A 72089-nucleotide genomic window follows, 5' to 3' on the forward strand; every position below is an offset into this window, starting at 1 on the left:
TATATTTCAAATATATTTTGTAAAATAAGCCAACCCTTATTTATTATTCTTATACTGAAATTATACCTATAATTTCTTACATAATTATCCTGAAAAATCTTCCACTTTTATCGATCTATTTTCGCATATACATAACTAATAAAACAATCCTAGGCTCAGAATACGTAATTTAAACGGTTGGCATTTTAAACACATACAAAAACATATACACGTATATTCATAACATATTTCATTTTTGAATTAATTCATAAAAATCTGATTTAATATATATTCCCCCTTACCTGCTTTCTTGAACTACGCCAACAGGAATCCCCAAAAGATGCTTATGACGCTCACCCGGACCCTGGTTCAGAAAACCCCAATAAGCTACTGTTTCTATATTTTATCAACTTGTAAACCTTAAATAAACTTTTAAAACCCCAAAACTGAGAATCTTAACCCTTACCTCAACTTAGGAGCGTTTCCCTAGTAGCCCAATTTAGAAAACTGTTCCGCTAGATGTGTAGAGAATCTTCCCTAAAACACCGTAGCATTCTCTGATCGTCGATTCGGGCTGAATCCAGGCCAAAAAGCTAGAGAGAAAGGAGAGGAAACGCCTAGAGAGAGAAACAAATAGAGGAAAAATAATTTCCTTCCCCAAGAAGCTTTCCCAAACCTTTTAGACTCAACTTTGCCACGTGGCCTCATCGACAAGTAGAAAGGATTCATCGACGAGGAGATTCATTTGTCGACGAGTCTTAAAACTTGAAATTTGCTCATTCGAGATTTTCTCGTCTACGAGGAACTAAACTTCGTCAACGATCTTTTCAAAACACTCATCGACGAGGACATGTAACTCATCGACGAGGTCTGTTGTTCCCTTTCTTCCAAAATTTTTCCTTTTTTCCCTTATTCCTTATTTATCTTTTCCATCTATTATTTTTCTAATTATTTAATTATTAAAATTTTTCAGGTCATTACAACTTAAGTCAAGAAAACCTATAGTCTCGATCTGCGCAACCAGAGTAAGGCTCAAGAATATGGTTATGTGAGGGGAAGGTATTAGCACCCCTTGTACACCCGCCCTAACGGACAGAACCTAATTACCCTATGATTACTCATTTAGACTCATAATTTCATGTTTATTACCTATCGATCCTTTAAATATTGGATAAGTCACCAGTACTACGGGTTCTATCCTCACCTCTAGAGTTCTGAAAAGGTGTCATTAACCCACTTTCAAGTTTCGTCATTGGATTATTTAATTATTATTTTAAAAAGTACAAACAAAAAATTTTATGTGTAAAGGATGCCTAAGCAACCTCTCCTCAGGCATGTAGGAGAGATGACAATTCCACATCTCCTACTGACGTTTTCTGATCACGGAGGTAATACACGCACAAACACATCCGCATATAAGAAGAGTAATTTATGTAAGGCATACACAAACTTCTAGAAGACTCCTTTTTTAAGACATCTTCTGAAAATTTTGAATAATTATGGTATCAACCACAACTATCCATTTCCTAAATTTTTAAAATTAATAACCATTAGAATAGTCAAAAGAGAACTATAAATATATGCATTTGGACCAACAATAATAGTGTCCCCTTAGAGTTGCTCAAGTGGTAAGGCTTGGGCTTGGTCCGCCGCATGGTCGAGGGTTCGAGTCCACTGTTCTTGAGATCATATACATGATTTAGCCGGAAGCTATTTGTGGAGCCGAGTTCAGACCTGTCCAAGGCTAGCATTCCAGGACAATTATCATGAACCCAAATAATCCCAAGTGTCTAGTAGTCTAAACCACTCCCACTATGTAACAAAAACTAATATAATATTAGAAAAGGTTTAAAAATTCATATAGGGGTCTATTGTATTCCTGATTTTTTCCTCTCCCACGTTCATGGTTACCCTTCACCACAAGCCCTTCACATTATGAAATTTCATCACTAACCTTATTTCTTTGATGAAAGCCTAGCAATACACTTGTTACCCCTTCCAAATTCAGGGTTTCTTTACCCCATGTTAGAGTCATAACCAAGTTTTCATACATGTGAGACGTAGGTAGGGAATTCAATAGCATCAGTGCCTTGTCATCTTCCTCGAATTTCACATCAACTTGTATTAAATCACTTATGATTCGATTGAATTAATGTGTTGATGTGTTGGTTCAAATCCAAATCTTCCTCCATCTTAAGCCAATATAACCTTTGCTTAAGAAATAATTTACTTGTAAGAGACTTAGACATATACTGGCTTTCAATTTTCTACTAAACAGCCAAGAGAATCCTCTTCCATGACGTGATACAGCACATCATCGGCCAAACATAATATGATAGTCATTAAAGTCTTTGCTTTCAATTCCTTCCAATTTGTATCATCCATGCTTTCCGGTTGAACTTCGTATAAGGCCTTCACCATACCTTACTGCACTAACAAATCTTTCACCCTTCTCTACCATAAACTGAAGTTTCCCGTTCCATCAAATTTAACGACATCGACTTTGCAGAAGAAATTCGAGAAGTCATTACAACAATGCTCTAATACTAATTTGTTGTGAAAATCGAATGCACAACGGAATAAATGATCTTACAACGCAACACTCAACGATGAGTACTACAGAAACAACACAATCACGCAAATTATATGATAGTAATAACAAAGACACAAAGAATTACGCGGTTTGGCAATGCCTACATCCACGGGAGCAATCAGCAATGATTTCTTACTATCTTGTATCAAATACACGAACATCATTACAAATACAACATATACAACGTACATATAAAGGTTTCTCAAAAGCTTTCCCTCCAAACCCCAACCAACCTAACGTCCCAATTCAAATTTGAAAATCTACGCTGGGTTCCCGAGTCAAACTATTGACGGATACAGGGCAACTATCGATGGTTTCCTCAACAAATACCAGCATACTGTTTTTCACTATGTTTTCACTTTGTGCATGTCTTTCACTCACAATATGAGCCACATATCACAATATAAACACTTATTAAGCTTAATCCACACAAATTAATGTTTAAGATCCAAACTTCATGCTTCCTTGCACAAAGTAAGGATTAGAAATCCAGGAAAATAATAAAAGATATTTTCCAAATTTTTATGTAAATTTTATGCGCTAATACATAATTAAGTAGCTCAATGGACCAACTCTTGAATTCTCTCCTTGGAGGGATTCTAGTTCATTTTTATAATTAACTGGTTTTTTTCCTTTTTTGAATGACAAAGGGGCAATTATAATAAATCAACAACATAAAAGGGTACAGTCGGTCAACTCAAGTAGTAAGGGCGACTTGTGACTTTGGTGACCCGAAGGTCATCGGTTCGATTCTGCCTTGAAGCATTGCACCGGTAAACTACCAAGGGTGCGTCAATGGGCAGGCGGCCTTCACCCCCTCGGGTTTGGTGTCACGTCATAATGTCCAAAGTAGCGCGATGGTGGTCAGAGTTCCTGAGTTATCCAAAAAAAATTAGTATAAAATGAAACTTATAAAGAAGAAAAAAAAAATAAACTAGAAAAGGAGGATGATTTAAGTTTTTGGAAGAAAATAAATGATGTAAAATAACAAGCATGAGTAACATGCCGTCCAGCCCATGACAGTAATTCTTGTGTGTATATTTTAGAACACCCTAAAATAGACACTAAGAAAGAGTTGCAAGTAGTCATGAAATAATGGAGTTAGTTGATGTGTTTAGTACATTAACATCTTAAATATCACCAAGCAATATAAAAAAATTAATTCAAAAATAAATTAATTAATTTTATAAAAGAGCAAATGTTACACACATAGAAGACACTGATAATTTTTGTAAAGTATCACTATACCAAAATTTGTGTAGCTCTAAATGTGTGCAAGACATAAAATGGGAGCTGGTGGAAAGAAATATGTGAGAAGTCATTTGAACCAATCTTTCAAATTCAAAAGCATGAATTTTAAGGCTTCCACGAATTTGGTTAAATTTTTTTCATAATTATTCACAATTAAATTTAAAATTGAATCATACAAATTTTTTGTGTTTGGGAGTTTCTAACCTTCCATTTGGATTTAAGTGGATTTAAATAAATTTCAATACATTTTTTTATTATATCTTATCTAAATCCTAGTTCACTCCAAATATAAGGAAAAGAGTTACAGATTTTAATATACAGTTAAAATGTGTTTTACAATAAATTAATTGTGTAAGCGTTTTCAAATAATTTGAGTGTGGGAGACTAATTACTTGCATAATCTACCACCAAAAAACTTAATTCATAATGCGACTTTAAAATTTTGAAACAATCATGTAACTTTGTAATTAATAAGTTGATTATTATTTTAAAACTAGCACAAAAATCAAATTGTTACTATTTTTAAACTATAATGTAAATTTGTAATTTAATTTTTTTATCAATTAATGATATTTATATTAAACTTCTACAAATCTACTAATTATAATTGAATTAAATTTTTTTGTAACTCCTATTTAGGTTTATATCAATTATACATCCTCATCAAAAAAAATTTATGTTATAATGTGAGCATACATTAATTCATAATTTATAATTTGGAAACTACTCAAGGTCAAACCTAGATACATCTCATACAAAACCCTATAGCCAAACTCCTTAAAAGCATAATATTCCCCACACCCTTTTTGGCAAGTGTGAGTCATCCCTGAAATCTCAAGTTCGACCCCAAATAGCTAAAAACCACCAATAGAAACAGGAAAACACAGTACCACATGCAATGCACACTCCCCTACTGTAGAAAAAAGAAAGGGGATTTAGACACGAATGGAGCATTTTGTTTTTATTGAAAATATGAATAAAATAAATAATTAATTCTGAATACTACAATCTGATAACTGATTATCGAAACAAATCAAAACCGTAAAATCTAGTTCTCAATTTTTCCACAAATAGCTAAAAACCACAAATAGAAACGGAAAATTGACAACGTAATAATCTATTTTTTTCATTGTATAGAATCAAAAACAAGAAACCAAAAATAAAAACAATACCAAATAGGCTGGAGACGGAAGATTTTAAAATCCAGAGATTATGCATATTCTAATATAATGTTCAGGAACTGAAATAGTAAATATATCTAAGTTTTCTATGATAATTGGCATGAATGCAGCCTTTGTTAACATTATGGAGCTCAATTTCCAGTGTCCCAATCAATGACAAGCTTGCATCAATGATAAAGAGGGAACTCATGGCATAAAAAAATGTAAAATAACAAAGAAAGCAAGCTGAGCGCACAATGTTTGGAGATCCCATCCCTTTTTTTCCTTTTTTCTTTTTTTTTTAACAAACACATGCAATAGGAGTAAATGATTAATGCTGAAAATTTTCAAGATTTTACACAACTGTCATGGACATAATCTGACGAGCAAGAGTTGGATCTTGGTGTAGCAGCTCCCTCAGGTTGTTCTCCACCTCTCCCAACTGCTTCTCCAAGTACTCCTTGGACGTCTGCACATTTGCCCAAATACACCATTAGGTCATTTCTAACATTGGACAGCCTAACATAATGCTTGGTTGAGTTTAAGAATATGGAACTAAGATTTTGGGTATCAATTAAGAAGATAATAATAACTCGGCAGTTTCCTGCAAAAACCAATATGATATAGTGGAAAAAAAATAAAAAAATAAAAATAAAAAAATTGTGAAATTTTTAATTTGTTTTTATGGAAACTAATCCCCTACCAAATTCACAAGAAACATACAGTAAATTCTGTTATAAAAAATAAAAAATGAAATTTAGTACTACAATTTTCTTGTATATGAATGGCAACTCCTCAACTGCAGACAAACTGATTTGAGTCTCACCAGGTGATCATAATATTATAATATTTCAAAACCTTCAGGGCCCATCTAATATGTGCTATCCTCCTCACTAGCTTTTTTGACAAATTGCGATGAAGTGAATTTGAGTTCGACAAACAGGATACCCAGTGTAGGGACAAATCCAAAATGCCGTTGGAATGTGATATTCTCGCGGAACATGGGAATCTAGTACCCACTCACATCACCAAGAATCTTTGATATCCTCGAGCATCCAACTTTTTGGCACCAAAATGTACCCAATATTAATCATTTGGAACAAAAATAACCCAATATAGTTTTAAATTTTAAAAAAAAAAAGAGAGAGATCAAAAAGAAGTATGAATTTCATGAATGGTTGAACAACATTAATTTCAAATTAGTCAATGAATTTCAACTTGTAGCATATTATACATGGCAAAGTGAACATTGTTTCAATGTAATTTACATAATCACGGCAAGTTTTGTTGGAAAAATGAATCTTAAAATGAATGCAAAAGATAAAACCAAGGAAACTTATTAGTTGGGGCCTGCATAGCACTATCCCTAGAGAACGTTTCACCCCTCCAATACAGTGCAGGAGGCTCGTTGGCGCCTACTCCCAAGATACAACAACCCTTCCAATTGGCATGCATTCAACAATGGAGAGACGAGAACAACATGGCTTGGTTAACCCAAACAAATATAGTTCAGCAATAGCCACAAGAAATAAATCAAGATTGGACCAGCAACAAAAAGATTTTCAAAGAGAATAGTTTTGTGAGGAAGAAGAAAGCACTCGCAGTTACATACTTATATATCTCTACCTTCATACATATATATGTATAAACAATTATTATTAAAAAAAAAATAGAAATGGTTAATAACAATGGTCATAACCGATTTTATAACAGTTAATAAAACTCAATAAATTATTTAAACCACTATTAGAGGAGAGAAGTATAACAGGCTTTTGAAATATCTACACACAAAATACTAACAATCCCCCTCTATTTCAAAAGACTAAAGAATATCTGGATTAACCAACTAGAATGTAATGTATCGTATCTGGTGCCTTTTTTTGTCTATGAACCAGACCTAAGATGATACGATGCGACCCACGAAAATATGGTGAAACATAAAGTTCTATGAACCATAATTCTTATTGTAAGTCAAACAATCTTACCATCCACATTACAATCTTAAGCTTAGTTGTTCAATGTGAATTGGCACACATAAGGCATGCGAGAGCCTAGATTTCACGACTGTTCTAGCAAAGCTGCCTAAGATTACATAGGAGCGGCCCCACTCCACACTAATATAGCTGAAATCATCAAATATGCACTGCAATTAAACAGACCACTCATAAGGGCTATGAAATTCATTAAGAGCAAGTGCTCAACCTCACACATGGCAATCTTACACTATCCTCACCATACTTGCGCTATCCTCACCATAGGAATGGACATTTATAAATTCAATGATAGAGCATACAAAGACAACTGATGAATTGTTATTTACCCAAATGAACCTACTTCATGGGATCTCCAATCACATAGGACGTGTTACCATCATCCTTAACCTTTGGTAATAGGCATAAGCCTCATTTCCCTTGATGAGTCCCACACTAGCTTTATACCTAGTGATTTAGTGAGGATCTACTAAATTCATCTCTGAGCTCACATAATGTAGGGAAATTACCCCTTACTGAGCAGCTACTTTACAACATCATGTCATAGGCGTATATGCCTGTTTTTCTTATTATAAATTTTATTCTTTGCACAAGTTATTGCAGCTTGGAAATCACATGCATAAACACAAATGTAACTAGTTTCATCCATAAAAACGCATATGCTAAATTTCTTAGCCACTTAGCATCAGTTCTTGCCATCTCTAAGGCAATCAACTCGGACTCTATGGTAGACTAAGCCATGTAACAATTTGTCTAGATGATTTCCCAAAGCCAACACCCCCTCCTAGGGTAAAAATATAACCACTAGTGGATTTTGTCTCATTTGAATCAAAGATTATCGTTGTAACCCTCTATTACAACAAGAAATTCACTAAAGATGATATACCATAATCCATGGCATTTCTCAATATCTTAAGAGTATCAGTTAGGATGCTAATTATAAACAACAAGAAGCCTTACTTTTTCCAAAAAAAAAAACATAAAACAACCAAGGTCTTAAATTTCGATTTCAACTCAAATTTCAAAGCTCCAAAAGTACGGAAATTTCAATTTCGACGTAAATTTCGATTTGAAAAAAAAAAAAAATTAGTAGTAAAGCATGGAGTTCTTTGTGAAACTTTAGAAATGGTTAACAAACATAATAATATAAGTTTTCGGACTAATATATTACAAATTAAATACATCTATGTTTTGTATGAGGTGGAAAAGTTGTAAAATAGTATGTGTATCAAACATATTTGTAAGATAATGTGCATTAAACATATTCAGTTAATACAAATGAAATTCATAAATCATTTAAATAGTATTTATTATACAAATAATGATAATTTAGACATGAATGGTTAAATAAAATGTTACTGTAAGTTTATTTTTTCATATAATTTCAAATGCACTTGTAATAATCTTTTATTTCGATAAAATAAATAAAATAAATTAAGAGAGAAATTTCACTTCACTCCTAAACGTCTCATTTGAATTTTGACGAAATTTCATTGTATAGTTAAAATTTCGCCAAGTTCGCTAAAATTTCGAGATTTCAATAAATTTCGAATGATTCATTGAGATTTTGACGAAAATTATGCAATACGGAAATCAACTACCATTTCAATTTCGAGGGTAACGGAAATCGAAAATTTCAACAATTTCGTAGAAATTTAAGACCATGACAACAACAAGCCTTTAGTCCCGTTAGGAGGGGTCAGCTACATGAATCATTTTTTGCTAATTCACCCGATCGAGAATGTTTTCCTCTATTAGATTAAGGGCTATTAAATCATTCCTCACTACTTCATTTCAAGTTATTTTAGGTCTACCTCAACACTTTTTCATCCTAAAAACAATAGCTAACTCACTCCTCCTCACGGGTGCTCTACTAGGACCATGTTTCAAATGTCCAAACCATCTAAGTCATCCCTCCCTTATCTTGTCTTCAATCAATGTTATGCCTAAATTATTGAGTATATGCTCATTATTTTACTTTATCTTTTAATGTTATACCACTCATCTACCTTAACATTCGTATTTTAGCAACTTTTACCTTTTGTGCATGTTTCTTCGTTGCCCAACATTATTAACCATAAAGCATAATCAACCTTATAGCCGTTTTTTAAAACTTTCTTTTTAATTTTAAGGGTATCCTACGATCACACAACGAACCTGACACACTCCTCCATTTTACCCAACCTATTTTAATTCTATGTACTACGTCTTCTTCAATTTCCCCTTCCGCTTGCATAATAGATCCAAGATATCAAAATCTATCAGTAATATTAATCTCTTGATTATCAAGTTTAATGTTCTTTCCACTACTACTTACATTATTGAAATTACATTTCATATCTTATTCCTACTTATCCTAAACCCTTTAGACTCTAATGTGGATGTCCAAAGTTCTAGGCTAGATTCCACTTCGCTCCTACTATCATCAATTAACACGATATCATCTGCAAACAACATACACAAAGGGATCTCATTTGAATATTCCTAGTAAGTTCATCAATCACTAAAGTAAAAAAATGAGGACTCAAAGTAAAACATTGATGTACTCCTATTGTGATTGGAAAATCTCTAGATTCTCCTCCTACAGTCATAACACTTGTCACTACTCTATCATATATATCCTTAATGACCTTAATATATATACTACAAACCTGCTTCTTTTCTAAGACCCACCAAAGAACTTCCCTAGGTACTCTATCATGAGCTTTCTCTAGGTCAATAAAAATCATATGCAAGTCACTTTTCTTTTCCCTAAACTTTTCAATTAAGCTTCTTAAAAGATAAATAGCTTATGTTGCTGATCTCCCAGGCATAAAACCAAATTGATTTTCTAAAATTCTCGTTCTAGTCTTATTTTAATGTCCAATTACCCTTTCTCAAAATTTCATTGTATGGCTCATAATCTTAATTCCATGATAGTTATTAAGTTTTGAATATCGCCTTTGTTTTTGTATAAAGGTATTAACGCACTTTCCCTCCATTCTTCTGACATTTTTTTAGTTTTTATAACAATGTTGAATAGATTAGTTAACCAAATATTTCCTTCATCTCCTAAACATTTCCAAACTTCAATTGGTATTTTATCTGGTCCTATAGATTTCCCGCTTTTCATCTTTTTAAATGTCATCTTAACTTTAAGAATTCTAATTTTGCAGATAACTCTCCTATTTTTAGTCTTCTCCTCATTTGTCACTTCTTAGTTCAATCTTTCATTTTGATTTTTATTAAACAACTTATCAAAATATTTTCGTCACCTCTCTTTTATGTCTTCTTCTCTAGTTAAGACATTATCATTCTCATCTTTTATACATTTTACATCACTTAAATCTTAACATTTTCTTTCTCTAACTCTAGCAAGTTTATAAATGTCTTTTTCTCCTTCTTTTTCATCTAGTCTAATATATAAAGTATCATAAGCTCTGTGTTTAGCTTCACTAGTTTTTTTTTTTTGTATTTTTTCTTGCCTCTTTATATTTTTCAACATTTTCTATATTTCTACAATTTTGTCATATTTTATACCTAATTTTTTTTGTCTTAACAACTTTTTGGACTTCTTGATCCCACTACTAACTTTCTTTACTGTCCAACTATCTTCCTTTGGACTCACCTAAAGCTTCTTTTGCTACCCTTAAGATAGAATTAATCATTTTATTCCAAACCGTGTTTGCATCTACATTATCCCCTACAATCCAATCTTGAATCATTTTATCTTTGAATTTTACTATATTACCTCCCTTCAAGCTCCACCATCTAATCCTTTTGTGTTGATTTATGTTACTCTTTTTCTTCCATTTTTTAATACATATCTAATACTAGGACTCTATGTTGTGTAGTCAAACTTTTGCTTGAGATAACTTTACAATCCTTACAAAATAGATGATCCTCATTTGCAATTAAGAAGAAATCTATTTGACTTTTATTATGCTCTCTCTTGAAAGTTATTAAGTGTTCTTCTCTTTTTATAAAGCAAGTACTCAATATAACCAAAATTATCTTTTAAGATTTTATGCTAAAGCCAATTTTGGGAGCATATGCACTAATGATGTTCACTATTTCCAAGCCTAGCGCTATCTAGATTTTAATGATCCTATTCCCCATTCTTTAAACATCTACTACATTATCTTTTAGGTCTTTGTCTACAATAAATCCCATCCCATTTTTATGTTTCTCTTTTCCAATGTGCAAGTTAAAATCCTAATTTTTCAATTTCTCTGATTTTCTCACCTACCCATTTTGTCTCTTGAAGGCAAATTAAGTTAATTTTCCTTCTCAACATTATTTCCACTATTTCCATACTTTTACCCGTAAGAGTCCCTATATTCCAAGTTGCTAATCTAAGCTTAGTTTCTTGTGCTTACTTATTAACCCTCTCCCTTCTATACTAACCTGGTCTATACCCTTGACTTAAGTAAATTTGGTAAGAATTCATGATAATAATATCTAACAAAGTTTTACGCTGGCTATCAGCTACCTAACACAACCCTGCTATCATCATACATATATATATATATAGAGAGAGAGAGAGAGGGAGAGGGAATGTTTTAGAGTTCGAATCTCATACATAGTTCCCTAAAGAGGATTTTCCTTGATTCCCACCCTCCTCCAGGTGGAAGGGGAATTAGGACGCATACTTGAGTAAAATCTCCAATGGCATAATCTCGTACAAGAACATGACCATCTGGCTACAAATTAATAAAACCATAACAAGCCACATAGACTAACAGCATAAACAAATAAGAAATGAGAAAAGGCAAATATATCTAGCAATAGCACAATGACATGTCAAAGCTACCTTAAGTACTCTTTTAATGTTCTGTAATATTAAGGGCATCTTCTCTGGGGAGACTGTGGATAGCATAAATATCTACTAAATATGCTAGGCATTTATTTGCTATATAGACACACATCCTATTGGGGAAAAAAATGAATGGTGGCAGCACCCATGCAAATATGAAGAACAATATCTAGACTCTCTCTCTCTCTCTCTCTCTCTCTCTCTCTCTCTCTCTCTCTCTCTCTCTATATATATATATATATATATATATATATATACAGAGAGAGAGAGAGAGAGGGAATGTTTTGGGGTTCAAATCTCATACATAGTTCCCCAAAGGGACCTTCCCTTAATGCCTACACTCCTCTAGGTAACTATGTATAAGATTTGAACCCCAAAACATTCTCTCTCTCACTCTCTCTCAATATATATATATATGATAACATAATAACAATATCATACAATATTATAACACAATAGCATGATATTATGTTGTTAAAAATATTGTAATAATATAGCATAATAAATATATTGCTAGCAAAAAATGAAAGATTTTGTAGCCAATCAGAAATGGAAAACACTGCTCCTCTATGGTCGACTATTCCTGGTCCCCAAATCAGTTTTGCTCCTCCAAAGCTCTCAGAACATATAGCTTATACATACATATATATATAAATATATATATACATATATATATAAATATATATATATATATATATATATGATGGGAAGCTTTCCTCCTACCTCTATTTCGGTGAAGACCCACTTTCACATGGGTGCTAACTTGACTATTGCCTCACCATGCCCTGGAACGAACCTTCCTGCTGCTCAAAGCCTTATTTGTTGAGCTTCATAATTAAGAAAGGTGTGACTAAAGGTTCCTCATCCAAGCAGCCCAAATCCCTTAAAGCCACTCCAGCATATGTTTGGCCTTTGTATATCAAAGGTGAGGTCCAAATACAGATCAGATCCAAAACCACTGCAAACATAGATCTCCACAGCTGATATGACCAAGATTACTCAAAAGCAGTCAACCATGCCCAAGCCCACATTACCTTTCTCCTCCCTTCCTTTTGAACCAACACAACCTAGGGCCACCAACTCCTCTTTCCTTCCTTTCAAATCAAAACACCTAAGGTCATCCTTCACCGCTGTCCTAAGAATCCGATCACACAACAAGGCTTTCTCAGAGCAGCAAACTATCTTCCCTATACTGTTTGCTTGAATTTAAGGGTCCTTCCAGCCACTTGTCTAATTTTCTTTCAAATCCAAGTCACCCAACAAGGGACCCTCCACAACACAAAGAATAGAGCAAAGAACTATCTTCTTTAAACTGCCCATTCCAATCAATGCATCCTTATGACCACTTGTTTGGTTTTCCTTCAAAAGCCCTTCTACCCCAAAAACCCTTGTAATGTTCCAACTATGACCTTGCAAAGCCCCCTAAAACAAAAATTGAATAACCCTTGCCTCTTGAGACCAGAATCCAGATCCACTTCAAGAAACTTTCTGTCTGGATCAGTCTAATCCCTACCAAATACTCAATCTAGCTAAATCTTCTCCATCCTATACGAATCTATCGAAACGAATCCAAACTGAAGACAAACAATGAATAATCCACTGATCAGTGTGGACAAAGACATTTTCACCCAACATTCCTTAACTGAATCTTATCACATAAAATCACATAATCCTCTTCCCCAACCTTCTCTACCCTCAACCTTTGATCTGGACAATTCAACATGGAGGACTCCATCACAGCGACATATCACTATCATGACTAAAATAAGAGAATAGGAAGAGTTTCAAGATAGAAGACGAGCAAGGGTGAAAGAAAAAGCAGCATTGCTAGTTTAACAAACCAAATCTAACTAAAATTCACAAACCTAACATGTGAAAGCCTCAAGCTAAAAACACAAAAGCTGCACATATTAAGCAATAGCTGCAATATGCAAAAGCAATGCTATATTATGCATTTTCTGTTTTGGAGTTTGGCATTTTAAACCATGCCTCAAGGCTTTTTAGGCATGCCTTGTCTTGAAGTGATCCTCAATTATGCCTTTTAAAACATTGGTTGAAATAATATTTTCACACATTAATATACTATATTTTCAAGTTGGGCCTTGGACCAACGGTAAGGTTGCCCCTTGGTCACGGGCTTGAGTCTAAGGAAACAATCCTTCTGTATAAAAGCAGGGTTAAGGCTGCAAAAACCGTGACAACCTCCCCCCTACCTCACAAAGCTGGAGCCTTGTAGCCTAGGATGCCCTTTTTTTAATATATTCTATTTTAGAAGATGATTATTTATAAAAAAAAATTATGAAAGATGTGGAGACGGGGGATTTAGTTAATTTGTAATACTTTTGCGGTAAGAAGGAGATGGGGGTCAAAAGACCCACCACTCGAGCATGGCGGCCTTCACCCTCATGTCTCCTCCTAGCCCCATTGTAAGCCTCTCTTGTCGTCAATCATCCATCCTATCCGCAAACTCTAGCTTTGACTCTAGTTACCTTCAGCATCCAGCTTCCTTCAACAAACTTGCTAAGTTCGAACTGAACACCAATGATGGCAAAGACCGTCGTGACAATCACATCCCTCTCTCTGAGATTTTGACTTCTTACCTTGACAACTTGTCTCCATTGAAACTACCTCCCTAACACCTCGTGACAATTGCTTCCCTTCCCTGATGATTGTTTACACCTTCCCAACCCCATGCAATGACTTTGATATTCTCGGTCATCTAACAGGTTGCAAGCCAAACCCTAGTCTCACATTACTTCCTTCCGTCATTCTACTGTTCACTTTGGTCCTCTCTTATCCTTCCCTCTTGACTTTCCTGGATTGCCTAAGGCCCCTACAAGTGCTCGAATCAAGGATGGGTGAGTTCGATTACCTCAAAATAGAGAGGAAAGTGTTCTCAATGGTTCAGCTAGACTCTATGGCTGTTTTACAAAATACGCTACGAATTCGTCTCATTCTTCATGCTAGCAAAGGAAGAACTGGCTTGGATCCTGAAGATGTTGGGAGTGATTTGCGAGGCTAATGTAGGGACTGCAGAGAACCAACAAGGGACAAGATTCGGCAGGGCTAGGACTAGTATGGATTTGAAGCTCCATAAAAATGCAAGGGGTAGATACATATGCCTGGAGAAAGGCAGCAGCAAGTTTCTATCTGCTGTCCGCATTCTGGAGGGTGATCATAAAGAATGGGTGGAGAGCCCTGCTCAAATCCTTGCTGTTTTTTGGCCAACCAATGATGCACTTTCTACTACGAGAGTTGGCTAGAGGTATTTGGACTGCGATTGATTGAACATCATATCAGAGGCAACCATTGAGAGGAGAAGCATGTTCCACAGACTCTTGCCGTATTCATCCTTTGCCAATGTAGTCAGAGGCCCTAAGCCAAAGACGGATCCAAAAATGGTTACCTTGCACAATCACAGGGGCTGTCCCAAGCAGAGAAAGATGAATTTCATTGAGTCATTAAGGGAAATTTCCCAAATGCTGAGTGCCTAAATTCAGAACTGCAACATACTAGGCCTGGTTACGAAAGGAAGGAATGTTTACTAGAGAATTGAGAGGAGGTGGATAGGCCGAGTTCAGAGGAGTGTCCGCTTTCAGGGGAACCTATGAAAGAGTGTGCTGAGAAAGAGGATACAGATTTTGGCAAGCAAGTTGAAATAGCAGCAGCTGATCACATTGAATTGTGCTTTCAGATTTAATAGTTCAGAATCATCATCGCATTTGTTCATTAATTGTGACTATGCTTGGAGTGTTTGGAATAATTTATTTGGTATTTTAGGCGAATGTTGGGTGAGTTCTAACACAGTGGAGGATTTTTTAGCAGTGACTTGCTGGATTTGGCAGGAAAAAGGATTGGGCAGCACTTTAGAGATGTGCTATTTTTTTGCAGTTTTTTGGGGGTTGTGGATGGAGAGTAATGCGCACATTTTTCCAGGGAAGAAGTTGGCTCAGTTGCTGGTTTGGGATAGATACACTATTTGGCTTCTCTTTGGTGTGTGGGACAAAGGTATTTTAAGGGGTGAGTTTTCTGATATTCAGCGCAATAGGTGCTATGTGTTGGAGCATTAGTTTGTGATGGTTTTTTTCTCTTTTTTTCTTTTGTCTGTAGGTTGTTCCTTTGTGTTTTTTATCTAGACTTTCCAGACTTTGTTAAGAAGATGTCTTATTCTCCTAATCGTATATTCTTATTCTATTAATGAATTCTTCTTTTATTATCAAAAAAAAAAAATCATGCTGAGTTGACGAACTTGATTGCTGAAGGGGATATGGAAGAGGGTTCAGTGTTCAGTGAGGAAATGGGCAGCATGTGCGAGTCTGAGAAGGAGCTTCTAGTTGATCACATGAGAGCTGAATTCCTGGATGAAGGATTTTTCAGTTGTTAAAAAATCTCAATGAAGAGCTAGATGAGGGTGAGGCTAAAAAGGAGGAGAATCCAAAATCAAGTTCGCTGCAAATGGAATGTGTTAGTCTTCACTTGAGCTAGATCTTGCACAAGGAAGTACAAATTTTTCTATGTGCAATTGTGACCATGTGAATACTGTAAATGTTATGGGAAACTTAGGAAAACAAATCTTCTTTCGGAGGACCCTTGTATATCTAAGAGTAGTAAAGGCATCCTGCCCATCCTTATTAAACCTATGCCTTCTTCCATAACTTTTTGCCACCAGGGTCTTGACCTTAAGTCTAAGGGAGGTGAGAGAGACTGCCTTGACCCACAACAAATCCTCGAAGATTTGGGTTTGGAGTTGGTTGACCCAGTTGGTAAAGTGGTTAGGTTGGGTTTGAGTCCTAGGATGTATAAGAGAAGAAAGAAGAAAGTCTAGATGGAGTTAAATAACTTGGTGTCGTCGATCAATCATAGGGATGGGAAAGGAATCGGGAAGGGTGGTAAACACGTTAGATTATGAAGATAGTCAATTGATATGTGAGAGGATTAAAAAGTTTGAGGAAGAGGAATTTGATTAGGAGGTATTGGAAAAAAGCTCCCTCGATATTGTACTTATCCAATAAACTAATTTGGAATTGATAGATAGGGGATTGATGAAAGACTATTTGGGTTGGGCATTGTAGGGAATGGAAATTTTTGCCTTCAAGAGGTGCATTTGGTGGCATTCTTGACTTATGGGATTCGCGCTCTATTTCAAAAGTGGATAACTTGATGTGTTTTTTCTTCTCTTTGTCGGTTTTAATCGATTTTACACGCACAGGAAGAGGGGGGGGGGGGGAGAGAGGTCAATGGCGGGTTTTTCAGTTTATTGCCCTTCTAAGCCTACCTTGAGGATTTCATTTTGAGATGAGCTCAGCTCTATTTTTGGTTTTTTCTGCCCTAGGTGGATCGTGGGAGATGACTTCAATGCAGTTAGATTTCCTAGAGAGAAGAAAGGGGGGAGTAAAACTACCTGGAGTATGCTCAAGTTTGATTCTTTTATTAGGGATTGCAGGTTGAGGTCTCTTCCTTTGGTAAATGCTTCCTTCACTTGGTCAGTTCCCCCGGGGGGGGGGGGACCGGGGGGGGGGGGTGGGTGGGGTGGAGCGCTAGAGCGATAGCTAGAAGATTGGAAAGATTTTTTTGTTTAGCAGTGAGTGGGAGGATGAGTTTCCTAATCTATCTCATACAGCTCTTCATAGGACAACTTCCGATTACTTCCCTATTTTTCTAGAGTCTAGTAAGGTGTCATGAGGGTCCTAATCCTTTCAGATTTGAGAACATGTGGCTTAACCATTCAACTTTTAAGCCTTTGGTTAGGGATTGGTGGGGAGAGAATGTGGAGAGGGATTGGGATGGGTTTAGATTTATGAGGAAGTTAAAAAGGCTGAAGGAAAGACTGAAAGTTTGGAATAAAGGGAAGTTTGGTGATGTTAAGCTCAGAAAAAATCTAGTCTTTTGAGCAACTTGGCAGGTCTAGATAGTAAGGAGGATAATGTAGTAAGACAGCGAAGAGGCTAGAAGAGTCTCTATTAAAAACGAGTTGGAAGAGGTGAGAGTCTCTATTAAAAACGAGTTGGAAGGGGTGATCTTTCAGGAAATGAGAAGTTGGAGATAAAAAACTAAATTTAAGTGGGCGAAAGACAGTGATTGCAATTCCTATTTTTCCCATAGATTAGCCAATGGAAGTAAAAGGAAGAATTTGATTAGGGAGCTTGAATTGGGGGATGGGAGGAGTACTAATGAAAAACGTTTGGTATCTTCTATTATTACTGACTTCTTTTGCAATTTGGATTCAGAGGATAGCCTTAAAAGACCTATGACCTATGATTGAGGGTTTAGATTGGGATCTTATCTCTGTTGATAAATTTCTTTGGCTTGAGAGACCTTTTGATGAGGAGGAAGTGAGGGGGGTGGTTTTCAGGATGGATAGAGATAAGGCTCCGGGTTCAGATGGGTTCAAACTGGCATTTTTCAAAATTGTTGGGAGATATTTACCGCTGATTTGATGAAAGTTTTCAACAAGTTTTATGGGAACCTATTAGTCTTGTCTCTAGTTTGTATAAGATTATCACTAAAGTCTTAGCTAATAAGTTAAGTGCAGTGCTCAATTATTCTATTTCTAGAGCCCAGAGTGCTTTTGTTTTTTTGGGAGGGGGGGGGGCCAAATAATGGATGCTATCCTGATGGATAATGAGGTGGTGGAGGACATATGTAGGAATAAGAGGAGTTTGTTTTTAAAGTAGATTTTGAGAAAGTTTAAGAATGAGTGAGTTGGAGTTTCCTGGATAAGGTATTTGTGAAGAAGGGTTTTGGGGAGCAATGACGCAGGTGGATTAGGGGCTGCAAGTCTAATGAGTGGTTTTCAATTATTGTTAATGGTGAACCTAAATCTTGGTTTACTGCTTCAAGAGGCATTAGACAAGGTGACCGGTTATCACCCTTTTTGTTCGTACTTGTAGCTGATGTTTCAAGTAGGATGGTGGATAGGGCGGTCGATAGAGGGTTGGCTAAAGGGTTAGGTGTGGGGAATGAGGGGGGTGCTAGTCTCTCATCTTCAATTTGCTGATGATACCATTTTCTTTCTTGAAGACCATAATCTTTCATTTAGAAGAATTTGGGGTATTCTTAATGTTTTTCAGAGAGTTTTCTGGGCTCAAGATTAATATGGGGAAAAGTGGTTAAGCAACCCTAAATGTCCCCAATGAGAGGATTAGAGATTTGGCAGCAGACCGAAGTGTGGTTTATTGGAATGGCCCCTAACTTATTTAGGGGTTCCACTAGGTGAGAATCCTAGAGGGGCGGATTTTTGGAATCCAATAGTGGACAACATTACAAAGAGATTAGCCAATTGGAAGGGTGCCCTTGTCTCTTTTGGCGGTAGAATTATGCTTATCCAAGCTTGTCTCTCTAGTATGCCTTTGAATTTTAGAATTCCAATGGGAGTAATGAAAAAGCTTGAGAAAATTATGATGGCCGTTTAGTAAACTGGGTGGAGGTTAGTGAGTCTAAAAAGGAGGAGGGGTTGGGTTTTGGCAACTTCATGTCTAAAAACACCGCTCTTTTAGCTAAATGGTTGTGGTGCTTTGCCTAGGAAGATAATTCCCTATGCATACAGTTATTCGCAATAAGTTTGGATTGGATGAGAAAGGGTGGGATACCAACGCTAGCTTGAGATGTTCTTTGGGAAGTCCGTGGAGGTCTATTTCCCAAATTTACTCTATTTTTACCCCTCACACTAAATTTGTATTGAAAGAGGATCCCGGATTTGTTTTTGGAAAGACTCATGGCTCAAAACGATTCTTTTTCCATTTCTTTTCAGCGCCTTTTTAGATTGTGCTATGAGCTGAATAGAGTTATTTCTTTCTTCATGGATAATGGGAGGGGCTTTCTAGTCTCTTGGAATCTTCATTTCACGAGACCTATGAATGATAGGGAGATGGCGATGTCTTCTTTGTTGTTCGTATTGAACAATTGCAAATCATCCCCGGGTAGGGATGTTCGTTCTTGGCGTATGGATCATTCAGAGGTGTTTTCTTGTAAATCATTCTTCGAATTTTTGACCCATTCAAATTATTCTTTTACTCTTTATTCAGTTATTTGGAAGGTTAAAATTCCCCCAAAAATTAAAGCGTTTATTTGGTTGGTTGCGCTGAACAAAATTAATACAATAACTTGTTACAGATTAGGAGACCTTTGAAGGCTCTCTCTCCAGATGTTTGCGTGCTCTGTTATAGGAGTTCCAAAACAGCCTCTCACCTCTTTTTGCTTTGTAATTTTGTATGGAGGATTTGGAATAAATTGTGTTATGGAAGAGAGTTGGGCCTGCCCTTATTCAATGGAAGATTTGTTAATCACTTATTTTGCGGGCTTTGGAAGAAGGAACGAAAGGGCAGCTCTATGGAAGTGCAGTAAGTATGCAGTTTTATGGGGCCTTTGGTTTGAACGTAACGTGCAGATTTTTTCCAGGATGAAGTTGTATTCATATTTGGTGTGGGAAAAGATTCAGTTCTTGACTTCTTTATGGTGTATCAGGTTTGGAATTTTAAGAAAAGCTAGCTTCCAGGATTTAAATAGGAATTGATTAGTTTGATTTTTGTTTTGATGTTTTAGTTTTTCTCTGGTTTGCTCCATATTTTTTTGGGAGAAGTCTTTTCTCCTCCTCGTAAATTCTCTTCCTATTAATGAATTTCTTTTGCTATTAAGAGAGAGAGAAAAAAAAGATGATTATTTATAATGGTTAGAATATTTAGGAGATACGTTATCAACATATTACTTATGAAAATATGAATATTTATCTCGCATTATCATCAAGACAAGTTTGGAGGTATTTTGGTAATCAAGTTAAATACTCATTTTACCCTGAACCAAACAAAGAAGGGCATCCTATGTAGATTCCTCAGCATCCTAGAAAGTAAATCAAACAAAAATATTCCCTTGAGATGTGCATTCAATGCCTGAATATAGAATTCCAAGGAATCTTATTCTAGGAGTACATTAATGTAAATTTAATTTTAAAAAAAAAAAAACCAAAATAATAAGCAGCTTTCCGTAAATTATTAACAAAAAGTATCACATAAAAACCAAAGTGTTTGATCATTCAAAAGTTTCATACCATTTATCAGTTCGGTCCCCTTGTTCTCAATTTTTGCAACGTTAACCTCCAATTATCTGTAACATCATTTGTCCCTCACATGCACGGAATTTTTTTTACCTCTATTTTTCATTTTTTTTCTTTTTCAAATCTGTATTCCTTCTTCTAGCATTTAAAAAAGGGAAGGGGAAAGCTCCAAGATCTACCCTTTAGTTTCCAAGTCTCTCGGTAGGTGGGTTGGTGTTGATGGTAGTCAAGATGGTTGCATCAATAGTAATCTGTTGGTCTCATGCAGCAATTAAAGAAGGGAGTTCATTGTCAATGATGGAGGATGTCATCCATGGCAATTGTGCTTGTGATTGCAAGCAGAAAAGTTGAGTCTACCAGAAATGGGACGGACTCAGCTCCATTGCCAGAGATGGGCGCTGCCGCTTGCAACAATGGGGTTCAAGGGTTCAACACCTCCCTCGCCACCCCCCCCCCCCCCAACCCATCCCAAAAAACAAAACAAAAACAAAAACAAAACAAAACAAAAAAAGTTTGCTTCTCTCTCTGTTGCCCAACCTCTCTCTGTATTCTGTGACATATCATGTGGGCTGCTTCCAAAAGGAAAAAAAACAAAAAACAAAGAAACAGAAGATGATGATGAGGAGGAGCATAATGCCAGATCTGGCTCATCTAAACATTGTCTCCCTCGATCAATTTTCCTTCTCAAAAGCTCTCTTTAAAAAAGATGTATGATGGTAAGACCTACAGGTAGGGCTCTGAGTTTGCCTCTCTTCTTTGTTCCCTTTTTTTTTCTTTTTTGTTTGAAAACATAATAAATGAATAAAATTGAGGGCAGTGGGGCAATTTAAAATGAAAAATGAGAGTAATTAATAGCATTTTTGCAACGTGTGAACTGACCAATATTACCTGGAACTTGGAATATTCAGATTCGAGGAACAGGGATGGGATCGTACATGCCCTAAAATTTGGAATGTTGGGGGTATACTTAAATAGATATATTGGTGAAAAAAAGTGTAATGGCACTTGTGTATTTTAGAGAGGATGTTGAGGTGTTTCTAAATATAGAAGAGATTTTTCTGTTGTGAAATAGATTAATAATGACAAAAACAGAAATAAAATATGATAATCCTGGCTTTTAACTTACAAAAAGTTATGTGAAAAATATTGAATTAAAACTTTGGATCATTAGATTTAGCATTCCGAAATGAAAATGTACCATGTTTCGGAATGTTCAAACTAATACATGGTCCACTAGGGTGTTAGTGTTTTCTAGTAGGGTAAAAGACACTAACCTCCCTTAAGGTTTGACAAAAAGTCAATGACCTCCCCTAAGGTTTCAAAAATTCCAGGGACCTCTCCTGAGGTTTCAAAAATCCCAGGGACCTCTCCTGAGGTTTGTCAAAAAGACACAAACCTCTCCTTGTATTTTATAAAAAAGACAAGGTTTTTTAGGGGAAGACTATGTCTTTTTGGCAAACCTCAGAGGAGGTCTGTGGCATTTTTGAAACCTCAGGGGAGGTTTGTATCATTTTTGGCAAACCTCAAGGATGATCTCTGCGATTTTCGAAACCTCAAGGGAGGTCTCTGTCTTTTTGCCAAACCTCAAGGGAGGTGAGTCAATGAGTGTCTTTTGCCCTTTCTGATAACTATGGTGCTGACTGCATAAAATAACATCCCAAATTGGATGCATTGACATCACAATTGAAATTAAGGCAATCAAATCGACATCCAAACTTTTAAGTGACTAAAATGCTTTTTTACTCAAAAAAAACTTCTAAGGCATGATTGTGTATCATAACTTCAATTTGCATGATGATGTGTGATACCATGCAGAAGATGAAAACAGAAAATAAAGAAAGAAAGAAACCTGTAATGCAGTGATGGCTGCCTCACTGTCCTTGAACTTTTGTTCCTGTTCATTCATTAACACAGACCTGGGTTCTAAAACAAACCTGCCCAACAGTTTGAGGGAAAGAATTGAAACTTTGATGTAAGAAATTTCAACGGATTATGTAACACTCATGCACACATGCACATGCACACATTCCTCACACTTCATAAACTATGATTCATTAAATTGCATGCACAGATTATTTAGCCAGAACTCACGTTCTCCCTGCATGGGAAAAAACAAAAAAAAAAAAAAAAGTGTCAAATGGATACATGGTTAGACATATGACAACAATAAACTTAAATGCCATGAAGATGGGAATATGTTTTCTTAAACAAATGATGCTGACTATAAACATAAAGAAAGATGATTAAAGTGCTGGCACCATATGCCACTACCATGTTTTGGCTTTAATTTCATACCAATAGATTTGTATGTGTTTGTATCATCAGGCAACTGTCGCAGTTCCTCCAAGGTTAAGAATGCGCGCTTCCTTTCTCCTTCTTTGTTTCGCATCTGATTTTGTACCTGAAAACCAAGGGATTCACTTATTTCAATTGAAATACAATAAAATGTTCAGCACATAATCCTTCAAATGGTAGAAATAAATTCATCAACATTAACATTACCTCTAGAACTAAAAGTAGTACCGAATCATTACTCAAAAATTCTAAGATATATTATAACAATTAAAAAGTCACAAAATCATACCCTGCACACCCCAACATGCCCCTCCCCCCACCCCAATTTTTTTTATTCCTTTGAGTGGTATGTATCCTTGCTCTGTATTTCTCTGAATTCTCTATCCTTTGCTTTTAAACTATGTATCTCCAGTGAACTATCTATATCACCAGAGTGTATCCTTGCTCTGCATCTCTTTGGTGAACTCCGTCAAACGGTGAGTTTCCTAATTTCAAGCAACCCATTATCAGTTGGTATCAGGGCCAAGGTCCTAATGGCTGTTTTTGGCCGTTGTGTGCTAGAACAGCATAAGAGAGATTTGCAATTTTGAGATGTAGGAGATGAGAAAAAAAATCCAGGAACTCCAGCGGCACGTTGAACGCTATGAAAATCATTTTGGTGATGAAAATAATTATGAAAGTGGTTCCAGCAATGATGATGGTGATGTTAATCCTTTCTATCCTATTCCAAATCATGATTCAAGTGTTGGTTCTTCTCCTCATCATGGTACACAAGGGAATCGAAAGTTCCTAGAGACTTTGATGCGAAAGAAACATTCCAGAAATTGAAGGAAGAATACAAAGTGATGATTCTGTTGATTGGCTTCAAACTATTGAGAGGGCCTTTGATTTCAAGGACTAATTGGATGAGTACAAAGAGAAGCTGATTGCCGTAAAACCCATAAACTATGCTTCTTTATGGAGGGAAAATCTCAAGGACAGAGTTTCTAAAAGAAGAAGCAAGATCAAGTCAAAAGAGAAAAATGAAAAGGGATCTAAACAAGAGAATCTTGCCAAAACACTATAGGCAAGAAACTTTTCCAATAATCTAAAGCAGAGAGATCTATCCATAGAGAAGTACACAATGAAATTTGAGTAGCTTAGTTGAAGTGTGACATGGTTGAATTTGAAGAACAAACAAAAGCTCGCTATTTGGGTTTGATGAAAGGGAAGATCAATGAAATGGTTCAGCCTTACTGGACTTCTAATGATGAAAGGAAACTTGCAGAAACATATGCTGACCAAGGATATTTTCTCGTCATTCAAAGGAGTTTGAGGGCTGCCCATGAAAGGGATGAAGATTGGGTTAGTTGTAACATTTTTTGCACAGATATGCAGTTTTAATGGGAAGGTTTGTGAGGTTATTATTGATAGTGAAGCTTGTGCTAATGTTGTATCCACAAAAATGATAGAAAATTGCAGCTCGAAACAGAGGCAGATCCTCATCCTTACAAATTGAGGTGGCAGAATAAAGGACACAAAGTAAAGGTGAGCAAAAAGTGTCTTGTTTTGTTTTCAATTTGGTAAGAAATGCAATGATGATTGTGTGATGTTATGCCTATGGAAGTAGGTGATTTGTTGGTTGGCCATCCATGGCAATATGATAGGAGAGCTCATCACAATAATTATAAAATACATTTTCTTTTGTGAAAGATGGTGTGAAGATTGTCGTGGATCCTAAACCAGAGATCATTGCCATTTAAAAGTGGGCGAAATTAGTTTGATTACTTGTTCTAATTTAGAAAAGTTTTTAGGTAGTTTTAGGGATGGCATATGCTCTTGTTCTTTTGAACAAAATGCAAAAGTGAGCTGCCAGAAGTGCAACCTTTACGCAATGAGTTATACGACGTAGCTCATGAAGATATACCTCCAGTCTCCCTCCGATGTGAGACATTCAGCATTGCATTGATTTTATTCCTAGTTCTATGCTTCCCAGCAAGGCAGCCCATAGAATGAGTTTAAAAGAGCATGAAAAATTGCATAAATGAGTAGATGAGCACATGGCAAAGGGCTTTGTGAGAGAAAGTCAAATCCATGTGCAGTAAGCACTTCTTATGCCCAAAATGAATGGATTATGGCACATGTGTGCTAGAAATGAACTAGATTTTTATTGGTTACTGATTTCTTATTCCTCGCCTTAGATGATTTATTAGATCAGCTACATGACCCTACAGCTTTTTCAAAAATTGATCTTAGAAGTCGTCATCAGACTCATCATCAAATCAGAATAAGACTCAGAGATGAACGAAGATAGCCTTCAAAACAAGGGATGGTCTTTCTTGAATGGATGTTTATACCATTTGGCCTTTCTGATGCTCCAGTACTTTAATGCAATAGATGAATGATGTATTTAAACCATTTATTGGAATATCTATTTTTGTCCATTTTGGTGACACACTTGTGTACAGCAAAGGCGAGAAGGAGCATCTTGACCATTTGTGAGCAGTGTTTCAGACCTTAAGAGATCAGAAGTTGTATGCTAACTTGAAGAAGTGCCACTTCTACACTAATAGCCAAGTTGTCTTAGGCTACATAATTTCCAACGAAGAAGTGTAGATGGATCCTAACAAGATTGAAGGAATTCCGACCTGGCATACCCTGCAATCACTCCATGATATTTAGAGTTTCGAAGGCCTTGCATCTTTTTATCACCATTTCATTAAGGATTTCACAACCATTATCACTCTGATCACTGAATGCTTGAAAAGAGGCAATTTCAAGTGGACAGTGAATTCAAGAAGAATTTAGAACTCATTATGCGAAGGTGACAAATACACCTAGTTCTTTGTCTACTTGATTTAACCAAGTCTTTAAGGTTGAATGGAATACTTCTAACGTGGTAATTGGTGTAGTCCTTAGCCAAGGAGTGAAACCTGTTGCTTTTAATATTGAAAAGGTTAGTGACTCTTGGATAAAATATTCTATTTATGACAAAGAAATTTATGACATTGTTCATGCTTTGGATCATTAGAGTCAGTATCTGTGTCCTAAGCCATTTGTTCTCTTTTCTGATTATTTTTTAGATAACGAAAACTTCATTGATGCAAGAAAAGAAAAAAATTTACGGGAAAAAGGACAAGCCATTCTCCTCCACAGCAAAATCAAAAGGAAAAAAGAAACAAAGTATTTACATCAATGCTGCCTTCCAATCCCTTTGGATGTCAGACAGCGAGATTCTTTAAAAACCCCAAAAGAATAAGCCTAAAATGAAACTTTCTCCCAAATCAAATGTGCAGGAGTCTTCTAATCTCTGAATATCCTAGCATTCCTTTCAAGCAAAAGAGTCCACAATATAGCAAAAACAAAACAAAACCAAAACCCTACTTTTTCTCTTCCTTCTGAAACCCCAAAACTGTACCGATATGAAATCATTAGTCTTTGGAGCCACCCAATCCTCACCACTGCAGGAAAACAAATTATTCCACAATGCCCTTGCAGACTATACAGTCGAGGCACAAGGTATTCCAACACAGTCTCACCCACCCAAATATCTTCCCAAAAGCGAATCCTATCCCCAACACCATCTGGAACTGGAGCTTTATCCCTATAAATCTCCATCACTGCCTTTCTTCTCTCTTCAAATGCAAACAGCCTTTCAAGCCAATTAGCAGACTCTTCCCTTTTGGATTCCCAATCAAGCCCTCCACCACCAACCTATTCCCGCAATCCTCAGAATAAAGGGATATTAAAAAATTACCAATCCCTTCCTCAATCTGTGACTGATCCCTCACCATCATTCCTGAATCCAATTCCAATTCTTAAATCAAACACTTCCTTCTCCTCCCATTAGCAACTCTATAATCCAGTATTACAATGCCCATCTTTAGCCCAAAGTACACTAGATTCCTGATGCCAACTTCTTTCTTCTCTAAACAAAAGCAATTCCAACTCATTACACAAACCCTCTCCTAATAAACCACACTCCTCTAATCTAACCCTAGCATTCAAAATGTTATCCTTCTGATCCCCAATATTCCCAAACACCTCTGGTTCCACACCTTAAGCCTATCTTTAACAAAATTCAGCTTCTTCATCACCCTAAAACCAGCCCACCCCAGAATTTGGCCCTCCTTCAACAATTCCCAAATTCTTTCCCGGAAAGACAAATGAGCCAACCACATTCTCAAATCTAAAGGGAATGTGTCCCATTGAATGGCATTAGAATCTAGGAAAATAGGGCTATGATCAGAGGTAGGTCTGACCAGCACCTCTTCTACAATGTTTGAAAACAATTCTTCCCAAACATCTGTAAAGAGAAATATACCAATGCAAGAGCAAGCTCTATCCCTCGAGTCCACCCAAGTAAAACTACCATTATTTAAGGGAACATCTCAGAGACTACAATCACAAATAAAATTATCGAATCTTCACATCCCACTATTCACCCTACAAACACTCAACCTCTCCCTCGTATTATAGACAACATTAAAATCACCTCCGACCACCCACCGTAGGTTACAAAGACCAAACAAACTAGCCACCTCTTCAGAAATACTATTCCAATGAGGAAAAATAGTAGGGTCGTACACAGAAGTAAACCACCACTCCCCAGCTCCCTTACCATCTAATAAGACAGACAAGGAAAAAGAACCTACTAAACAGTCCTTTGACAAACAAACTTGTGTCCTAGGCAGCTAATTGACAGCCTAAGGCCCCAAAAGAAGAATAACCACCCACTCCCTAGACCTCAAATCCCAAATACTTCTAAAAAAAATTTATGGCTAATGTCCTCCAATTTGGTTTCCTGGAAAAATAAAATATCAGGGCCAATTCTGCTAATCAAATCTCTAACTATCCTCCTCTTACCCAACCCCCCTAAACCCTTAACATTCCAAGAAAGGATCTTCATTTAGCACTAGCTAAGACCCCTGAGGCCCTTCCTCCTTTATCATAATTAATTGAGGACACTAATCTACCCAATTTCCTAATCAGTTTTTTGCTTTTTCTTCTCTCCCCAGCCCCCTCCAAACAAGTACTAAACTCCTCCCCACCTGGCCACACTAGCTTAAGACCTAAATCGTTTACAAGAACCTGGGCATCCTTGTTGTCTCTCCCATCCCCAAAAGACTTATGGTACTAGGCTTCCCCATAACGAAGGTTTACCTTCAGGTGTGTCATTGTATTCCTGTCTTGCTCTTGAAAAATCCCTTTCAAGGTTTTTGGCCAAAGCTAAATGGCTAGAACAAAGCTCTTCTGAGCTGGTAGAAATGTTTTTTGGTGTGGATAAGTTGTTACGTTCTAGAATTGAAGCCACATCTGAGCTCTAAGCTCCTTGAACAGAATCCATCCAAGACTTTTCAGATTGTGGAGGCTCTGTAATATCACCACCAATTCCCTCCCTATCTTTGTGCCTCCCCGCCTCTACTTCCTTGTTATTTTCTCCCCCACCCATTCTCCTAAAATTCTCAATAAGTAACTCCTCCTCCTCAAAATCATATGAAGAAAATGATTCTTCTTCAAACACCATCAGACTCTCAATGTGATTGTCTAGAAGCATTACCTCCTTACCTTTCCTCTTTGCCTTCACTTCTTCCTCCATCTTTCTCTTTTCTGATCATGAAGCATTGAAGTTTCTTAATAGCTATGCCCTAGGGGTTAAATTTCTTCAAACTTCTAGCTTTTTCTTTTATGCATAAATATGGAGTTCAAAATATTGTTGTTGATCCTTTGAGCTGCAAGCGAGGATGCTAACCACCAAGCATTTCACCACTTGAAGCGTTAAAAGATCTGTACAAGCTAGATGATGATTGCAACAAGATATGTGAAGAATGAGCAAAGGTACCTTCTAAGCAATTTCTAGTGCTTGATGGTCTTCTTTCCAAGGAGAAACATTTGTAGAGTCCACAAGCTTTTCTAATAGAGGTAATTATCTTTGAATTTCATAACGGAGGTCTTGTTGGAAACTTTGGCATTTATAAGACCATGGTTTTAAATAAAAACCATTATGTAGCATAACAGCCTTTACGTAAAGGAAAATCAAGGTAGTGATACCATTTTGAACCATATAGCCATATGGAGAAAATTCACGGTTGTAACAGCCGTTACACTTCCATAACAGGCCGTAACAGGCGTTACGCTGCCATTAAGGGCCGTAACAGCCGTTACACCTCAGTACACTAGATGCACCTTCCAACAGCCTTTATACAGGAAAATACCTCATTTCTTCCCAATTGTTCTTCCTTCTGCTGCATTTCTCCCTTTCCCCAAGCTAGTCCAGCTTACATCTAGTGATTTTGTACTTGAAATTTCCGTCCAAAAGTCGAGTGCATTCTTCCCCTTCCTTTTGTCAGAGATTTTATCCATTTGAGAGGAAATTTGTTGTTGTTTGGAGGTGATTTAGGTAGATCTGAGTAGGAAATCAAGCTGGAAGCTTGGGATTTGGGTGGATCCGAAGTAGGTTTAAAGAGGTGTCCGAAATCATCCTTTTTTGGCTGCTGTGAGTGCTGCAGCTGCTCTACATCAGTTCGTGGGTTTGTCCAGTGTCGACTGCCAACATGTATAATTTATTTAGCCCAAAACCAACCCCCTGCCCCTCCTTTTTCTTTTTTAATTCTAGTTAACTAAGTTTATAATTTACTTACTTTAGTTACTTATATTTTTATTTTTTAAATATCTTAAATTCTTAATACTTGATTCTGAATTGCTAATTTACTATGATTACAATTGCTTATAGCTTAACTAATTAATTTAGGTAACCGGCCTAAATTTCGTAATCCCTAATTGCCTAAATTGCTATGCTTAGTTATTGTTATTTTGAATATTAAAATTTAAATTGGCTACAAAAGACAAAATAATATGCAACTATTAAATACAATGATTATAATGTAGGAAGACTACTATCTATTCAGTATTAATTTGCTTAATGGGCCTATATTGCCTACTTGTACTGTAATATTATATTGATATTGATGAATTTTGTGTGTGTGTGTGTGCGCGCACTCATTTTATGTCTCTAATTAATTGGTTGTCAATTTAAATAACATTTCTAAATTGTTTAGTTATTAAAGTAGTAAATAGTATAAAAAATATGAATTTTTATGTAAACGGGGCAGTAAAATTAACATAAAAATCATGTGTCTATTAAAAAACTGTTTGTAGGTTGAATAAAAGCAATCAAAATTCATTAAGAAAAATCATGCTTTAAAGGATTCCATCATTATTCTTCAATTTCAACATGGTTGTGCATGCATGAAAAAAATTCACATCTGCCACCATTACTTCCCATTATGTAATGTCCGCTTCTCCCGCGTGTGCGACACCCACGAGTAGGGGTGTACAAAAATTACCGAAAAACTAAAAACCGGACCAAAACCGAACCAAAACACATTTCGGTTTGGTTTTTCGGTTTGCAGTTTCGGTTTCGGTTTTGAAATGTAAAAAATTTCGGTTACGGTTTCGGTTTTGGATCAAAACCGAAAATCAAATTAATAAATTATAAGAGTATAATTTTATATAATTGTTGCCTGTCGGATCGCCAGTCGCCGGCTAGAAACCACCTCTGAATCCACTAACTATCCCCACCGACCGCACCACCATGCCTCCAACTTCTCCGGAAGAGTAATTCCCAGTCCGATCACCTAATGATCATGACCTGCCGGTCGTGCGTGGAGTGGCGACGCTTCTTAGAAGTGGTGTTGGTGGTGCTGTTAATGATGGTGATGGCGAAGGGGTCGGAGGAGCTGAGGCACAAGCACCCAATGCGTGAGGCGGTGGATAGAGCGAACCAGGAGGCAGGGCCATTCCTTGGGGAGGCATGGTGGTGCGGTCTGGGTTTAATCGTCAATCTCCATCTTCGATGTGCAACTGGAACGGACTCTAACCAGTCCCGAAGCTGTCTGCATCCTTGGATTTGGGTAATCAGCGCCAGATTTTTCTTTCCAAGCTTGATGCAATTTGGGCCTTCAAATCCAACAGCTTCAATTTGTGTGTCTATATATTATATGTAGTTCTGGGTAGATGATTTTTTTTAAAAAAAAATTGCTTTTGGGTGATGTCAAATTCACATGGACAAGAAATTGGAGAATCTGTGGAGATTAATATTATTCCACAATCTGGTATTCACAATGCCCCTCAGGTATATATGTAAATCTGGAGAATCTGAGTGGAGATCATAGTATTGTTCCACAATCTGGCCTGCAGCCCTTCCCGGCGGCCTTCTTGTGCAGGAACTGCTTGACCAGAGAGAAGAATTTGAGATGCAGGGACCGCTTGATGCTATTGCTAGCCGTTCCACATCGGTTGGAAATGGAAAGAAAACAAGTATCCCCACCTTATATATTCTAGTTGGATCCTCCTTTCAAAATGTATTATGTGCTAGGCTTTGCATTTCAAGGCTCTGGCTCAGTTAAAATTATAAAATAGGCTGTGGCCTGTGGATGCAGCCCAACATGGACTCAAGTAATATTTTTGTTTTTTGATAGTTCAACATTCGGCAAAACTGAAAATAACCGAACCGAACCGCAAAGTTGATGGTTTGGTTTGTTCATAAACCGACAGCATACGGTTCGGTTTCAGTTCATTAATTCTAAAAACCGAGGAGTTCAGTTCGGTTGACAGTTTTGGCAAAAACCGAACCGAACCGTGCACACCCCTACCCATGAGCATTAAGCAACGTTACCTGCGACCACAATTTAAAACCATGGATAAGACACTTGCTCTTGTTACTATTGAGAAGGAATAATATAACATTTGGTACCATAAACTAGAATTTTTACACATTTTATAGTTCATTAATGTTTGGAAATGTACTATTAACATTTTGCACCATCCACACTAGAATCTTTATACATTCATAGTTCATTAATGTTTGGAAATATATGTTTGTATATTATAGAGTTACACTCTATGTTGTGATGTCTTAAGTTGATCTTTGATAAGAAACTGTAAGCTACATTATTTTTGTGTTCTGTCATAGACTGTGTTTAGAGTGCTTTATATTTTATATTCGCTTGTTTTGCATGCCCAAGTAAATTAAAGTCAATTTTGACAATTATTCATGGTTGAATTGGTTTAAGGATGAGTTCAATTTATAATTTCTTTGAACCATAAATGGTTAGTTTGATTTTGATTTCATAGTGAAACTGACACAAACCGAACCTTCTCTTTCTATCCTTTTCCCTCGTTTTTTTTGGGGTCAGTACCTTACATAATGCACCCCTTTCCTCTGACAAAATTGAAGGGGAATCCATTTCCTAAGACTTTTAAGGGGCTATTTGGAACTTGGAAATCATTAAAGAAAGGAACGGAAAATATAAAAAAAAAACCACTTATTCATTTTTAATTATCGAAAAAAGTAGGAAAAAAATATATGTGGCAAATTGATGATCGAAAAATTTACTTTAATCATTAAACTTTGACTCTTCGTAAGCCTTCATCGCCAAACATTGCATATCAGAAGGAGAATACAAACCTGAACACTTCTAAACCAATGAAATAATTGGCAATGGGTCTCTATCTCTTACGAATCGACTCTCTCAACCTCATTCGAAATCAATCCTGGCTGTGCGAACAGTAGATGTTTAGGTATTCAGTGCAAATCAAAGGTAAATCCTTCGATCTGAGTTTGGAGGAGGGGGAAAACCTTTTATTGTGCGTGTTCGAGAACAAAATCTCTCGAAATAGGTCAGTTAAACTCTCAAAGGAGGCAACTTCTTAGGTTGCCAATGGCTTATTTGTTTGGCTGGAAAGGGGATCTAGAAAATCTTGTAAGGGAAGTCTTCTGTGCTGGATGATGACTAGGTGAACAAGGATAGGGAAGTTTGGAGCTAGGGTTAAGGGAGAAATGGAAGAACTTTTCGGTGTTTATTCCTGGAGGTGTAAATGGTAATGGATGGCGAAGATTCGCAAATGAGTTCTATGAGTTTGCAAAGGAGTTTTGTCTTGATCTTGAAGAAGCAGGTGCAGCAAGCTCTTCAGATCCCAAGGCGTGGAGTTAGGTGGTGCTAGAAGGGAAATTAGGCAACAGAGATGTAAGTCGTATGAAATCTAAAAAAGTTTATGTCCTCAAATTGGGAGAGGTTTGCAACTGAAGAAATTCAAAGTGACGGTTCCAGATAACATCACAACTCATCCGAAGGAGAATATACATAACGTGAAGGTGCATAGGGCTCCAGTGGTTGCTACAAGTGTCACAAAGGCATCTAGGGTTGCAATCGGAGAAGATAAAGGCATGAAAGTTGGGCTAGGACGGCTGGTTCTCATCTTGGATTTGTGCCAACTTTGTGAGAAAGGAGGGTTTTCTTTCTTAACAAATAAGGGCCATTTAACAAAACAGGCCCAAGGTTTGAATAATAATGCTTTGGGTCTTTCTTTGGGTTCAAAAGAAGGCTCTCCTCAACTGGGGGAATTCTCAATTGGGTCTTGTTTCTAAGAAGGCCCATTGTACGGGTATGGGTGACCAAGCCCCTCCCATATCTACTTCAACTAGATAACAAGTCCATTCCCCTAGCCAAAATTCATAGAAGCTAGAAAACAGGGACGAGGGTATTCAGATAGTTGTTAACAAAGTCCAAGTCCTTTCATCAGTTATACAAGACAAACTTAGAGCAAATCAACATTCAGTGTGTAATCAAGACGCCTTTAGCTTGGTTTCAAAAATAGCTCGGGAAGAAAATGGTGATATTAACAATAGCGTCAAATTGGTCGTTGATTTTGGTTCTGCAGAAGGGTTAAGAGGCTGGTATATTCAGGAGTAAAAGAAAAAAAGAAGCTAGTTTGGGAACAAAATCAAATGTTTCAATTTTTAACTCCAAAAAAACTAAGGGCCCAAAGGTGCACGCTCATCAGAAGGCAGCTCATATGGGTGCAGAAATGTGGAAATAATATGAAGCGAAGAGAGAGCATTCTGGTGAGCTAACGCCAAGAGATTTTAAGGAGAGATTCTGCAAGTGAATTGAGTATCGTGGAAGATGCGCTTGCTAAGATGAGGGGTATAGGAAGTAATGAAATTAGCAAAGAAAAAGGAGGAAAAGAAATTTCAAATAATAACAGTGATGACATAGGTGAGTTTGAGTATGATGGGGGTTTGCTGTTGGATGAGATTCGGAAACAATATGGATATGTTTCTCAATCCTGTGATGACCTTGGGGACCTTTCATATGTTCATCCAGCACCATTGGGAGGATTGGATGGGGTTTCTACTTTCTTATATAATAAGGGGTGGAAAAACAAAATGCAGTGCAATGACGGTATTTTACCTACACAAGAGGAGGTGATTTCTAGCAAGGATTCAAAAGCCCAAGAGATATCGGATAAATTAGATTTGAAAATGAGTGATGCTAAAGTAACAGAAGTGAGTTTTGTTGGGGGTAAGTTCAAAACAAAGAAGGGTCAAAGAGAGCTAGCAAATCTGAAGTGCTCAATGAATTACAATGGGAAGAGATTGAAAAGGGGTTTCCTTGGTTAATTGTTCTTTTTGTTTACTGTATTTTGTTCTATATCTTACTTTTTATTCTTTTTTTGTTTTTTTCTGTTTTCATTTTTTTTTTTTCGGGTGGATTTCTTGTCCCCTTAGTTTGTACTCTCACTCGATCTAATATACCTTCTTTTATCATCAAAAAATAAAAAATAAAAACTATGAAAATGCCACATGAATGAAGGAAAAGCACGTTAATACCTATATACAAAAACGAAGGAGATATTCAAAATTGAAATAACTATCATGGAATTAAACTTATAGACTAAGGTTAGATACTAGAGTCAGAAAATCAATTTGGCTTTATGCCCTAGGAGATTGACTGCAGAAGCTATATATCTTTTATGAATATTAATGGAAACATTCAGGGAAAAGAAGAGGGACTTGCACATTATTCTAATTGACTTGTAGAAAGCCTATGATAGCGTACCTTAGCTAAAAAAGAGTATGCAATATACTCTTGTTATTAAGGATAAGTACAAAGAGTAATGACTAGCATTAGGATTAGAGTAGCAGAGTCTAGGAATTTCCAAGCACAACAGGTGTCCATCAAGGAACAGCTTTGAGCCCTTACCTTTTTGCCCCACAGAAGAAATTGGAGTGTCCAAATAAGGTTCCATAGTGTATGCTTTTTGTAGATATTGTCTTGATTGATGAAACTAAGGGTGGAGTAGAATCTCAGTTAGAATTATGGAGAGAAGCTTTTGAATCTAGAAATTTTAGGATTAAGTAGAAATAATATAGAATATATGAAATATAATTTGAGTGATGGTTGGAGAAATATTGGAGAAAAGATTAAACTGGATAAAGAAATTTAATACTACTATTACTTTCTAAGTCTAAGCACAACCATTTACTTATTCTTCTTTTACAGCCATAAACAAAACAAGAGCAATGCGTCCATGTGTTTTCAGCATTCCAAGTTCTCAAAACACCCCAGAATTTTGCTTCCAACACATGTTCTCTGCATAACCTTAATTATTTTTCACAAAAAATTTGAAGGAATTGGCTCCATATGGCCTAAAAGAAGATGAATTAAGTACCATTGCATCATGAGCATCATTATTTTTTCAGTTGTGGTGAAGAGAGAGAAGAGAGAGCAGAATATTAGGCAAGAAAATATCATAACTCAAAAAACTTCAAAATGAAAAAACAAACACCTAAATGCTTTCTATAAAACTAAAAACGTGTAACAAAATTTGAACTTTTCTATAGGTAAATTATTGATTTAAAAAATACCAAAATAGTAAAATTGTAGTGTGTGCAAGCATCACGTGTATTACATCAAGTGTAAAACTTATAATATCAAAATGTGCATCATACAGCATATAAAAATGTCATACAGATCAATGATGCATCTCATTACATCATTAGGTAACATATGACAATAATAACTAAATCCAATTACCTTGTAATTTATCTTGTGAATCATTTTATTCATATCTTGCCCACCCTCAACTAATAGTTCTTTCGTTATGGAAAATTTGATGTAGAAGGTCAAGGTCCTTTGACACTTTCAAAGTTAAAGATTTTGCTTCTTGCATTCTCAAACAAATAAATACCAATGATTGTTTGCAGATAAGAAGACATGATAAGGTGTTATAACGTGATAAATTTGTTCTATGTAAGCAGGGAAGTGAGATTAGTGCTCTTCTTTTTTTTCAATTGCCCTTACATGTGGAGGCTGTGGAATTTTCCTTTTAATATTGATGAGCAATCTTTAAAAAGGCTCAATCGAGGCTCCCCTCAAGGCAAGGCATGCCTAAAATGCCTTGAAGCTTAGTCTAAAATACCAAATCCCCAAAAGGCAACACATTACACACCAACGCTTACACATTTGTACAAAAGCATGCCTTTTACAAGTTCTTAGTTGAGGCTCGCGCATTTTGTGTGCTTGAATTTCAAGTTAAGCTTTGCTAGAAAAATTTAACTGCATGTTTATATGGAAGGAATGTCGTAATATGAGTTCGTATCAAAAAATATTGAACCTTAACCTTTCCAAAATAATAGAGTTGCATCCCAAATGTTTGAAAATAACTTGAACTTTGTGAAGTTATGGCTCTCTCTTGGCATGATTTAGTTAATGAATTTAAATTGGTATTTCTTGAATGGGCAACGAGCAGTTAGCAAATTATATATATATATATATGTATATGTATACACATTTCATTTGTAGTTTCTTTAATTTTTCTTTATTTTTAAACATGTATGTAATTTATTTACATATTTTTATCTAAAAAAAAATATTCTCAAAAGATTTGTGCCTCGCGCCTTATGGCTTAAGCCTTGCTGCCCAAGGGTTAAAATGCCTCAACTAACACTTTCGCTTTTTAAAACATTGTTGACGAGTGCTGGGTGAGTCCAATTTCAATGGTAGTTGCTTCTCTTGATATCTCAAGGTTTCAGGCAAAGAACAGCAGGATTTTATGGAACTGTGTGTTGCTTATGGGTTGTGGTGCATTTGGTTGGAGAGTAATTTGAGGATCTCTATGGTTAATTCTCTTCATCTACGTTTGCTTTGAGATGGGTTTTTTTTTTTTTTTTTTTTTGCCTAACTTTGGCTGTTACTGGTTGATGTTTTATAGGAGACTCACATTCAACATGACTCAAGAGCTTTAATCAACCACATTGTACTTCGTTGTCTGTATTTTATTTTTTGCTTGTTGCAGTGGACTTCTTATCCTCCATCTTTTGTATTCTTTCTCTCTCTAAATAATATTTTTCATTTCGTATGAAAAAAAAAAAAAAACTACTACCAATTACCTCAAGGTGTTAAATAAAAGGAATTGAATACATAGTTGAAGAGATATGTAACAAAAAGAAAAATCAAAAGGGTCCATTACAACCAAACATCACATGAATTCTCTACTTTTGACCCTCATACCAATAAGAATGGACTAAATAAGCCCAAATGAAACAACAAAATGGAAAAATATAAGTCATTATAGACTATTAAAGATGGAAAATAAAACTCATTCTAGACGGTTGGAATTTTAGAAGTATCTGCTTCATCCTCATAAAATAAAAAATATCCCAGTCTTTAAGAGGGTGGACTAATGTACCAGAACATCTTGACTTTTTTTTCACAGTTTTCTCTTTAGTGGGATGAACCTATTACCACTAGATCATCCCATGTCACAGACAATAACATTTTAATTTGATTTACTAATAACCAATCTCAAATTCTTAATAAATCATAATAGTAACATTTTTGCATTTTCCAACAGTTGGCTTCCATCAAAATGCACTCTTCATGGATAAAAGACGAATACTCATCACAAACACCTCACAAAACACTAGAAACAATCGACCTTTAGAATTTTGATCACTATGGAGTCATATCAAAACTAACCAAGATAATAATATTCCAGAACCCATAATAGAAAGCAACTGTTTCTCATCAACTCAAGCAATAGGAAATGATGGGCCATTCACTCCAAACTCCTCCAAAACCAAGAGAGATCACAACAAGATTATCAGAAAAACAGCAAATTAGAGACTGACATATTTGTTACTGAATAATGTGTCGTATTAGTCATAAATGCCATCCCTCGCATCGATTTCCTGGGAAGCGTAGGAAGTAAGGGGGTCAGCATTTTGAGTTTTATGGGATCAGTTGCTTATGTCACCAAAAAAATAATGAACATCTCAGCTCTACCTAGCTCTACCTAGGTTGTTTGACATGAGTTGTTGGTTTTCACAGGTCCTGGATAGGGGAGTTTAACTGTTTATTATACAATGATTTAATTTCTCCAACACTTTCTTGTAGTTTCCAACGCAACGAAACAACAACTTACACATTTACAATGTACAGACTCACCTGCTTCAGCTTTCCAGTAATCTCAACCATCTGTCCTTGAATTTCCATAAATGCCTATAATTGGACAAAGAGCCAATAATCAAAGACTCAAAACTACAGCCCAAACGGATAAAATAGTACTGTAATGCAAGTGAAAAAACAAAAAAACAAAACAAAACAAAACAAAATAAAAAATAAAATAATAATAATAATATTATTTTTCCACGTCTGTGTGCATGAATAACTTCAATATCAAAAAAAATCGGTGGACTTCCGACTCACAGCCTCCGTTTTTGGTCATATTGCTTTGCTAGCTCCTAGAGAGAGAGAGAGAGAGAGCATCTTCACCCAACTCGACTCAACTAAGCTATATAGCGATGCTCAGCACGGTGAGGCGAAATTATTTGGGTCCTGATCTGTAAGCTAGTTAGATAATTTTCTTCTTGCTTCGAACGTTATAATTTTCTTAGCAAACAAACATAGCTATATGTCTTCAGACGAATATTTCTCTACACTTTCATTAGGTTAAAAAGAAAAGTAACTCACGGTTCTGTTCGCTTCATCGGCCATTTCTGAAGAATTCTCAATGCGATGATGGAAGAGTTTCAAGCCCTAACCCGCTGCTTTACTGAATTGGGGCCGACTGGCAAGGTGAACGAACAATGGATAAGGTCCCGCTAGATTGTACCAAATTGAAATTTTTTTCCCATGTGATTGAAATCCACTTCGCTTTCTTCTTTATGCAAATACTTTTCCTTTTATTGTTTATTAACTTAGAATCTTGGTCACTTCAAAATAAAATTTTTAACATATTCAATATTTTTTTATTACATCCGGTCACTCAATGGGGTCATGTAGGAGGTAAATTTAGAACTTCAACCCAAGTGATAGAAATTGAACCCTAGATTATACCGTCAAGCGGCCCTCCCAACCTCTAGCCCAAGGCATATCTTGCGCCACCATCCAAAGAAAACGATAAGACGATTCAACCACTGGCTCCTCAAGTGCATCAACCGAAATCAAACCGGGATTATACCTTCTACTGGCCCCTTCCTTTGAGTTTGCCCTTGCCACCCGGCCGAATGCCCGGGGGCACATATTCAATTTGCATTACTTAAATCTTTATTAAATAAAATGGATTTATTAATATTTTCAATATCCATATCTAAAAATTTTAATATTATCTTATGCCTTTATTTTCCTAATTACTGTAAATATTTTAATGTATATATTTTTAATGTTGATATATTAAAATAAGATGCCATAATTGAGTAGTCTCTAAACTCTTCCTTCTTAAGTTCTCAAAATTTTTAATTTTAAAAATTTCTTAATTATAATCATAAGTTTACATCTTGAAATCTATTTCTTTTACTATTTCAACTTGTTGGTAAAAAAAATAGAATAAAGAAAAAATAATTACATTTCAAGTTGACTTGTTTGGTTTGCTCATTATATTTTGTGTTACGATAAGGTTTGATGTAATAATTTAAAAAATCAACTATAAATGTGATGCCCTGATTTTTGCGCCATTTTTTCCAATAAATAAAGGATATTAATCAAATATCGGTTACGTCAGACACTCTGATACCACTTCAACAAAACCCGACCCAAAATGGGTACCGGGTAAATGGTAAAACTCAAATACCCAAACCTAACAGCAGAAGTCAACATATATAAACCATCCAAAATACAAATAACTAGAGTTTTAACCATCTACATATATATATATATATATATATATATATATATATATGTACGTATCTAAACTGTGATACCCATGGAAGAAAGGTTTAAAAGGATTAGATATTAATACTCATATCAACAAGATTTACCTTTCTTTTTGGGAGTCTTCCCATAAATGCTCCACGGTTAAGCGTATTTGGCTTTGAGTAATTTTGAGATGGATGACCTTCTGGGAAATTTTCTCAATAAGTGCGTAAGTGATGACAAAATACACTAAAAAGGATACGTGTTGGTCTATGGGGTCAGTCATTAATCTGATAAGGTCTGCCCCCTGTTGTTTGGTTCAGGTGGAGGAGGAAAAACGTAGTGCTCCTTGGCAGACCCAAGTTGGGGCGTTACATAAATACATTCTCAAAAATCCACAAAATACTCTAAGGAAAACATATATCCCTAACTCATAACACTCACTTTGTCTATCAAGGTACCAACTCCCTCTATCTCAGAGCTTTATCACCTGATCTATCACGGTTTCCTGAAATATTAGATATTTGGGTGAGACACATTTCAGTAAGACGGAATAAATTATTTACAGTGTGTGACAGTATGAGTTTCATTATATTATACTCATTTCAGTGATAATACCATCTAAGAAAATATACAAATTCATATTTACAATCGTATAGATATAAAACACAATCTTTTATAAGTTTTATTCCAATTTTTAAATTCATTCACATGCAACCCATATTTATCGAGTTTTTTCCCAGTTTAACTTTTTTTTTTTTAAATGTATTAAATAATACCCTACTCTAGAAAATGTTTCCCATAATGACTCTGACAAAATCTTGTTACTTGGTTTAACAAGATTTTTTTAAATCTCGCTGGACCAAGTAGCGATATTTACTGTGCATGAATGATGCTGCTATGAACGCGTGACAAATTTTGCTAGTTCATCCAGTGAGATTTGCTTTTGAACACTAATCGTTCAACCATCCAGCGCTAGACACGTGGCAAATCTTGTTGGTTCGTCTAGCGAGATTTGTTTCGAAATACTAATTGCCCATCCATCCGGCATTGGACATGTGACAAATCTCACTAGTTTATCCACCGAGATTTGCTTCATCCCATACAGAGCCCATCCTCCTTCCATTTTGTGTGCGAACAGAGAGCAAGGTCCTCCTACGTAGGCTTTGCAAAGAGACGAGGAGGAGCAAAGCAGGTGACCGTTGCTGAGGTAGAGGCCGAACGTGTTGCAGGTTGCAGGTGACCGTTGCTCGTCGAGAGGCTGCTTAACCATTGAGGAGTAGCTATATAAACTTGAAGAGATGGGGTAAGTGGATTTCCACCATTTGCTTTGTTGATAAACTTTAAATTAATTTTTTTGATCGAAGAGTTTGTTTGATTGATAAAAGAGTTTTGTGTGCCTTTCAATTTGCTGTTTCAAGGCTTCATTTGGAAACACCCAAGTTTAAGGTTAGGGTTTTTTTGTGTTTGAAATTTGTTTTTTATGATGCAATATGTATGCCCTAACATAAACAAGATGCATGGAATTTATTTGTTTGGATTATATAATCATTTTGTATTTCAATGTTCTTCAGAATATTTGTAGAATCATCTTTCTTTTGTTTGATATATTTGCATTTTTATTTCTAAATGCATGTTTCAATTCTGCTCCCATAAATTTTATTTGTCTTGTTTTGTTTTGCCATGTGATTAATGATTCATAGTTTGTCTTATTCTCATGTTTATTTGAATATATGAATCATGAATGTGTAAATTTATTTAAATTTTTAGGATCATTGAATTTAGTTTTAATTTTGAAGTCATATGCAAGGAATTGTAAATTTTGTATCTTAAGATTTTTATTTAATTTCATGATTATTTGAATATATACACTAGTACAATATGTGATCCATAGGGCTCCCACTTGAAGCAAAAAGTTGTGAAAATGAAGGACAATTAGAAAACCCAAAAAATTTCTAAGATTTTTCTGTACACATTATATCCTTTTTTTGCATGATTCTCTTCATAATTGGTTTACTATTTTAATCTTGCTTGTTGACCCTATGGGTCATTTCCTATTTTAATAATGACAAATACTCAGGTATTTGATGACTTTCATGTTTGTGTGCAAGATCATACCAAACTAGATCATATTGATGGCATGTGGCACACAATGGCTTGAAGCAAAAGAAGACCTAGAAAATTCATTGTTGTAATTTTATAAGTTTAATAGTAATTTAGGAAATGGTCTGTAATAATTAATACATGGCATGCATGTAGGATCTATAAGCTCAGCAAGACCGAATGACCTTAGGGAACACCCTTCAGTCGACCGACGCCGAATTTTTCCAGTAAGGTAAAAAGACCCTAGGTCCCAACACTTAGTGTACATAGTCCCCATCATCACTTATTATATTAGGGGAGTTAATTGAAGCAAAAATATGGACTTAATTGAAAATATTAAGAGAGGTCGGGCAACCAAACATGTGGCATTTAAAACGCCTCGGGCGACCGAACCCTAGATAGGTCAACATGTTGACTTGTGTTTAGGCGACCGAACTAATTTGAACGTATCTTCCTCGATCACCCAAACCCTTGTCAGAATCTTTTCACCTACCCGAGCAACCGAACTTGTGAGTTCGGTTAATCGAACTTAGTTTCAAGCACCCGAACCACGGACAGAAAATTTCTGTATTTTGTTCAACCAATCGACCCTAACTTCGGGCACTTGAGCCTTTAAAAAACATATTTTTTGACTAAGTCTATTCGGGCACCCGAACCTCAAACCGGGCTCGGGATAAATTATTTTTTATCGGGGTTAAATTTAATTAAATGGGGTTAATTTTCCTAATTGGTTTTAAAACGTTCCTAATAATGACCCCTATATCCCCAATGGTTATAATTTGGCCTTTGCCAATATATAGGGCCTCATTTGTGCAAATTAAGTAGAGATTAGCAAGATAATTAGTCAAAAATCCTCTTAATTTCTAAAATCTTATCTTGCTTATTTTACTTCAAATACTTTCATACATCAATTTCCTTGATTAATCCTAGTTTTATGAGAGTTTTTTATTGTGCTATTGCTTGTTATAAATTGTTTATACTCCCATTGTTTTCCTTTATTGATTGTTATTGTTTTTGGGGAGTCAAGCAAGAGTTTTCCCACAGATTTTTATTTGATAAATTTAGTGTTGGGAAAAACTTATTAGCTTAAGGATCTTTGCATTGTCATTGCAAAGATTCCTATAACAATAATCTTTTGTGTGCAAAATATTTTTTACAAGCTATATACTTCAAACTACTCTTGTGCTTATTTCATTGAAAAAAAATATTTTGAGTTAGTTTGAATATTTGATCAGCATCTTTGAAACCCTAATCAAGTATTAAGATTTGTTATATAAAACACTCTTATGCTTGATTGTTTATAGACATAACTTTGGGTGTTGATTGCACACGTAGAACACCGAGCTTCTAGTTTATACATAATTGAGGTGCATTGATTATATTGTACGTAGTAGTACATATCTACTTATATAAGAAGCGTTTGTTTGTACGTAAAATTTTACATCTATTGTATTCCAGGCGTGGGCCTGAAAAAGGAGACTTGCCCTGTGGAATAGTCCCGAATTGGCTTAAACTTGGTTAGGAAAGTTAGGTGCACCATCTTGGTAAGGTGTAGGTTGAGGTCAACCCTGTGAATTGACCTAATTGTAAACGGTGTTGTTCCACCCGTTAAGTGAGCATTAGTGAAATCCTTGTGCCGGTGTAGCCAAGGCGGGGAAGTAGGCAATATTGACCGAACCCCAATAATATATTGTGTGTCTTTTTATATTTCCACAATTTATTTACCGCACATGTATGTTTTATTATGAATGTTGCGTAGTATTTATTTTCCGCATATTATTTTTATCTACACATTTGGGATTGCTTAGAAAGAACCTAGGTTGCAAAATAATACCGATATCTTATTTAACCTAGGAGAAAACCTTTTAAATTTCCAATTCACCCCCCTTTTGGGAATACACCAAAACTAACATTGCTATTTTCCTTATGCTTAATTTATTTTCTGTTTGGTTGTTGAGAAAATATATGGAAAGAACAAATATGATTTGAATACTAAGATTTCACTTTTGGGCTCCAAGAACACCTATTTTTTATTCAAAATATCCTTTTCTTGCTTTTGGTTGCTGTTTTTTTCTTGAGAACTAAACTGGGGATGGTGGTGAAGAAATCACTGGGTAAAGAAATTATTGTGAAATTGATGGACCTATGTTGAGCTTGTGCATGATGAGAGAGTGGTTTATTTTATTTGTAGCCAATCAATTTCAAATGCAATGTGTTATAATCTTTTGAATCTTGAAACCAAGTGAACACAAAACATACTCCCTTAGCAAATATCAATAAGTTTATGGCCATTTATATTTGGTGAGGATACAGTTTGTTTAGCTGTAGGTTTTTATTACACAGGGAACAGTAATATATTACAATGTACTAGTGAACGAGAACATATAAAAAATCTACATAGAATCACATTAATTTTCCTTATGATGGTTACTATTGTTCAAGCCCCACACAAGGATAGGTGAGTTGGCCAGAGTTAATATGTTTCAGTTTATGGACTTGTATTTATAGCCAAACAGAAGGTTTGGTTAGACAAACAGAAGACAATTGCCCAAGTATTCGGTGATTGGGAGAAGTCTTATCAAATGTTACCGAAATGGATGGAAGCGATGTGCACAGACAATCCTGGGACTATAGTCAGGTGGAGATGGACTCCTGTTCCAGGTAGCGAGAACACCGCAACCTTTGTATCTATATTTTGATCGTTCGCAGCATCTATTAAGAGTTTTTGTCACTACCCTCCCGTCACATGTGTGGATGGGACACACTTGTACGATAAATATAGGGCAAACTCCTAATTGCGACGTGCCCGGATGCAAATAGGCTAATATTTTCCCTTGCATTCGCTATTGTCCAAGAGGAAAGCCTGGACACATGGAATTGGTTTTTGCGTTGTCTTCGTTCCATTACTGATATGGACAATATTTGCCTTATATCATATCGGCATCGGGGAATTCTTGCTGCAGTGCAACACAATCCTAATTGGCAACCACCACGTGCCCACCACTGATTTTGCCTTCAACACATGGTCAGTAACTTTAATATGAAAGTACGGAGTTTCAATCTTAAGTGTATGACTGAGCGAGTGAGAAGGCAGCATCAGGTGAGAAAAGTTGACATGTGGATGGAGAGGATATTCGATGAGGGTGGGGAACCAATGAAGTCATTTTTTGATCATATCCTTCCTCATATGTAGACTTAGTGCCACGACAGTGCTAGAAGGTATGAGAACATGACCACTAACCTTGTGGAATGTTTCAACACTGTCCTGAAAGACGAGCGTAGCCTTATTGGGTAGAATTGCACTTTTTTGCTTATATGTACGATAGTCTGAAGGTATGTTGGAGACTATTATCTAACAAGTTTGAACTGGACAAGGTCAGTAATCTGTTTTCTACTGATGTTGATAAAAAGAGGTTTTTTCTTGCTTCAAGCTTTTGGGTACTTTGGTGTGATCTTACAACAATAAACCCTCAAATTATGTATGCTACTTATTTAGCACATAGAGACACCGACAAGGTTAGCACCACATTACTCATTGTCATGCAAATTTTAACCTTACAAAATTTCGTATATCTAAGCTTTCTTTGTTTAACTTTTGTATTAACATACAAGTCCTCAGGTTGTCTTGTAGGCAACCAAAGTGAGATTTTATGCTATCTTAAATACTGAATTGATAAGAATAGGTACAGTAATAACAAAAAAAACCCATAAGTGCATTGTTAGGCGTGAAACACCAAGATGTGTTGAGCCTTTCAGTTTTGTATTTGAGCATGTTCCTAGCTATGAATACTAATAACAAAGGTTAAGATATATATATATTTTTTAAAAAAGCCATAAGCCAATCTTTTCTAGTTGTAGTTGTTTGAAATATGTTTTTTAGTATTTTCAATGCAGTCACTAGAGGCAGCTTTGAAAATAGTACCAAATGATCGAAATAGGAAAATGTCATTCTGGGAATTATTTTCCCAAAAAAATTATTATTTAATATATTTTGAAAAAAGATAAACTGGGAAAAAACTCGCCGCTACTAGGTTAGAAGTTTCAATATCTTCCAAAACAGCCCCCGCTTTGTTTTTAATTACGTTCGTGCCCCTTTCGCTGGCTGAGTTCAGCTTAGTTTAGTACCAACAAGGAGTTTAGGCAAGGTTGGTTAATTTAAATCTAAATTTTAAATTCCAAGTTGTAATCAGAATGGAAAGCATAATAGAAAAATATAAAAAATTAAATCCTTTTTGTGTCTTGTATTATTATTAAATATATTATCATACTTCTAATTAATGATATCAACAATTAATATTGTATTAAATCTTTTTTTATCTAATTTAAGATAATGTTTGTTATATACAAATATAAATTTTGAAATGAATCTAAATTTTGATCGAGGTTGATCATACTATGTGCGTCACGTGTACTCAAGGCACCTCAATTGAGGTTGGCCGCACAATGTCCATTATACGTGCTTACGGCAAGTCAGTTGAGGTCTACCCTGTAAGAATCCAAACTGTGATATATGGAATAAATAAATAAGAGAAGGGTAAAACAGTGATTGAGCAAACTTCGTCAACAAAGCTGGAATTCATCGACGAGGTCTCTTATTTTGTTAAGCGACAAAATGCAAGTGCTCGTCGACGAGAAGAAGCTGAGGGGTTTCGAGAAATCCAAAAATCTTAGGCTCGTCGACGAGGCCACCGCTTCGTCAACGAACTCCCTTTGTTGAGTTGTCGACGAAGACGCCATCTCGTCGACGAGGTTGGTCGAGTCAAAGGGCTATAAATATTCATTTGGCTGCTTCTTAGCTAAGAAATGGAGAAAAAAAAATTCTCTCTCTAAGAACTTGAGATCCACTCTCTCTCTCTCTAGATTTTTTCATCATACGTTGCTAGAATCGTCGATCCGACAAGATTACGAGGATCAGGGAAGGATTCTCTTCAAGATTTGTTGAACGATTCTTCATTCTGAGCATTTTTGGGTTTTGACCCAAAATTGAGGTAAGACTCGGTTTTCATTTCCGTTTCGGTAGTTTTGTAGGGAATGGAATTGTGAGTTTTTTTGGTACTGTGATTTATAAGTTTTGAGAACTCGGCTCACTGTTTAGGAGCCATAGAGTTTGGGTTTGCCTAATTGGGGAAAGGTAAGGGGATTATGTTTATGTCAGTTATTTTCGAAATCAGACTTGGTAGAATTGTGGTTCACAATCTTGTGTGTGTTTTGGTTACTCATTTGGAGAAATCTAACGGGTAAAATTATGGGTTTTGCATATTACAGTTTTGGGAAAAAAGGGGGCTTTGGGTCGCATCTCTAGTTTCGTTGGAATATCGTGAATATATTGTGATATATATTGTGTTATGGAGATGGTTGTGCCTTGATTTGATTAAAACTGTATTTTGAAAATCATGATTGTTGAGATTACCAAATGGGTGTGGATTGAATTGTTAAATGAACATGCATGAGTTGTGTTTTGATGAAATGAAATAGGAACGGGGTTCCGAATTGTTCCAGGTTTTGATATTCGAATTTTGTCGAAGAGTGCGTAATACCACTAGATAGGTCGGTTTTTACCAAAGGGTGTGAAAACACCAGATCTGCACCAGTTCAACGTTGTAGGCTTATGCTATGCCAGGTTACTGGGGGCACCGACTTTTGCCGAAGGGTGTGAAATACCACCAAACAATCCGACTTAGGCCGAAGGGTGTGACGACATGAGATTGTATTACTTGTTTTGTGAAAATACTGGAACTCTTTTAAACTATGTATGTTTTATGTCATGATAACACATATATGCCACACACCGATATAACCTGGATCTGCCTTACTGAGAGGTGTCTCACCCCTATCGTACGTACATGTTTTTCAAGTGCTTCGAGTAACTGGAACTAGCGTCCTTGTGTTGGCAGCATAGTGGTCGGTGTACTGCAGAAAGTACTTGTGTAAGTACTAGGACTTTATCAGGTTGTCATTTTGGGTTTTGGCTGACACCTAGGTTATGTTTTGTGTTATAGAGCTTAGACTCCTTTTGTATAGGCTCTGGTATGGTACAATGTATGTATAAAAAGAATAGCTTCCGCTACCTATTTGTCATATATGTGATTGCGTATAGGGTGTATGGGAACCCCACGGGGTCGGACCCTCATTTATTATAGTGTATCATTAGTATTTTGTATGATACAAGGACAGGTTAGATTACTAATTCACCCCTAGGTCCCATTACCGAGTTTGGGGCGTGACAGCTTAGTATAAGAGCTAACCAAGTTGTTAGGTATTGTAGACTTGGTTAGGTGTAGCTATGTGTACATACCAAAGTATAGGAGGTAAGAAATGGGTAGAATAGGTCGAGGGTTGTTTTGTTGCTAGATAGGGACTCATTGGCGGCGTTCTGTGTTTTTCCTAAAATGACGATTTCAGTAAAATAACAGCAAACCATTGACGATTTTCGTGTCGGTGTGATAAGACAGACCTAGACCCATGAGATGGTAGTTAACATGGTTAGTTGTAAATAATTGTGTTAACTGTACGTGACGTAGGAGCATTAATAAATTCCTATTGTATTTTCATAATGGAGCCCAAGGATAACAACTTGGAAAGTGGCTCTGAGGAGACTGCGAGCGATGAGTCTCCATCTGTGCCTCGAGGACTGACGAGGTAGGTTTTGCAGGAGATTGGGCAGAGTGTTAGAAGACGCGAACAATCTTCTACTGTTGTGGGGTGTACCATTAAGAGGTTCACACGTATGCACTCTTCGACATTTTCAGGAGGACTCGATCCGATGATAGCAGAGGACTGGGTCGAGAAGACAGAGAAGATTTTGGAGGTCCTACACTGCACAGATAAGCAGAGAGTCCTTTATGCTACCTTCCAGCTATTTGGGGAGGTGGGGCATTGGTGGACTACAGTGAGTCTGCTGGAGAAGCAGAGAGTCAGTCCTACAGAGATGACATGGAGTCGTTTCAAGGAAGAATTCTTTGAGAGATACTTCTCGATCTCCATACGTGATGCAAAGGCAGATGAGTTCTCTACTCTCACACAAGGAGATATGACGGTGCAGGGGTATGATGCTCAATATATAGAGCTATCCTGTTTCGCGCCATATTTGATCTCGAACAAGTACGAGAAGACTCGGAGGTTCAACAAGGGCCTGAGGAATGACATCCGCAGGTTAGTGGGTATGCTTCAGATCTGTAAATTTTCAATTTTGGTGGATAAGGCCATTGTGATCGAGACCAGCATTCAGGAGGATGAGGTGTATCAGGAACTGAAGAAGAGACTAGTACCTTCTGGTTCTCAGTTTGGATCTCGCCAAGGATCGTGGAAGAAGAGGAACAAGAGTTCGAGTTACCGTCATAGTACTAAATGTCAGGTTTCTCAGGTGAATTAGTCACGTGATCGTTGTATCAGATGCCACAAATGGCATAATGGTGAATGCCAGCCGTTTGGGGGTAACTGCTACAACTGTGGCCAGTCAGGTTATGTTAGACGTCCCAGCCTGGGAGTATATAGTCCAAAGGGGGGTGAATGGACTCTTTTGCAGAATTACAAATTTTCTCTACAAAATAAAACACTTGGCAAGATGCAAGCAATTATATCACAATATATGAAATTTAAATCATACACAAGACAAATAATAAAAAAGTATAGGGAGAGAAAATCAACACCGGTATTTTTACGTGGTTCGGCACCAAGCCTACATCCACGCCTTGAGACCAACTCAAGGATTCCACTATATGATCTCCTTCACCGGCGGAGAAACCTTACAAATCGGGAACAAATTCCTACCCGCTCACCAAGAGCCTCTTTGGTTCACAAAGAACCTTCACCAAATGGTCCACAAAGAACCTTACAAGAAGATGATGGAAATATAATATGATGCTCCTCAAATAAGCAAATATTAAATACAGAGCAAACCTCACACTATCTCTCAAGTAATGAATTAAACACAATTAAAGAGTAAGAAAGAATAAGCACTTGTGAATGAAAAACAACAATGCAAAGTGCTAGGTGCTTAGGTTTTGGTGTAAAAAGATATTTTTCGCTAAGAATGATCAAAAGCCTTCAAAACCATGTTAATACAAGTCTAATAGCTTGTATTTATAGCCCAAGAGCCTTAGGAGCCGTTAACTAGCCGTTAGGGGGAAGAAAAGATATTTTATTTGGTAAACTATCCGTTTTCAGCCCGTTAGCGTCATTCTGCCCATTGGGCTTGTCGACTAGGCCCCTACACTCGTCGACTAATCATATACTATAACTCGTCGACGAATCCCCTGTGTTTATCTGTGAGGTCCCTGAATTAGAAAAAGTTATCAACATGAAAGTTGTGGAATTTTGTCTTAAATTTCTAGGGACACCAAGATCGTACCATTTGGACTTTTCTAGCAAAAGTTATGCCTAAAATACCGAAAGGTATTCAGGACTCAATGCTATACTACGGTAGTGACAATTACTTTGTTTTTCCTTACCAAAAAGTGTTTTCATGACTCAAAACATTATTGGATAAAAGTATATGAAATATATTAAGTTTAATGAAGATTAAAACTTGTCCAAATGAGTTTCCTCTTGAATAGAAGATATCTTAATTAATAAAACACGTTTGAAAACCCATTTTGATATCTTATATGCTTAGTATGTCCTTTTGTAAATATACTTGACTTTCTTTGAATCTTTAGGACATAAAACTTGTTTTAATACAATCGGGACTAAGTATAAAAATGTTCTTAAAACTAGGATTTTAAAAACTTGTCCCTTTGAAAACATATTTGAGTTTTAGGGATCATTTGACAAACTCTTGTTTTAACTTAGAAAACTATGAATTGTGAGTTTGTTACTTTTGTGCAGATCCTATATGCTCATGTGTCCTTTTATGCTTATGCAATGGCTCAACTCTTACCCAGAAATCATGTAAGACACACACCGTAAGAGTTACAATACGCACTCGCTCACACAACCCTTATTACAATTACTTTATACACAATAAAGACTTCAGGATGTGCTTTGGTGCTTCTGAGTCAGCGTCCTTCCAATCTTTCCTATTTAATGTCTACTCGGTCCAATCTTTGCTTTTGATTTGGTACCTCCATGTATCTGACACTTTGTACCTATACTAGATAAGATCTGTAAGGATGGAAAATACTAGGAACAACAAATAGGTTAATATCATCAAAACATATAAACCAAGATAGTGTAGCTGTTAGGGCTAACATTCTCCCCTTTTTTGATGATGTCTAACCTATTAAGAATCTACTTAATCTTTGCAATTGTGTTTTTTCTTACTAAGGCTTATTGTGCAAAGATAAGCTTACTTAGAACCATTAATGGGTTGTTATCATCAAAACAATACAATTAAGTTTACGTCGCCTCTAAGGCTAACAAGTCACATGGCTCGAGATTATCACGCACCAAAAGGGGTACGTCCGCTTCGAGTCAGAATCAAGGAAGTAATCAGGTACCCAGGGAACTTATTAGATGAACGCAGCTCTGGCAAAGGGTCTACTCGCTCACTCCAGCGGAGGTTGAGCATGCGAGGAATGTGTTGACAAGTAATATGATGTTGCTTTTAAATAGAGTTGCGGTTTTATTTGATTCGGGTGTGACCCATTCTTTTATATCTACCAATTTTGTAAAATTGTGTGGGTTTAAGACACGAGTCATGAATGAAGAATTGTCTACAGCTACACCATTTGGGAGTGTATCATTCTGTAGGAGGATGTTAGCAGACTGTCCACTGGTAATTCAAGGAAGACTGCTACTGGTGAATCTTGTGGTATACGACATGTCTGGGTTCGAAGTCATACTGGGTATGGATTGGTTATTCTCCAGTTATGCTGTAATCGACTGTCATGGAAAGGAGGTAGTGTTTATACCTCCTGGGGAGTAGGAGTACGAGTTTGTAGGATAGTATGTGCGTTCGACGCCAAAGGTTCTATCGGCATTACAAGCGAGGAGGTTACTCTTGGATAGATGTCAGGGGTACCTAGATTGCATGAGGGAACCGCCGCGAGATGAGTTGAAGTTTGAGGATATTCGAGTGGTTAATGAGTTCCCGGATGTGTTTCCCGAAGACTTACCCAATTTACCTCCGGATCGTGAGGTGGAGTTTGCGATAGAGTTATTGCCTAGTAAGGCACCGATCTCTAAAGCTCCGTACCGGATGGCTTCACCAGAACTTTAGGAGTTGAAGGAACAGTTGCAGGAATTAATGGACAAGGGCTTTATCCGATCAAGTGTTTCGCCCTGGGGAGCTCCAGTTTTGTTTGTGAAAAAAAAGGATGGGTCGATATGTCTATGCATTGATTACCGTGAGATCAACAAGGTGACTATGAGGAATCGTTACCCGTTACCTCGTATTGATGATCTCTTTGACTAGCTGCAGGGGACTCAAGTCTTTTCAAAGATCGACCTACGGTCAGGGTATCATCAGGTGAGGGTTCAATATGAGGATATCGCGAAAACTGCTTTCCGAACTAGATACGGCCACTACGAGTTTTTAGTCATGTCTTTTGGGTTGACGAATGCTCCAGCAGTGTTCATGGATTTGATGAACATGGTTTTCCATGAGTACCTTGATCAGTTTGTAGTGGTGTTTATCGATGACATTCTGGCATGTTCGAGAAGTTCGGAAGAGCATGAAAATAATCTGAGGTTGGTGCTACAGGTTCTGCGGGAGAGGAAGTTGTATGTCAAGTTGAAGAAGTGTGAAATCTGGTTGAATTAGGTCTCGTTTTTAGGCCATGTGTTGTCTGAAGGTGGTATCTTAATTGATCCTAGCAAGATTGAAGTTGTGGTCGTCTGGGTGAGACCGAAGAGTGTGTAGGAAGTTCGGAGTTTCCTAGGACTGGAGGGTTATTTTTGTTGGTTCATGGAGGGGTTTTCTAAATTGTTTGGGCCTCTGACTCAATTGACCAGGAAGGGGGTAAAGTTTGAGTGGACTAGTGATTGCGAGCAGTGTTTCCAGGAGCTGAAACAGCGATTGGTTACTGCTTCAGCTTTTACCATTCCTTCGGGGGATGGCGGTTTTGTGATCTATAGCAATGTGTCTCTAAGGTGTTTGGGATGTGTGCTTATGTAACAGGGTAAGGTAATAGCTTATGCTTCTCAGAAACTCAAGGAATACGAGAAGAATTACCCTACTCATGATTTGGAATTGGCTGCCGTAGTTTATGCATTTAAGATCTGGCGACACTACCTGTATGGTGTTCAGTGCGAGATTTTCACTGATCACAAAAGCCTCAGGTACTTTTTCACGCAGAAGGAGTTGAACATGAGGTAGCAGAGGTGGCTTAAGCTTATCAAAGACTACGATTGCACCATCAGTTATCACCCGGGGAAAGCCAATGTGGTGGTTGATGCGTTGTATCGGAAGTCAAAGCATGCGGTAGTATTTACAGTTATAGCTCAACATCATATCAGATGGGACCTGGAAAGCCTTGGTATAGAGTTGGTGTCTGCAGAGGTGTGTTGAGGTTTGGAACCAGGCTGTGTGTTCCAAATGACAATGAGATTAGAATGACGATTCTAGAAGAAGCGCATCGTTCATTGTATACGGTACATCTAGGTAGCACGAGGATATATTGGGATTTGCGCGAGACCTTCTGGTGGAGTGGTATGAAAAGGGCAGATTGTCCAGTTCATGGTGCAGTGTCTGATGTGTTAGCAGGTGAAGGCTGAACATTAAAGGCCAGCAGGACCCCTTAGTTATTTTGGAATGGAAATTGGAGCATATTTCCATAGACTTTGTGACCAGATTGCTGCCAGCACTTCACGGGCATAAAGCCATTTGGGAAATCATGGACAAGTTCACGAAATCTGCTCACTTTTTTCGATGAAGGTTAGCTACCTTCTGAGTAGGCTAGCAAACTTGTTCATGCATAAGATAGTTAAAATGCACGGGGTACCGATGTCTATTGTGTCAGATCAAGACCCGAGGTTTACCTCTCGTTTTTGGAAGAGCTTGCAGGAAGCATTGGGGACGAAGCTTACTTTCAGTACAACGTTCCACCCCCAAATTGATGGACAGTCAGAGAGAACAATACAGATCTTGGAGGATATGTTACGGGCTTGCGTGTTAGACTTCGGAGGTGGTTGGATGCAGTTTCTGCCACTAGTAGAGTTTGCCTATAACAATAGCTTCCAAGCTAGTATTGGGATGGCATTGTTTGAAGCTCTGTATGGCCAAAGGTGTCGGTCTCCTCTATATTGGGATGAGGTTGGTGAACGTCAGGTGTTAGAACCTGAACTTGTGCAGTAGACATCTGAGAAGGTGGGTTTAATCCGGGATAGGATTAAATCGGCTCAGAGTCGGCAGAAGAGTTACGCAGATGTTTGCCGCCGTGAGTTGGGATTCGAGGTGGGGGTAAGGTATTTCGGAGGATCGCTCTAATGAAAGGGGTGATGAGATTCGGAAAGAAGGGTAAGCTGAGCCTGAGGTATATCGGACCATTCTAGGTTCTAAAGCGAGTGGTTTCGATAGCCTACAAAATTGCACTACCCCCAGTACTCTCGAGGATCCATGATGTGTTTCACGTATCCATGTTGAGGAGGTACGTGTCGGATCCTTCGCATGTTATTAGTTACGAGAACTTGGAAATTGGGGATATTTTAGCGTACGAGGAAATACCTGTTCGGATTTTGGACCATAAAGTTCAGAAGCTACGTACCAAGGATATACCATTAATGAAGGTATTGTAGTGGAAACAGAAGGTTAAGGAAGCTTCTTGGGAATTGGAAGCGGAGATACGTTGAAAGTATCCACAGTTGTTCTAAGTATATGTATGTATGACCCTACTTTTGTACTGGGATAGGTGGTTAGTTGTTGGGAGTATGTATTATTGTGAACTCTTGAGATGACTTATATATGTAACCATAGTATTCCTCCACCACAGGTGAGGGTGTATATGTATTATTACAGGGCTTCGATGTAAATAGCTGCCGGTCCTTTCTAGAGTCGAGTGTGTGTTTGGTTATGTGAGTGAGTTCGTGAATGAGAGATTACAAATTCCGAGGAGAACATTTTTGTAAGGAGGGGAGGATGTAAGAACCCAAACTGTGATATATGGAATATATAAATAAATAAGAGAAGGGTAAAATGGTAATTGAGCAAGCTTCGTCGATGAAGCTAGAATTTGTCGACGAGGTCTCTTCTGTTGTTTGGCGACAAAATGCAGGTGCTCGTCAACAAGGAGAAGCTGAGGGGTTTCGGTAAATCAGGAAATCTCAGGCTCGCCGACGAGGCCACCGCTTTGTCGATGAACTCCCTTCGTTGACTCGTCGATGAAGATGCCATCTCGTCGACGAGGTTGGGTGAGTCAAAGGGTTATAAATATCCATTTGGTTGCTTCTTAGCTAAGAAATGGAAAAAAAATCTTCTCTCTCTCTAAAAACTTGAAATCCACTTTCTCTCTCTAGATTTCTTCGCCGTATGTTGCTAGAATCATCGATCCAACATTACTAAGAGGATCAGGGAAGGATTCTCTTCAAGATTTATGGAACAGATCTTCATTCTGAGCAATTTTAGGTTTTGACCCAAAATAAAGGTAAAACTCGGTTTTCATTTACATTTTGGTAGTTTTGTAGGGAATGGAATTGTGAGTTTGTTTGGAACTATGATTTATAGGTTTTGGGAACTCGGTTCACTGTTTAGGAGCCGTAGAGTTCGGGTTTGGCTATTTGAGGAAAGGTAAGGGAATTTTGTTTATGTCAGTTCTTTTCAAAATCGGACTCGGTAAAACTGTGGTTCACGGTCTTGTGTGTGTTTTGGTTACTCATTTGGGGAAATCTAACGGGTAAAATTATAGGTTTTGCATATTACAGTTTTGGGAAAGAGGGGGGCATTGGGTCGCATCTCTGGTTTCATTGGAAAATCATGAATATATTGTGATATATATTGTGTTATGGAGATGGTTGTGTCTTAACTTGTTTAAAATTGTACATTGAAAATCACGATTGTTGAGATTACTAAATGGATGTGGATTGAATTGTTATATGAACATGCATGAGTTGTGTTTTGATGAAATGAAATAGGAACGGGGTTCCGAATTGTTCCAGGTTTTGATATCCAACTTTTGCCAAAGGGTGCGCAATACCACTAGATCGGTCGATTTTTACCGAAGGGTGTGAAAACACCAGATCTGCACCTGTTCAACGCTGTGGGCTTATGCTATGCCAGGTTACTGGGGGCACCGACTTTTGCCGAAGGGTGTGAAATACCACAAGACAGTCCGGCTTAGGCCGAAGGGTGTGACGACACAAGATTGTATTAATAGTTTTGTGAAAATACTGGAACTCTTTTAAACTGTGTATGTTTTTATGTCATGATAACACACATATGTCACACACCGATATAACCTGGATCTGCCTTACTGAGAGGTGTCTTACCCCTATCGTACGTACATGTTTTTCAGGTGCTTCGAGTAACCGGAACTAGCGTCCTTGTGTTGGGAGTGTAGTGGTCGGTGTACTGCGGAAAGTACTTGTGTAAGTACTAGGACTTTATCGGGTTGTCATTTTGGGTTTTGGTTAACACCTGGGTTATGTTTTGTGTTATGGAGCTTAGACTCCTTTTGTATAGACTCTGGTATGGTGCAATGTATGGATAAAAAGAATAGTTTCCGCTGCTTATTTGTTATATATGTGATTGCGTATAGGGTGTACGGGAACCCCACGGGGTCGGACCCTTATTTATTATAGTGTATCATTAGTATTTTGTATGATACAGGGATAGGTTAGATTACTAATTCACCCCTGGGTCCCATTACTGAGTTCGGGGCGTGACAGACCCACCACGTGCATTGCACGTGATTAGGCACCTCGATCAAGGTTGATACACTTTGTGTGTTGCGCATGCTTGAACACCTCGATCAAGTTTTGTATACCTTGGATGGTAGACGTACATGCTTGGAGCACCTCGATTGAGGTCATCGCACCATATGTGTTACACATACTCAAGAACTTCGGTTGAGGTCAACACATATGTGCATTGCACTTACTTGAGTGCCTTGATTTAAGGCAGAATGCCTTGGTTGAGGTCAACGTACAATGTGCATTACCCTACTCGAGTACATGCATTGCTTGTACTTGAACACCTCGATCTATTGAGGTTGGAACACCATATGCAAAGCATTTTGGTTGAGGTTGATGCATCACATGCATGCAATTAGCACCTCGATTGAGGTTGGCACACCACGTGGCCACAACTACCCCGCGGGTCTCTGGTGCTTAGCCTTCATCTGCTGGCATGTCAAGTACTGTTTTACAAATTCAACAATTTTCTTCTTCATGCCGCTCTATCAGAAGAATTCTCATAGATCCCAATACATTTTAGTACTACCTGGATGCTCGGTGTATAGGGATCTATGAGCCTCCTCCAAGATAACTCTCATGATCTAAGAATCTGCAGAAACGGATAATTTGGTACAAAACCGTAGGGCTCCATCATATGATATACTGAATTTTTTCTCCAGCCCGTTTTGCACTTTCTTTATCAATTTTGCTAGTTCTGGATCAGCTCTCTGGCAGCTTTAATCTTTTCTTGCAATGTAGACTATAACACCAGGATAACAATGGATGCTTGGTGATCACCCTCTACTATCTCTACTCCAAGTCTCTCCAGATCCATCTAGATAGGGCATTGAATCTCAACTGCTGTTTTCTTACTCAGTGCATCAGTCACCACATTTGCTTTCCGTGGGTGGTAGATGATAGTACAATCATAATCCTTGATAAGCTCTAACCATCTTCTCTGCCACATATTCAAATCTTTCTAGGTGAATAAATACTTTAAGCTTTTATGATCAGTGAAAATTTTGCATTTCCCACCATAAAGATAGTGCCTCCAGATCTTTAGAGCATACACCACTGCTGCTAACTCTAGGTCATGCACAGGATAATTCTTTTCATACTCTTTAACATGTCTAGATGCGTAGGCGATGACTCTTCCATGCTGCATTAACACACATCCAAGTCCTTTCAAAGATGCATCACTATATATCACAAATCCATCCTCCCTTGATGGAATAGCTAACACTAGAGCGATGACCAACCGCTGCTTCAGCTCCTAAAAGCTCTGCTCGCAGTCATTGGTCCAACCTTACATTTTTACTCGTGAGTCATGTCAAGGAACCTGATAGTCTGGAAAACCCATCTACAAAACGTCGGTAATAGCCTGCAAAACCCATAAAACTCCTGACCTCCTAGACATTTCCTAACCTCACCCAACTCACCACTACCTCTATCTTACTCGGTTCAACTGATATGCCGTCCCTATAAATCACAAGCCTGAGGAAAGTAACCCGCCTCAATAAGAATTCACAATTCTTGAATTTCGCGTACAACTTTCTTTCTCTCAATACTTGCAACACCAACCTCAAATGATGTTCATGCTCCTCAAAACTCTTCGAATAGACCAGTATATCATCTATAAAAATCACAATGAACTGGTCTAGATACCGATGGAACACTCGATTCATTAGGCCCATAAATGCTGCCGGTGCATTCGTCAAACCAAACAGCATAATGAGAAACTCGCAATGCCCATAATGGGTCCTAAAAGCCATCTTCAAAATGTCCTCCGCTTTAACTCTTACCTAGTGATAACCTGACCGAAGATCAATCTTGGAGTAGACAATAGTCCCCTGGAGCTGATCAAATAGATCATCAATTCTCGAAAGAGGATATTTATTCTTTATCGTCACTTTGTTTATTTCTCTGTAATCAATGCACATCCTCATGGTCCCATCTTTCTTCTTCACGAATAAAAATGGTGCTCCCTAAGGCGATTTGAACTCTTTTAATTCTACTTGAGTCTGTAAGGTGCTTTAGATATCGGTGTCATCCCTAGAAGTAGATCAATTGCAAATTCTATCTCTTAGTTTGGTGGTAAACCAGGTAATTTTTCTGGAAACACATATGGAAATTCTCTAACCACTGGAATATCAGCTTGTTTTAGTTCTTCCTTTGGCAACTCTTTTATGTATATGCCTGGCAACCACCCTGAAACAACCTCCTTTCCTGAATAGCTGACACCAACTATGGCGAGGTCTATATTCTTACTCACCTAAGGGTCTAAAAATTACTTCTTTCTGAGGACAATCTATGCTAGAGTAATTAACCGCCAGCCAATCCATACCCAATATTACATCAAACCCCTGCATATCTAATATCACAAGATCAACTATTAGCACTTTTCCCTGAATGACCACTGAAAAATCCCTAAGTACCTTCCTACACCTCACAATAGATCCAGTCGGCGTAGTTACAGACAACTCAACATCTAACAATTATGCTTCCATCCCAGCTACTTTAACATACCTCGACGATACAAAAGAATGGGTGGCACATGTATCAAATAAAACAACAACTTTATATTAAAAAAGCTGTAAAGATACCTATAACAAAGTCTCCAGCAACCTCATCATCTCCTGGTATCAAAGCATACACCCTTGCTAGTGTTGTATTCTTATGCTAGTCTCTACGGGGTGCCTGATAACCACCTCGAAGTGGTCTATGAGCTGGCGTATGGATTGGCGGTCCCCGACATGCTCGTGCCATATGATCAGGTTTCCCACAACGATAGCAAACATTTTCTCCTCTTTTACCTTCACCTAAATGCCTCTGGCCACATTCAGGACAGGTAGGAAAAGTCTGCCCACTCAAAAACACCGTCGTGCCTCATCATCTATCCATGACCTCCTCAATACCGGTCTCCTCTCCATGGGCCCCAACTAGAACTCGCCCGGAAACCTTGAGGCATGGGCCTCTTCCTCTGACTCTGAGCTGCAGTGTCTCTCTGTATGCCACTATTGATTACTGCAGCTTTGTCCACAACCTCCGCAAATGTCTGAGCCCAAAAATCGATAACCTGCTCAAACAATTTTTTTCCTCAAACTTTCTTGCCTTCTTCTCCTCGTCTGGTGCCAAATGTGGGGCAAACTAAGACAACTCTATGAAACGGGCTACATATTGTTGCACTGTCAACTGTTCTTGAGTCAGGTGTAAAAATTTTGCTGCCTTTGCTCTCCTAACGGTGGCCGAGAAGTACCGATTGAAAAAAAACTCCCGAAAATGGCTCCACGTCACCGCTACCGGATCAAGTCTATGTTCCTCAATCAACCTCACTAATCTCCACCAGCGTTTTGCCTCCTCGGTTAACTTAAATGTCACACAACAATACTTTTTGCTCGTCAGTACATGGAAGGACCGTCATCATATCCTAAATATCCTAAATCCAGTTCTCAGCCGTTAGAGAGTTTGCTCCTCCAGAAAATGATGGAGGTCTCATCCGCGTAAACTGCTCGATCGTGTAGCTATGCTCCCCCGAGCTTCTGGCCATCTCATTCATCACCTATTGGGTGATGATGTGCAGTACTACATCGGAATCTCTACCCCCCATACTGGAAGGTCTTACTCCATCACCCCCAGCATTCATACCACTAATCCCCGGGTCCATGTTGAAAAGATAATGAACATAATTTAAGGACCCTATATCCTATAGAGATCTAATTTATTTTATTTAACTGAAAACTCATCTTCACAATTAACTATATTCCTTGATCTTAATTTAAAATTCAATCCTGCAACCTAAGCACATGACCCGACAATAGTTTAATATGGCTTTCTTGAAATTGTCACCCTATGAAAGACATAAAAACCACCACGAAAATCCTGTACCTAAAGCACAGAACAAAACCTCAAATCCTTTTCCTATATTCTGGTATTGTTTCCACTGCACTCTAGAGTCTGCAATACCTAGCAACCTAGGCTCTGATGGCAAACTATAATGACCTAAAAATTATACCATTTTTTTCTTACCTATTTACTCTGATACCTCTGAATTATTTGCTATAACCTCCCAGGCTCCAAGTAAGCACTGAGAAAACCTTGCTCATATTACATACCTAAGCAGTGGAAACATAAAAGCATACATCCATATTTACAATATCATAATTCAGTTTTTCCCAACACATTATTACATAAATACACATCATCCCAATATCATATTCCCCAAAACTCCTAGTTACTACTCAAAAATACAACCACCTATTAAAACTTACCCTACAAATAGGATAGTGTATTCGTCCTCTCTATCTTCGAATCTGATCCGCTCACCTAACTAGATCACTTGAAAAATATTAAATCATTGGGATAAGACAACGCTCAGTAAAAGGAAATATGCTATTACTAGTGTGTGGCAACTGAGCTTACAAACATATTATACTGACAAATAACTGAAATTAAATTTAGCTGGAAAAACATCTCATTTAGTTTAAAATACCACTGACATCTCTGAGTACTATTTATTCATAATTCTATTACTATACAATATTTGCTGCTGCTTTGTAAATCTATATACACAAAAGTAACTGTGGTAATACCCTGGAAAACTGTACATCATGATTAACCTTTACCACTCCTCAGCCTGGCCCTAACATAAACTTTGTGGTACGGTAGCTGGTAAACTGCACTCCACCAATCCTCAGCCCGACCCTGACACAAACTCCGTGGCACAGCTGGTAAACTGCACTCTACCAATCCTTAGTCTGGCCCTGACACAAACTCCGTGGCGCTGTAGCTGGTGAACTGATCTGAAATAGCAACGGTATCGTGCTCTGCTGATAGCTAATCTAATTCATCAGGGTCTAATACTGTATATATGTATTATCTTGCTATTTCATCATGATTTCAAAATAACCATAACACTATAAATCTGATCTGAAATACTGAAATATCTGACTAAATAATCTGTAATATCTAATTGAATAATCTGTAATGTCTGTGTGTTATGGTTTTGGAAATCATGGAATTCTGTAAGTGCTGTAAAATATCTGTTTATATATATATATATATATATATATATATATATATATATATATATATACACTCTAATTTATAATTCTGTAAAATCTGATAATACATATTTTTGTGCATAAATTATGATAAGTCATGGTATTACGAAAAACTGTATAAATGTTATACTAAACAAATATCTACTCAGGTCACACAACTAATAAAACACATGCTCTGAAATCCATGAAGCTATATAATCAATATTCTATACCTTGTTAAACAAATACCATATTTTACTGATAAAATTCTTGAATTTCCTAGCATAGCACATTTCCCTTACCTAACTGTCTGGGAGGCTCGCTTCTAATTCTATTTTCCCGCTCACGGTGCACTATCCTCAAAATCTTAAAATAACACATTTATAAAAATTTCTCAGTAAATCACTGAATTCCCCAGAAGATCATCTCACTCATATTTCCTAAACCTACCTATTCACAATTTCTTAAACTTTAATATACCTGGCACTTGGAAAAATATTTGCTAAGGTCCTTAACCCATGCTTGTAAGGCCCTAAAAACACCCTAATCCTGAAAATATAGCACCCAAATTTTATTTCAAAAAACACCAGTATTTACCTTCACAACACAAAATTCGAGTTCAGATAAAATTGGTAATACTAAAAATACCTAAAAACCCACTTACCCTAATTTTGGGATGGTTCCCAAACTTCCCAAATCGAATTTCTGCTCTAGCTATGTTATAGAGAATCTCTCTAGGATCACCATGGTAGCTTCTGATCATCGAACCGAGGAGAATCGGAGCCGAAAATCTAGAGAGAAGGAGAGAGGAACTGAGCTAGAGAGAGAAGAAAACTAGAAAATTTGAGTTTCTCCATTAAAATGTCATTTTCGTTTATTTATAGTCCTCTTGTCACGTGGTCTCGTCAATGAGTCACGTCACCTCGTCGACGAGTCCAAGAAGGGAGTTCGCCGACGAACACCTAACTCTTGTCAACGAGTTTCAGGCCTCGAAAATAGCCCCTTGGTAAACTCTTGTTGATGAGACACGCGTCCACGTCGATGAGCCCAAGAAGACTGTTCGTCGATGAGACCCTGCTGCGTCCCCTTTAAAAATTCCTATTTCCTCTCATTTCTTTATTATTTAATTCCCATAGTTATCCGGGTTACTACATTAACTCCTAGATTCTCCAAATATTTTTCATTTGCATATATCTTTGTTAGAGAACATAATACTCATTTTCCCATATATTTTATTTGTGCAAAAACTATTTAAAAACCAAATCGTAGGTTCTCCCGATTAGTACTGAAAATATTTTTTGGAGAAGTACTTTATTATGTTTCAAATCTTTAATGCATTTTATCATATATGTCTTTTATCAAAGATTGAAATATTTGTTTTACACCCTTTCTCTACTGAGCATTATTGCATATCTTATGAAAGTGCATTTGAGCTTAAATGTGTACATTTTTGCTTGTATTTTTTAGAAGCATTTTCATGTACAAAGATATTTTTTATTGTATCAGTTGGGTTTAGCCCGTAATTGAACTAAGGAGTCTCAGCCTCGTAAGTGAGACCGGTTCGGTTCAACCCAGAAATTGAACTAGAGTTTTTCTTACCCCGTAAGGAGAGGATGTAAATGGCTTCTGTTTCGCCCATTTAAGTGAGCAGGTTTAGTGGAATCCTTGGGGGTATGCTCAAGGAAAGGACGTAGGCAGTTGGCCAAACCTCATCAACAAATTTGTGTGTCATTTTCTCTTTATCGTATTTAAATTCCTGCACTTAAATTTCATCATATGTATGAATGTTTGTTTAATGTCATAATTATTTGCATGCACGCATTTGATTTAAATAAGATATACTGCACACATGTATGTTTACTTTTACTGTTAAAATTATTTCACATACATGTGTGTACATTGAATGGGATATGATATGTAGTGAATTAGCGTAAATGTTAAATTAGTTGAAATATTTTCAAAACCCAATTCACCCCCCCCCCTTTTGGGATCACACCAATTCCAACAATATTAATCTCTATGAAATAATGAATACTTTGAAAATAGGATTGACTTGGAGAAAAAGATTTTATTCAACTTTTATAAAGTGAGGAAAAGAGGAGGGACATTTTGAAGCATCTTGGCACAACTAGGGGAGCAATTCCTCCAGCTAAATATCAACATTACAACCTCTAAAAAGCAAAAGGGAAGAATTATGTCACTTGGTTGAACTAAAGAGATTGTATAACATTGCAAATGATATTGAGACCCCGATATTGGCAAGGTCATCTCTCCAAGTTTATAAAGAATAAACGAAGAGATTTCAAAAACAAAAGTAGGACTTTAGTAACTGTGCATGTGGACAGTCCAATTGCTTAAGAAACTGTTGTGATTTTTTTTAGGGGGGGTGGGGGGGCTAGAACCACAAGAGGGACTGTTGGCCTTAGTGGCTACACCATCATTGTTTAATGTGTTTTGATGACATTAACCTATATGTTGTTCCTAGTGTTTTCCTATCTTTGCATATCATGTTTACTATAGGTACTCGTACATGAATTATTGGATTGAAGGCAAAGATCGGACCGAGTAGACGTTAAGAAGGAAAGATTAAATGGACACGTACTCGGAATGACCCAAGCACAACCAAAGGAAGCTTAATTGGAGAATTGTTTGTAATAAGGGTTGTGTGAGGTAGTACGTTTTGTAACTCTTGTGAGTGTGTTTCTTGCATGATTTTTGAGCAAGAGTTGAGTAAAGCACATGCATACTAGGACACATGAGTTTATAGGATTGCACTAAAGACATAAACACAAACTCACCTTTCATGGCTTTCTAAGTTAAAACAAGAGTTTGTCAAATGAATCCTAAAACTCAAATATGTTTTCAAAGGGACAAGTTTTTAATATCCTAATTTTAAGAACATTTTTATACTTAGTCCCGATTGTGTTAAAACAAGTTTAATGTCCTAAAGGTTCAAAGAAAGTCAAGTATATTCAATAAAGGACATACTAAGCATATAAGATATCGAAACAAGTTTTCAAATATATTTTCATAAAACAAGATATCTTATATTTATGGGGAAACTCACTTGGACAAGTTTTAATCTTCATTAGACTCAATATATTTCATATACTTCTGTCCAAGAATGTTTTAAGTCATTAAAATGCTTTTTGACAAGGAAAAACAAAGCAATCATAACTATCGTAGTGCAATCTTGAGTCCTGAACACCTTGCGGTATTTTGGGCATAACTTTATCTAGAAAAGTCCAAATGGGACGATCTTGGTGTCCCTGGAAAGCTAAGAAAAATTCCACAACTTTTATTTTGGTGACTTTTTCTAATTCAGGGACCTCGTCAATGAAATTCAGATTTCGTCGATGAATTCTGGGCAGAAGCGCCCCAACGGGCGGAAAACGGCTAGTTTGCCAAATAATGTATTTTTTCTTCCCCCCAACAGCTAGTTAACGGCTCCTAAGGTTCTTGGGCTATAAATACAAGATTTTAGACTTGTATTAATAGGGTTTTGAGCATTGTTGATCATATTTGTGAAAAATATCATTTTATCCAAAACCTAACCACTTTACCCTTTGCATTTTAGTTATTCTTCACAAGCGCTCAATCCTCTCTTGCTCACTTATCTTGTAAGATTCATTCCTTAAGATAATAGAGTGAGGATTTGGTTATGTTTCATATTGACTCATTTAAGGAGCATTAAATTGTATTTCCAATCTCTTGTAAGGTTCTTTGTGAACCATTGTTGTAAGGTTCTTTGTGAACCGAAGCGAAGGCTCTTGGTGAGCGCGGTAGGGGTTTGTTCCCAAGTGTAGGGATTTTTTCTCGAGTTTTAAGGCTTCTCCGCCGGTGAAGGAGTATCTTTAGTGGATTGTGGAATCCTTAACTTGGTGCTAAGGCGTGGACATAGGCTTGGTGCCGAATCACGTAAAAATACCGGTGTTGTTCTTTCTCTCCCTTACACTCTTTATTTTATATCTTGTTCATGATTTATATTTATATTGCGATATAATTTATTCTATCTTTCCAAGAGTTTTTATTTTGTAGAAAAATACGTATTTCGCGAAAATAGTCTATTCGCCCCCCCTCTAGACTATATACTCCGGGTCTTGGTGCCGAACCACGTAAAAATACCGGTGTTGTTCTTTCTCTCCCTTACATTCTTTATTTTATATCTTGTGCATGATTTATATTTATATTGCGATATAATTTCTTCTATCTTTCCAAGAGTTTTTATTTTGTAAAAAAATGCGTATTCTGTGAAAATAGTCTATTCACCCCCCCTCCCCTAGACTATATACTTCGGGTTATGACTCCCAACAGGGACCATAGAAAGAAAAATGCAAGGAGGAAGTGATGAAAGGTATAACTAAGATATAAGAAATGAACAACATAAAATTAATCTATATGAAGGAAATTTTAGATATTATGATGACCTTAGTTCATTATATACGGAATATTCTCTTATAAGTTGGAAAAGAGTAGTAGTTTATTTATGTTTTCCATAAAATATTATCCAAAGTTTACTAGTTTAAAAAGGGTGACCTTTGAGTAGGCACAAAAGAGCATACTTCCAGTGGGCACAAAATGAGTCAAACTCCAGGTTTGAACAAAGGGGGAACCTCATGGTCTATACAAAAGGTTGGCCTTCGAAGAGTAAGAATGATTGAGCTCTACAAGATAAACAACTAAGCTCTACTCAAATTCAATTATTGCTATTTTGTGTAAAAGATATTTCAAAAGCCTTTTATGCTTCTCTCCTCTAATGGTTATTCCAAAAATTTATTCAATTTTATTAACCATTATAAAAATGGTTAAGACCGTTAGCCATTGTTATTGACTGTTTTGTGACCATTTTATAATAATTATTTGTGCGTATATGTGTGTGTGTGTGTGTTTGTATGTGCGTGTGTATCTCAAGGCTAAATATATTTTTAGAGTGTGACTTCTAAGATTTCTTCTTCTTCCTTGCAAATTCTTTTTCCTCTAAAAGTTTATTTGTCTTGGTTAACCAAATTGTGCCATTTCTGTTTCTTGATTGGTGAGTGCACATCAATCAAAGGTGTTGTTGTATCCTAGGGATAGATGCAATCGAGCTTTATGCACTATATTGGGAGGTGAAATTTTTCTCAAGGGTAGTGTTATGCATGCGTTAACCAATAAGCTTCCTCAATTTATTTTTTTGCATCTTGTTTTTTAGATTTATTTTTCCAACAATCTTATGGAAGATCTATTATTTATTTATTTATTTTTTATGATTTTCATGGATGATGCACTACTCACTATCATGATTTTTCTTAATACATTTAAAATTGAGATATCTAGTAACATATATTTTAATCATCAGTTTTTGAGAAGATTTTGTAATTTGCAAGTTAGTAGTGTATATTTGAATTTGGTCGTGTTAATTGAATTGGGTGTGTTGCTAAAATTGCACAACTTTAATCACATACACGATTACCCATGTAGATGTGTTGATTGAGTATTGATCTTTTGTTATGTGTTCATACAAGAGTTGTAGGTTATCTATGTTTCAGCTGAGGACTTTATGTTAACTTGCTTTATGAATTTGGGAATATCAATGTATCTATTTCCAATTGCTTTTACTAGAATAGATTCTCAAATGTTATTAGGTGGAATTTGACATGGCTCTGTAATTTTACAGTAACAATTATGTTGAATTACATTTTTAGCGGCATACAATTTTCTTTTTGATATTCTTTTTGATATATTTAATGAATATTAATTCTCCTTCTTACTTTAAAATAGGAAAATAAGAGAATTGAAATATTTAACCTATGACTAAAAAATTTGGTTTATTTGATCTAAATTTTCATTTCTTGATAATATAAACACAACTTAAGATAAGAATATATTCTTGTTATTTCTTCATTTGCTTAATTTTGACACTAGATAGAGTCTAGGGGTGCTACAAATGAGAGCTGTTTGACAATCTCCATATAAGAAACCTAAAGAAAATGAAAACTCTAAATAAGAAGATACAACTGATTGGGAAGTGTAGTCACCACTTTTTTTTTTTTAAATAAGGGAAAACAAAGAAAAAACCCTAAGAGATCTACAGATAAGAGAAATGGACTTGAGAGTATACTTATACATGAAGAAGGTGATTGACTAACCATTTTAAGGATCAATCAACCAACACCCTATCGACACCCATTCTAAGAACAGTTACTGCAGAATATATGTGTGTGTCCATAAACAAAAAGAAGAAGGAGATTGAAAAAAAAAAATCCCTTTTTGATCCTTTAATGAAAAACTTCCAACAAAGAGTTCAAACAATAAGGTTGGGAACCCTAATACACTCTTGTTGGAATATGAAGAGATGAGATTTGATTTACTTGAAATAATGAATTCAAATACAATCGTATTTGAAAACTGACATGTTTTGGAAAGAAGGAAATAATGGAAGGATTTGATTTGTAACTCTTTAAAAAGGGAATGATTTTGACAACAAGCTTGATGAGACTTGAAATTTGTTGAAAAAGAAAGAATCTTAAAATGTTAGGTTTCTTTCCTTTCCAAAGCTCGTATGGGGTTTTATCCAAATTAGGCCTAATTGAAACTCTATTCATGACATAACATACAATATTTACTGCTCTGACCCAAAGTATTTAGGTAGGTTATGCTCATTAAGTATAGTCCTAACCATTTCTTGAAATGATCGATTCTTTCTCTCGACAACTCCAATTTGTTGAGGTGTTCAAGGAGCTGAAAAGTTGTGTGAAATACCATTTTCATCACAAAAATTTTCAACATCCTTATTTTTAAACTCTCCACCCCTATCGCTCCACATGTGTAAAATGATATAACCTTTTCGTTTCGGATTTTTCTACATAAATTGGCAAGCATTCTACACACTTCGTCCTTGCTGATTGAGAGAGACAAATTTACTAGCATCACCTAAAATCATTGCTGATTGCTCCCATGGATATAGGCATTACCGAATCACTTAACTATTTGTGTCTTTGTTATTGCTTTCATATAATCTGTGTGATTGTGTTGTTTCTGTATTATTCACTGTTGAGTATTGCGTTGTAAGATCGTGTTATTCCGCTGTACATTTGTTTTTCATAACAAAAAATCATAAAAATCATAGAATTTGTAGGAGAGAGAAAAAAGGGAGATGAGATAACTCAAAGTATAAGAGGTAATGAGAGATAGCGAGGGAAGAGATTAAAGAAAGAAGAAAGTGAGAGAAAAAGAGAGAGAGAGAGAGAGAGAGAGAGAGAGAGAGAGAGAGAGAGAGAGAGAGAAAGATAAAATGATAAGAGGGATAAAAGGCATTGGAGGTTGTTTAGTGTTGGGCTATTGCCTATGTTTGTTGAATTGAGTCAGAGATCCCCTTACAATAACCATTACACATATCTATATGCTACTCGAGTTAAATTAGTTCTATAATTACAATTATAAATTCAAAATATTAAATCCTAATAATATAAGACGTTTCTAAAATATTTAAAATCTAATTATAAATTGGGATTATTTTATAATATTAAAGGTTCAATGTACTATTAATTGACATGTTTGTCCAATGCTTATGTACCTTGTAGCCTAATAATGGGCAAACTTCATCTAATAACTTAGGTGACCATCATCACTTGATGATTGTGTGGCTTCTATTGTCTAAGTGGCTGCTTACAACTTTTGTGTTGCTTCAGCGATAAGCAAGTGATTCTATTCGTTAGGCAATTTTTGCCTTGTTTGCTATGTTTGTCTTGCGCCTCTTCTAGGTAATTCTCCACTTAATCACTAGGGTAACTAGGCGGCATGGATTCACCTTGCCTAGGTGAAGTATTTTTTAAGACAACTATCTTGAATGACCACCATCATATTGTTAGGAGGTGCACAAAGATGACACAACCACATTGATTTGTTAAATTCTTTGTCCTCTTTTGACTATTTGTCTCATTAGAATTTACATACATATATATATATAAAGGAAAGAGAGGAAAAATAAATATACCTAATGCTCGGTGAAGAGCCCAAATCATATGTTCGTACCATTTGATAAGCTATGACTTTAGTGATTTTTGGGTTCTCTTCCCTTTGAGTTTCAATCCACCAAAGGGACGTACACCATTATTTGATTTAACTTGAGCACCTTTAACACCAAAACCATGTGTATACATAGATAAAAGCTTCAAAACGTCTAAGGAGAACATACCAATATACAAATTAGCTTGCGAGGTGCCCACCGAAAAGTTTTGTGAGGAGAATAAAAATTTTCATGTACTAAAAGTACTTGTGTGTTGTGTACAACTAGTAATATCCATAGAACATAATATCTTGTAGTTAAGGTTTGTGTAATCAAGTTGATCTGCTGTAATCATTTCATAAGCTTTTTGAGTGTTTTGAGTCTTTAAATGAGTTTGAATTCTTTCACTAATTTATTTATTAGATTGCAAAGCATTTGGTGGTTCCTTTTTAGATGCAAAAAAATCATTGTCCCAAACTCTATTGTTTTCCTTGATTATTAATATTTGTCACAATTTGTAGATGCAAAAAATGAATTTTATTTTTGGTGTTAACACCTTTTCTCTTTCTCCTTCCCTTTCTTTTCTTCTTTCTTAGCCAAACCATCATACAATGTGAACCCAAAAGAAGCATTATCCATTATCCATAGTATTACACTAATCATGTGTGTGCACATTAAAAACAATAATACAATATTTAAGATGCTATAATTACAATGAATTTAGTATAGTAAAGCAAGTCTGTTGACCCTATGGATCATATCCCGTCTTAATTATGACAAATACTTTGATATTTAATTTTTGCCAAGTTTCGTATGTAGGATCAATCTTACATGTATTGGTAAGATCATATGATGACATGTGGTGGCGTGAAGAAAATGAAGACCCAATATATTTATTTGTTGTAATTTATATTAATTTCATTTTGGGTCTGTAATATTTAATTAGAAATGATATGTAATAATTGATGCATACCATGCATGTAGGAACTTATAAGTTCAAAGACCTTAAAAAAACCCTAAGACCTTACACAGACATCTAGAATAAGTCCCCATTTTCATATGTGCAATCTCGGGTAAAAACAAAACTTAGGTCCTTAAAATGATAAGGCTTCGAGTGACTGAACCTTGGCATTAAAAAAAGTCTCGGTCGACCGAACCTTGGCGTTAAAAAACGTCTCGGTCGACCGAACATTTGAAAAGTTAGAACATTGATCAAACTTTAGGCAACCGAATCGAAATGAACGTAATGTTCTCGGTCAACCGAATCTTTGATTCTAACTTTTCCAACGACTCGGGCGCCCGAACTCCACGGTCATTTTGACCTCGAGCGACCGAACATGCAAGGTTGGTAGACCAAACTTAAGTTCGGGCGGTTGAACCTCGAAAATTTTGAAAATCGCCTAATTCAGCAAACCGGACATCTTTTTGTGCACCCGAACATGAAAAACTTGCTTTTTCTCATGTGTCTATTCGGGCGATTGAACCTATGGCTCACTCGACTGAAACTCTTGGGTTGGCCAAAATTTACCGAGGGTTAATTGGGGTTAATCAGGGTTAATTTGCTTAAACTCACTTAAAATAATTTTAATAATTATTCTGGTGTCCCCAACATTCAAAGTTGTTGGTATGTCTATGTATAGGGCTTCATTTGCTTAATTAAAGGGTGATTAGCATTTTGATTAAGGGAAAAATCCTCTAAAATTTTCTAAACTCATTATTCAAATACAAAGTCTATACCCTCACATACTACTATTCTTTTGCTAAATCAAGCCTTGTGAGAGTATCCTTGAGTGATTCACATTATTCCCATTTGCTAAAAACTCTCATTGGAGTGATTGTTTGATTGTTTTTCTATTGAGAGTTTAGCTAAGGTTTTTCCCCCGGTTTAATTTAACAAATCCATTGTGTGGAAAACCTTGTAGCTTGTGGGTCTTGGCATTTGAATTACAAGACACCTAAGCTTGTGTTTTGTTTGTGCAAAAATTATTTTCACAAGTTATTTTTTCAAATATTTCTTGTGCTAGAATCTTGAAAAAATATTTTTAGAGATATTTCGATTACTATTGTTAAAAATCTTTGAAACCCTAAATTGTGATTGAGATGTACATCTACATATTGTTTCA

At 36.7% G+C, this 72089-nt stretch overlaps 1 protein-coding gene across 3 annotated transcripts; it reads right to left on the reverse strand.

The window, feature by feature from the left end:
• Positions 1-2957: 2957 nt before the first annotated feature.
• LOC131165358 (prefoldin subunit 1) lies at positions 2958-39151 on the reverse strand. 3 transcript variants are annotated; one of them, XR_009139550.1, is made up of 6 exons: positions 38911-39130; positions 38386-38439; positions 23114-23219; positions 22668-22916; positions 5348-5452; positions 2958-3445 (listed from the first exon to the last, which is right to left on the reverse strand). XR_009139550.1 is itself a non-coding variant. In XM_058123072.1 (6 exons), exons 1-6 carry the CDS (start codon positions 38932-38934, stop codon positions 5339-5341), a joined length of 390 nt encoding a protein of 129 aa, XP_057979055.1. In that variant the 5' UTR covers positions 38935-39107; the 3' UTR covers positions 5067-5338. The 3 variants fall into 3 exon arrangements, 1 of the variants encoding a protein (XP_057979055.1); XM_058123072.1 differs by lacking the exon at positions 2958-3445 and having other exon boundaries at positions 5067-5452; positions 22668-22752; positions 22910-22916; positions 38911-39107; XR_009139551.1 differs by lacking the exon at positions 2958-3445 and having other exon boundaries at positions 5067-5452; positions 22668-22752; positions 38911-39151.
• Positions 39152-72089: the final 32938 nt, after the last annotated feature.

The sequence above is a fragment of the Malania oleifera genome, chromosome 10, assembly GCF_029873635.1.
Source record: "Malania oleifera isolate guangnan ecotype guangnan chromosome 10, ASM2987363v1, whole genome shotgun sequence".
NCBI lineage: Eukaryota > Viridiplantae > Streptophyta > Magnoliopsida > Santalales > Ximeniaceae > Malania > Malania oleifera.

Excerpts from the sequence above, each read along its gene's own strand:
- LOC131165358 (XM_058123072.1), bottom strand. The coding sequence starts at position 38,934 with ATGGCCGATGAAGCGAACAGAACC. Across the intron at positions 23,220-38,385 it reads TTACTGGAAAGCTGAAGCAG|GTACAAAATCAGATGCGAAA; the intron begins GTGAGTCTGTAC and ends CTTGGTTTTCAG. Across the intron at positions 5,453-22,667 it reads CAGCCATCACTGCATTACAG|ACGTCCAAGGAGTACTTGGA; the intron begins GTTTCTTTCTTT and ends GCAAATGTGCAG.